The sequence below is a fragment of the Chenopodium album genome, chromosome 8 (assembly GCF_948465745.1).
Source record: "Chenopodium album chromosome 8, dcCheAlbu1.1, whole genome shotgun sequence".
NCBI classification, from domain to species: domain Eukaryota; kingdom Viridiplantae; phylum Streptophyta; class Magnoliopsida; order Caryophyllales; family Amaranthaceae; genus Chenopodium; species Chenopodium album.
The window spans coordinates 40,779,668-40,851,756 of record NC_137841.1 but is presented as its reverse complement, the minus strand read 5'-3'; the positions used below and the strand labels follow the sequence as shown (position 1 = coordinate 40,851,756).

Below are 72,089 nucleotides of genomic sequence, written 5' to 3'. Positions count from 1 at the left end.
TTATCTATAAATAGCCTCATAAAACCTCCGTTTTCAATCATCAACGCTAGTAATCAATTCTCATCAATTCTCAATTCACTCTCTCACCAACTCTCATCAAGAATCTTTTGATTACTCCCTCTCTCTTTTCTAAACTAGCTTTTCTCATACATAATACCGCATTCACAAGATCTAGACACACCTAGCCAAGTTCGAAGTTGCCTTTGCCCTAGACTTGAAAGGATTTAATTTCTGAGGGTTTGGTCACAAATCTCTATTTCAATTATTTAATTTGATTGTTTGATTATTATTTTCCTTGAAGTTACTAACGTAAGTATTTTGTTATTAGAAAGAGGTACGAGGCATCCAAGTAAGTGCTTTAATTGTTTGCATTGTTATTATGATATAGAAATCATGTCTAGGGTGTTTTGATCTTCCTAGTATCATGTTTAGGGTAACAACTAAAATTTCTAATATCAAATATGCTTATTATGATTCTTGAGATGCTTCCTATTCTCTTCCTAATATTCATGTTAGTATCATGTTAGGGTTAAAGCTTTGATTTTTATTGCTTAGTGACATGCTAGGGTTTGTTATTAATCTTGTTAATATCATGCCTAGGATCTTGCTATTATTATGCTTTAATATGATTATGATCATCATTATTATTATTTTTATTTGTTATGATGATGATTATGTTGCTTGATATTTATTGTTATTTTTTGATCACACCTTTTATACATGTTTAAAGGGAATTTGTACATGTAATCACGCTTAATAAGATAATTAATAATCTTGTTTAGGGTTAATTTGATTATAATTCAAGTGAGCGCCAATAATAGTTTTATTTGTGTATTAATATTCAACAAACATAGATTAAACAGGTTTAGGGTAAACTTATTGATTGTATGTTAGTCAGAAAGCGCACATGAATACGAGAAGAATAAAGTAGAGGCCTAATATTAGGGCAAGTTCAATCTCTTTTAGGTTGGATTTGTACCTTCATCCCCGAACTACCAGTCATGGTTGCAGACCTATTGGAGTTGATGATCTCCTGGATCGTTAAGGGGTGTAACCTTCACCTTGTGAACGTTTTACAAGTTCCTAAACTTGTTGGTGACTCATTTGCTCTAGCTTCCTTCCCTTTGGACGCTACCGTACTTAAGTGTATGATCATAGTGGGGTTCAAGTTTGGGGTAATGCTTGAAATAATCCCCACAGTTTTTGGCGACTCCACTGGGGAGGATTTCTATTTTAATTCCTAAAATTTATTTTGGCAATTATTTAGAATGAGTGGATGAGACTCGAAAAGTTCTAAGTATTTCATGTGCGTAATTTTGATTAACATTATTGTCATATGCATAAAAAGATCTCATTGGAAAGACCATCCGTAATGAGTTAAAAAACATTGGATTTTTACACGTAGGAAATTTGAGGAATATCTTTCACAACTAGGATCGAAATAATGCTGCGCGAAACTGGAAAATTTTATCGAGCACAGAAAGCTGCTGAGGCATGTAGGAACTGGCGTCCAGAAAACAGAGTCTTGAGCCGAGGATTTGACTATTGCGGCGACGGCCTCTGTTCGTTGGCGCCAAGTTCTTCTAATACCAAGCCAGAAATATGCGTTCTAATTTTAACCAGTTTTAGCACTGTTTGCTCAATTCTACTTTCTGATTGAGTCTTTCTCACTTATCTAGAAACCCATATGTGTTCTACATATGGACATAACCCTCTAGGAATTCATGCTCCATCTACCTGATTGAACGCTCTGTGCAACAAAGGGTACATCCGAGAATGTTGAATTCACCAAACCGTGGAAGCGAGTTTTTTTAACTCGCGGTGTGCCATCCACTTGCGCCTACCCTTCAAAAGGTAAGGTTTCTGCGCGGTGCATCCGGACAATTACCATGGACCCTCTTTGACTAACCCATATCCCAAACTTTAGAGAACTAGAGCCATAGTTAGGTTGCAAACTCATTGCATCATATTGTGCCTACTCGACTAATTGTGCATTATTTGTTGTGCATACTTTATATGTTTTTCCTAACCATTTGTTTGACTTGTGTTTAAGACAAAAATAAACTGATTAATGACTAAAATGACTTTGCCTAATTAATTAATTAATTAATTTGAGTAATTAAAGTCTAATAATTTAATCGCAATTGACTTAGTACGACTTTAAGCATGTTCCGTAGAGTTAAAATACTAAAAGTAGTCCCAGATCAATGCTCCAGCAATGGCGCCACGATTTAGGATGCAGCGCCACACTGTATTGTGCAACGCCTGGCGACAGCTCTGTCGTCTGACGCTGCACTGCAAAGTGCAGCGACAGTCCTGTTGCTTTGGCGACAGTTTGGTATTTTGCTCGAGTCATCACTATGAGTCTAATTAAATAGTTTGCTAATCAATTCGATTATTTTGTTAATAACAATACCTTTGTCAAGTCCTTTGTTGAGTCTAGACATTAAGTCCCATAGTCTTACACAAGAGTCAAAGCATGTCACTTGCACTCACAATATAAAGCACACACTAATATATATGTACACTTTGATCATGTCTAAAAGAGTCTTGTATGCGAGTGTTTTCCGTCATTTTTTTGGGGGGGGGGGATAAGTCGGATATTAATCCTCCAATTAAACCACTTGTTTGAACCCTTATGCTTGATTCCAAAAAATATACACCCTATTTTTGCTTTTTTTTTTCTTTATAAAACCGTAAAGTCAAAGTCAATTTGAATCAAGTCATTAAAATGAATGGTTTAATTTACAGCGCGTGGTCAAGAAAGGAAGGACGTTTGATCAAAGGAAACCTTTTCATTTAAGTACAACTTTTTGACAAACTAATCGCTCAAAAAAGGAAATCTAAGAAGATAATGACAACTCAGGAAGAAGTCAATGAACTTAGGAATCAATTGACTGACATAACTGAAGTGTTGAAGGCTTTAACCCTCCAAATTAATGACCCTGTGAAGGAACAACAAATGGACCTCATGCAAGAAAGCTTGAGCAAGCTATCTAGTGACTATAAGTCTCAGGGCATTAGTTCACAAGGGGTCTTGGTGGACAAGGAGCTTCTTCCGTAGAAGTTCAACGCCAACGACATCCCAAAATTCAAGGCAACTGACAACCCTATTTTCATTTAATAGATTTTGAAACAATAATGAGTATTAAGGGCATTGATAAAAAAGTATTTCCTTATTTATTTTCCTTATCTCTTGAAACCGTTTGCCAACAATGGTTCTTCTCTCTTGACAAAGAGAAAACCTCTACTTGGGAATCAATAGTAAACGCTTTCATTGATAGGTATAAGTGAAATATTCAAGTTGAAACTGATTATAGGGAACTTGAAATACTTAAACAGAAAGAGAATGAAGGTTTCACTTCTTTCTTCAATAAATGGAGAGAAATTTCTGCTAGGATGATTGAAGTACCAAGCAAAAAAGAATCTATGAGGTTGTTCATCAAGAATCTTCAAGAAAATTACTCCAAGCATCTGAAATATCAGAACAATCTACACACCTTTAAGGCCGTCTATGACATTAGAATTAACATTGAAGACGACCTTGCTAAGCTAAAAGCTGCTAATAATAACTCCAACAGTGGCTGGAAAGGCAAGAAGAATGACAATCCTTCTTCTTCCAAAACCACCCACTCAAATAATGTTAGCACCTTTAATTTGAGTGAAGTCCTTGCTATGAATAACTAAGGATAAAAGAAATCATTTAGGAGGAACTTTGCTCCTATTGGTATGAGTTATGACACCGCATTTGATCGGTTGAATGCAAAATGTCTTATAACTCCTATTGGACCATTTAGGGACCCACCGGTTGAAAAGAGGACAGCTAATTAGAACCCCAATGCACATTGTAAATATCACCAAGGTAGGCGCCATCTCACTGAAAATAGTTTGAAGCTTAAGGAAGATATCCAAGATTTAATTGATAACAACAAACTACCATTGCCCCCTCCCAGTAAGAAGCCAAGCATCGACAATGCACCTCTCTCCCATGCCTTGGCCATCTCTGATGACGAAAACGATGTTGATCCCTTATCCCTCATCAAACCTATTGAGGAAATTCATGCTATCAAAGAAGAGGAGGAGATCTTTTTCGATGCCATGGATGACTTTCCAGAACCAGCAAGCAAGGAAGATGTGCAAATGCTTATATGGTCCATGTGGGAGGGAATAGACTTACTACATGAGGCTCTTGAATTTGCAAAGAAACAAGGGGTGGAACTTAAGAAAAAGTACGATAAAATTCCTCCCACAAAGAAGAAAGCATTCCCTCTACAAGTAATTGAAGACCCAAGAAGAGTAATAAACTCTATACTCTAATTGGGACTACTTATGCTAAAATGCTCAAAATGCTCTCCGAGAATGGTAAGGTCAAACCTCTTGAACCGAGACCATTTGAATCTCTAAGAAGGTCAGACATGTTCTACTATCAATACCATCAATCAGGGGGACATACAATTGAAAACTGTTTTATATTTAAAGATTTAATTCATAAAATGATTGATGATAAGAAGCTAGTTCAAATCCCACAAGAAGAAGACATAAGCATCAATGGGGTTTAGGATAGCGATGAAGAATAATTCTACCTAAAAGACATGGAAAAACCTCCCCTTTCAGTGTCATATTAAGTAGGTGATTTTTGGGATGAAGAAGACTCACCTATAGATGTCCTCACAAGATCCGAGAGAACGTAACCTCCCGTCTCTACACAACCTATGCAAACTGTGCATCAAGTTCCCATACGTATCATAGAAGACAATGACATTATCAAGCAATTCAAAAAGACCAAGGTAAAGATGAATGTATGGAAGCTCCTAGTTACGTCTCGAGAACATAGGTTGGCAGTAATGAATGCCTTGGATAAGATAGGGATAGATTCCGACACCACTCCTGAGGGGTTGGCTAACTTCTTTACGAGTGATCTCCCTAGTCCTATCAACTTGATCACCTTTCCTGACTAAGGTTTACCTCCAGAAGGTGACAAGCATTACATAGCATTAAACCTCACAGTAGTCTGCAAGAGAATGAACGTCCCAATGACTTTTGTAGACAATGGATCAGCAATTAATGTCTGTCCCCTCAGAACTGCGAGAATGTTAGGCATAAGGGATGAAGACTTAACCCCGTCAACACAAGGAATAAGAGCTTATGACAATACTCGTCGCCAAGCTCTTGGCAAGATTACTATGAATGTAACGGCGGGAGCAATAGAACATGCTACTACCTTCCAAGTGGTAGGTATTAAAGCTTCATTAAACTTGTTGTTGGGACGCCCTTGGCTTCATGACCTCAAGGTCGTCCCTTCATCTCTTCACCAATGGGTAAAAGCCATAGTTGGAGGAATCCCTATCACAATTGATGCTTCACCCATGAAGATTAAAGCTGTGGAAAATCCGATCATCAATGTGGAACACGGTGAAGATCATGAAGACTTGTGGGGCTTTAATGAAGAGGTCTCCTTAATCGAGGAAAATGAAAAGACCCCTCTCTGTCACAACCCCCACTCCAATATGACAGTAAACGCTATTCTTAAGAGACAAGGGCACTTTCATGGAATGACTCTAGGAAAGAAAAAAGGAGATAGCAAAATAGCTGGAATTACCTGGCCTCCCTAAGTTAGATACTTTCGGACTTGGTTTCGAACTGACTTGGGAAGATCTTAAGCGAGCCCAGGAAAGGTCTGAGGCGCATAGGAACGCTCGCATCCAAAAGAAAGAAATCCCAATGGATCAATATCCTCTTACACTCAATGGACAGTTCGTAAGAGAAGGAGAAGACTATATGTGCTATGAATTTCTCGAACCTTTTGTTGTAAATGGCATAAGGCAACCGGGATTTGAAATCTTCTTGGATTGCCACTTTCTAGATGAGATCCCAAATCCTATTCACAAGGATAAAACACCTCCATGCTTTGACTTTATTGTCATGGGATTATTATTTTAGCGAGAAAAAGATGAGCCAAAATACATAGAGGATAACTCCTCGCTCATCCAAACGGTCCTACAAAGTGAGAACTTTGACCCTTCAAAGCTCATCACTTCAGTAGAAGGATTAGCACAAGGGTGGCGCAAGACAGTCAAGGTGACTACTCCAAGTGGAAGAAAAATCTCTATAACAATAGGGCAAGGACCAATGTTTGAAGAGTTGTTTGAGTCATTGTCACAGTCAGAGTCCTCTCATGTAGATTCATCCAAATCTTTAGTCGTAGCACCCCCTCCTTCTTCTATTTCTACTCCTAGGATACTTAGTAATCAAGTCCCTGAGGACATTTCCCTTTTTGATGTAATGAATTCAGAATTTAATAATATGTCTTCTTCTGCTTACTCCTCGAGTTTTTCATCAACCCAAGATGAGGAGCATTTCTTAACTAACAATGAAAATGACAAAGAAATTATTAAAGCAATGGAAACACTTGAAAAGAAAACACCGATAATTGAGGAAACTGAGACGGTTGATATCTCAAATGATTCAACCATTAAAAGAGAAGTTAAAATCGGATTAACACTTAATGAACAAGAAAGATCCGGTTTAATTAATCTACTTAATGAATTTATCGATGTATTTGCTTAGTCTTTTGAAGATATTCCAGGTATTAATAGAGAAATAGCTTAACATAGTATACCACTAATTCTAGGAATGAAACCTGTAAAACAAAAGTTGCGTTGAATGAAACCCGACGTAGCTCTTAAAATAAAAGAAGAAGTTCAAAAACAAATAACTGCAGGTTTTATCAGGGTATCCAAGTACCCCGAATGTGTAGCCAACATGGTCCCAGTTCCAAAGAAAGATGGAAGGGTCAGAATGTGTGTCAACTATCGAGACTTAAATAAGGTAAGTCCAAAGGACGACTTCCCTTTACCACACATCGATATTGTGGTAGATAATACAACAAATCATGCACTTCTCTCGTTTATGGATGGATACGCGGGATACAATCAAATTATCATGGCAGAAGAAGACATGGAGAAAACAACATTCATAACATCATGGAGTACTTACTGTTACACGGTAATGTCATTCGGGTTGAAAAATGCGGTTGCTACGAGCAGCGACTGCCTTACTCCATGACATGATGCACAAGGAAGTGTAGGTATATGTGGACGACATGATTGTGAAGTCAAAAGATCGCCCAGGACATCAAGTAGCCTTTAGAAAATTCTTCGAAAGGCTAAGAAAACTCGAGGTTGAATCCATCCAAGTGTGCTTTTGGAGTCCCCTCAGGAAAACTCTTGGGATATGTCATAAGCTCTAGAGGAATAGAAATAGACCCAACCAAGATCAAGGCAATCATGTCAATGCCACCGCCCAAAACCGAGAAACAAATTCGAGGATTTATTGGCCGGTTGCAAAAAATAAGTAGGTTCATATCAAAATTAACAACGATATGTGAACCAATATTCAAGAAACTCAAAAAGAATGTACCAGTAATATGGGATGATGAGTGTCAAAAAGCCTTTGAAAAAGATCAAAGCCTATCTCGCTAATCCTCCCGTATTAGCACCTGCACTTCCAAGGATACCTCTTAGGTTGTACTTAACAGTCACCAAAGAGACAATGGGAGCCATGCTTGCACAAGAAGTAGAAGGTAAGGAAAAGGAAATCTACAATCTAAGAAAAAAGATGCTCGAGTACAAAGTACGCTACACACTGCTTGAGAAATTGTGCCTTGCATTGGTGTGGGCCACAACTAAGCTAAGACATTACATGCTCGTGCATACAGTCTTTGTAGTTTCCATAATGGATCCACTTAAGTATCTATTCGAGAAGTCTACACTCAATGGGCGCATATCAAGATGGATAGTCAACTTAGCCCAGTTCGACGTGAGATTCATGCCTCAAAAGGCTATCAAAGGATCTGTGGTCTCGTATTTCCTAGCAGATTTCCAATAGAAGATTTAACGCCAATACACGACAAAGAATTTCCAGATGAAGACTTGATGGTCACAGAAGATGATACTTGGACTTTATACTTTGATGAAGCCTCAAACAAAAAGGGATGTGGCGTTGGAGTATTATTAGTATCACCTAAAGAAGAGCACGTTCCAATCTCCATAAAGCTAGAATTCGACGTTACCAACAACGCTGCTGAATACGAAGCATGCGTGGTAGGCCTTGAAACAATTTTGGCATTGGGAGTAAAGAAATTACAAATATTCGGAGACTCTTCATTGATCATCAACCAGATTTCTAAAATATGGAAAGTAACGAGCGAAAGTCTAGCCCCTTACCAAACTTATCTGGAAACTCTCACCAATCAATTAGAAAAGGTGGAATACACTTATCTACCTGTAGGGAATATTTCAAACATTACCCCAAACTTGAACCCCACTGTGATCATACACTAAAGTACGGTGGTGTCGAAAGGGAAAGAAGATAAAGCAAAAGAGTCGCCAACAAGTTTTTGGAACTTGTAAACCGTTCACGAGGTGAAGGTTACACCCCTTAAAGATCCAGGAGATTGTCAACTCCAATAGGTCTGGAACCATGACTGGTAGTTTGGGGATGAAGGTACAAATCCAATCTAAAAGAGAAAGAACATGACCTAATGATAAACCTCTACTTTATTTTGATCGTATTCATGTGCGCTTTCTGACTAACATGCAATCATTAGGTTTAACCCTAAACCTGTTTATCTATGCTGGTTGAATTTAATGCACAAATAAATCTATTATTGGCGATCACTTGAATTATAATCATATTAACCCTAAACAAGATTATTAATTATCTTATTAAGCGTGATTACAAGTACAAATTCCCTTTAAACATGCATAAAAGGTGTGATGAAGCAATAACAATAAATATAAATATCAAGCAACATAATTATCATCAATCATAATATTTATAATCAAAATCATAATCATTAATCATGTTAAAGCATAATAATAGTAAGATCCTAGGCATGATACTAAAAAGATTAATAACAAACCCTAGCATGTCACTAAACATCAAAGATCAAATATATAGCCCTAACATGAATATTAGGAAAGAGAATAGGAAGCATCATAGAAATCATAATTGATTTAAGAAACTTTTTCTTTACCCTAGGCATGATACTATGAAGCATTCTTTTAATCATACTTGATATTAGAAATTACCCTAAACATGATACTAGGAATCAAAATAATAACCTAAACATGATTTCAATATCAAAATATCAATTAAACAATTAAAGTACTTACTTGGTTGCCTCGTATCTCTTTCTAATAATAAAATACACGCGTTAGTAACTTCAAGGAAAATAAAATCAAAACAATTAAATTAAATAATTGAAAGAGAGATTTGGGACCAAACCCTCAGAAATTAAAACCTTTCACGTCTAGGGCGAAGGCAACTTCGAACTTAGCTAGGTGTGTCTAGTGCTAATGTATGAGGAATTGTGTTTGTAAAAGGGCTAGTTTAGAAAGAGGGAGAGAGAATCAAGAAATTCTTGATGAGAGTTGGTGAAAGAGAGAATTAGAGAATTGATTGAAATTGTGATTGAAACCAGAGGTTTTAGGAGGCTATTTAGAGAGAAAATCAGCCGGATATGATAAAAAAACGAATCAGAGTTTTAAAAAAAATAAAACACGATCGCAGCGACAAACACGCACGTGGCGCCAAAGGCTGGAGTCTAGCGCCAGACGCTGAATCTGTCGTCAGACGCTGGAAAACAATTTTTACGGATTTTGTTTTTATCATATCATTTGATCAAGAAGACCAAATAAGTCATATAATATGTCGTTGGAAAGCTCTTGAAGTGTACTTTTCATCCCAGTTAGAATAAGATTAAAATATTTTGTAGATAAATAGATATGGCTGAAATAGAAGAAGGGTGTCAGTTTTGGATAGAGTTTCATATCTTTTTCGTTATAACTCGGATTTAATATTATAATATATAATTGGAAAGATAATTTCAAGATCTATCAAACCATCTAAGATTTTGATAAAGATTATGAGTTACGAAAAAAAAATCTTAATATGTTCCACTTCGTACAAAACAAGGATTCTAAAAATGAGTAGTTTTATTCAATCTCAAACTCTTTGAAACATAATTAGCAATCCTAACTCCATCAGGATTTAAAAGAACCTTCAAGAGTATTCTAGAAGACTATAATCAATCCTAATAGCTTTAGGAATAATAATTAATAATAGGCCCTCCTCTAGATCATTGGGCCGCATATAAAAACCAAATCCGGCCAAGTTTAGTATTTTGGCCATAACTTCCTTATTATTCATCGGAATTGGGCTTATAATATATCGTTGGAAAGGTCTTTTTAAGCCCTATCCAACTAAACTATTATTGGACCCTTATCATGAACCAAACTAAACTCGAATACATGTTTTCCATAAATAAGGTAAGAAAAAAAATATTTTCAAAAACAAAAAGAAGAGATATTTTAATAAAACCATCCTTATCACTAGGCTTTTCACACTTTCGCTTTGTTCAATAATCAAATGACAGGAAAGGTATTTATCACTGGGTTTGGTTTTGGGGAGACACATTTGGGTGTCTACACTACCTAGAGTGGAAAATCAATTTGCTGATGCTTTAGCAAGACTAGCCTCAATGGTTAGGATTCCTACGGAAATCGAGAAAATGCCTCTAACTACAGAGAAAAGGCACAATCCGGATTATATTCAAGCCATATAAGATGATGATGTAATCCAAGACGAAGAAGAAGAACCGTGGTATACAGATATACTTAATTACGTCACCAAAGGAGAATACCCTCCTCATGGTGATAAAAGAGCAAAACGAGCATTAAGACTCTTGGCTTCCCAGTACGTACTCATAGACAACGAGTTACATAAAAGGGTACCTAAGGGGCAAGCTCTCTTATGTGTAGGAAAAAAGGATGCCTAGAGAGCTATGAGGATAGTCCATAAAGGCATCTGTGGAACCCATGTTAATGGTAAAATGCTAGTCCAAAAGATAATGCGAGAATGGTACTATTGGACTACCATGAATAAGGATTGTCATCAATATATGAAAATATGCCCTAAATGCCAAATTTACGCCAATTTTCAACATGTTTCTCCATCTCTACTTTACACCTATACTTCATCATGGCCATTCTCTACATGGGGAATTGATATCATTGGTAAAATTACCCCTACTGGGACAGGAGGTCACGAATACATCCTGGTAGCAATTAACTATTTCACAAAGTGGGTTGAAGCACAATCATATGCAAAACATGTAGCACCCTTTATCGAAGGGAACATTATTTGTCGATACGGAGTCCCACATGAGATGATAAGTGACAATGGAACTCACTTTCAAGCTGAATGTGAAGAATTGTTACAAAAATATTGCATTCAACACCATCACTCTGCCCCCTATAGACCTCAAGAAAATGGAGCAGTTGAGGTAGCTAATAAAATTTAAAGACTATTATCGAGAAAATGACAAAAAATTACAAGGATTAGCCTGACAAACTCCATTTTGCACTTTGGGGTTATCGCACGTCAATTCGCACATCAACAGGAAATACGTCATTCTCCCTAGTTTATGGAATGGATGTCGTACAACCTGTAGAGCTAGTGATACCATCTCTACGCATTGCAATAGAAAGTAAACTCAATGAAGTCAAATGGACTAGAGCAAGGTATGAAGAGGTAATTCTACTTGATGAAAAGCGACTAGAAGCTCTACATCATACACAATGCTATCAAACTCGTATGGCTAGACATTTTAATAAGAAGGTCAAGACAAGAAACATCAAAGTAGGAGACTAGGTGTTAAAAGCATTAAGGAAAAATGTTTTGGATCCAAGAGGTAAATTTAGGCCTGGTTGGGTCCTTATATTGTCAAAACAATCCTATCAGGAGGTGCAGTAAAACTAACTAACATGGATGGCAATGAGTTCTCAAACATGACAAATCTTGACAAATTTAGGATACTCAAGAGAGTTATATTTGGCCTGATTTCTTAGGAAAGGATACGTAGGCAACCCTTTACGGGTGCAGCCACTTTAATTTTCGCAAACCTCGCATCCCAGAAATAAAAAGAAATTTGACAGAAATTCAAAAAAATAGTAGCGTCGCAGAGAAAAGTCTATCGCCGGCCGACAAACTGCAGCGCAAGGCGACAACACCTGTCGCCGGACGCTAGACAAAAACGACCGACGATAGCCGCAAAACGGCGGCGCCGCTTTTCTGGGAGTACCTGGGAAAATTTCGGTGTTTTTCGGAAAATTTTCGACTTCCGTACTCGAAAAAATTTCTGGAAAATAAAATTTTCTATTTTCATTACTTTAATAAATTAAATTTAAAGAATTTGATTTAATTTAAAGGCTGAAATACCATTAATAAAATAAAATAAAAATTACATTATTGATGGAATTTGAATAAAAGCTTAATAAAACAAATTAACTTTAAATTTAAAACTAAGTCTAATAAATTGGAAGTTAATCCATGCTTAAAACTTTCTTCTCTTTCTTAGCTCTTTTCCAATTTTTATCTGAGTCCTCTTCATCGTCCATGACTTTAGCTAGTAGGCATCCTTTAGAGGACCTACATTCAATTTTAGAGTAAATGGTTTCTCCCCTAGCTAGGAATCCATGTTTCTTTTCAACCCAAACCTTCTTCTCTGAAGTGTCAGCTTTTCTTTTCCCTTTATATTTTGTAGAGTATTTCTTTTTAGGCATCATAGGTGTTTTGAACTTAATCTATTCACCCAAGCGTTCCTTAACAGGAATCACCTTGTCACCCAGACGATTCTTTGTATTGGATTTACTCTTATTTTTTCTTCATGTCCTTTGAAGATTTCTTGAGAAGCCACCTCTTTACATCATTGGGCAGGGAAGGAGGAACCTTTTGGGTAATCACTTCCCATAAAGGTTTAGCGCTCCAATATGCATCAAATTTCTCTACTTCTTGTGAAACAGGGAATTCATAGGGACGATGAATATCCCTAGAAGGAATTGTTTGAAGTAGACCGTACTGTCTTTCTACCCTGCAGGGATAATAAAAAGTCATCTTGGTTAAGCTTGGAAGACGACAGAAAGGTTGCTTGTTGACACCAACCATCTTCTCTATTCTCCACCAAGGGATGACCCACTTGATAGCAAAGTTGCAAGAGGCAAAGACTTTATTCCATTCATGACGCCCCATCTTAGAGAAGCGTTTCTTTTGCCTCACAAAGCAATTTGGAGTATATTTTTCAACATTGTCAGGAGGACTAATTAATTCTAGTCTCTCCATTAGCCTTATCTGCAAAAAATTCAATTCAAATAAATTAATACTACTATACAAAAATATGTTTTTGATTTCTGTAATAAAAAATATTATTTTTCTACCTGTAATAAAATTGGAGAGCCCCGAAAAGGTGCTTTTGGATTTCTCTTCAATTAATCAAGACTAAGCATAGTCTCTCCAAGAATTAACGACATTGGATTTCTTCCAGATTCAATTTGCTCCAAAATAGTTAATATGATTGCTTGACCCTCATTAGTTTTACCACTAGTGAGAAGATATTGGTTAAGCATGTAAAAGAGAAAAGCCCTTCTTCTATAAACATTAAAAGACTCAGAATAGGGTCTATCAAAGTAATGGCGTGCAAATTCTTTTAAATTAAATACACTATCATCTATAATATTTGTTAGATCTTTGTCTCTTAAATTAAAGAAGCGCTCAAAATCTTTATAATAATATATTTTTTTATTCTAGAGATTACCGCAAGATCTAATGAAGGGAAGCCAAAGATGGCACAAAATTCTTCCGGTAAAGGGCTAATTTCATCACACCCTAGTCTAAAATAATGAGTATTTGTGTCCCAATATTCTAAGGCAGTATGAATGAAATCTATATCAAGATCTACCTCCTTAACACAATAAATACCTCCCATGTGAAAAAAGTCAAGTTCTTTTCTCTCTTTAGCAGTTAAAGACCGACACCATTCACGAGTGAAATTGGTAAAACTCTTAGTAACTAAAGACATGATTATTTGTTAAGAAGCTAAGACTATGATTAATCTGCTAGAATTATGAAGAAATTCGGCAGATTAGGGGGATATTTATGCACAAAATCGATGCAGTTTTACTCCGGAAAGGATTTGGAGTCAACGCACTTCAGGCGACAGCAGCAACTCCTGGCGACAGCAGCGACGCCTGGCGCTAGCGCAAAACGCGTGGCGACACGTGGCGCTGCAATGTTTTATCAATGAGCTATTCAAATCGCGTTTTTCTGGCTATGATTCGAATTCGTACAATGACTTTACAATTTTATCCCTTTCTACAAATACCCTTACATATTAATTTCATTTATTTTCCTTCAATTTTTCTTTTTCAGATTTATTCAGACTTAATTTAATTTTAGGTTTGCTGTAAATCCAATTTTATTTTTCATTTTTTCTTTTTTGGGGAGAAAGTAGGATACCCTCCATTAATAATAAAAATGATGGAATTTTTTGCGCAAAATTAATTTTATCACAATTTTTTACATGCACAAACATGCACATAAAAATGAAAAATAAATTCAAAAATAAAAACCGCCATAATAGATAATAATATGTGTATACAAATATGTCTAATAAATGAGTCAATCAGGCAAAGTCCTATACAAGTCAAAATAAATAAACAACAGGTACAACTACGGCGGTGGAGGACGCAGATGATGAGGGATGTTCATCATATCAAAAAACTGCGTAGAAGGAGGAGTATGCTCCCCACCAGCTCCAGCTCCAGCTACAGTCTCTCCAAGAGGAGGAAAACTCAGCTTAGGACCCGTCCACCCAACGTCACCCTTATGACCCGACATAGGCTGAGGCTATGGAGGCTGCTGCGATGACGAGCCAATTTCGTGCATCCCACCACCTCACGAAGCCAAAGTTGCCCCTCCATGGCCTACCAGCCCAGCCTGTGCACCCTTAGATGAAGAGCCCGAGTCCTCCACCGCCTTGGTCCGGGCAGCGTCAGATCGACCACCCCGACTGCCAGAACTAGTGCGGCGACGCCTCGAGCTAGACCTCACCGGCTCTCTCCGGACCTCAAGTATCGTCCGGGTACGAGAAGGAATAGGTTGTCCCTGCAAGAAGAAACCAAGTCAGAAGTAATCAAAATAGAAACATAACAATGCAGAAATAAGGGGAAAAAGCTACCTCCTGGACAACGTCGTCGCGATGATAGGTAGCCACGTTCCTCATCCGAACCAGCTGGCTCCGGAAGGCGTCTATGCACCTCGCCATCGCCGTAACCACCTCGTGCGAGAACTGTCAAAGAAAATAAAATCAGTAACAATACAAGAAAAAAATGAACAAATAGCAAGTAAATAAACTCACCTGAGTTTGGTGGCGAGGAATGGATCGCTCCACAAAGCACTGATCCTCGGGAGCTGGAGGAATCATCTCCTCGATAAGCCCGTATGTCCCCTGGTAGTGGATGGACATACGAGGGGGCACAAACTCAATAGGCCTAGCTTGACAAAATGCAAACCAAAGTGAGTAAAATATCACGTGGGGGCTTTTTAGCAAAAGGTAAAAGATAAAAATCATACCGCCGCCTCCATAGAAAGAACAGGGGCCGAAGCTAGCAATGGCAGCAACTCCTCCTCGTAGCACCGCCCTGGGATAGTGTGAGATCAACAAGGGGTACCAGCAGGCGACCTCTCGGACATGCTGAGCAGCCTCACGTCTTTGAACATTTGACGTGGCAGAGAAGTAGGGACGACAAAAATATCCGAGGAGTGATGAATAGAAACTTTCTCTCCTAGGTACGCCACCGCCCCATATGTCCCTCAGAAGTAGCGACGCTCAGCAATGTACAACGCGGCTAGCCCACGGACTACCAAACCACCCCATGGTCTGTATAGCACCTTAGGCTCCTGCAAAGAATGCCTATTAGATAAAGATCTACTAAAAGCAATACAAAGATGTTAACTATGCAAAAATCATACCAAGAGGATCTGCTCTCAAACATGGGCAGTAGTCACCCGGATGTAGCGGCCTCCCCAGCAGGCGCCAACAGGAAACTCGCGTGGAGACGGTCTCGCCGGCGCGAGTGAAGGAAAGTACTCGTAGAACCAAATCTACAAAAGACAAAAGACATCAGCAAATACTAACAAAAGCTTAGAGCTAACTTTATAGGAGATAAAGTATACCTCTACGACTCTCTAGAAGCCGGACAGAGCGATGTCTCTCGTGTAGGACCGATGTCGACATGAGTCTCGCAAGGCACGAAGAAAGTCGGCATAGGCTAAGCTGGACCATTTATAAGTCCCGATCAGGTGAAGATCGCGGACAGCAGGAAGGTAGTAAAGCAACGCTCTACTACCCTTGTCAGGGGAAAACGTCCCTGACAGCAAGATAAGCGCAAAGATGTGTTGCTCTCGGGTGGTCGCATCATCCTCGAAAGCTGCCGCAAAAGTAGACCGGCGAATGCACTTGGTGCTAAACTGTGATGACTCCACCTTAGCACGGGCCCGAATAGCAATCGTGACCCAGTAGCTCATCAACCTCAGGAGACTAGACGCTGATGTTGTTGTCGAACGGCAGCGCAGTAGAACTGAACTCAAGTCCCGAGATGAGACTGAAGTCGGCTGGCCTGGGGTGACCATCATCTCATCCTAAGGAAAGTGAAAAGTGTTGGTAGTGTCCCAGAAGATCTCCACCAGAGCACGAACCACGCGGTGACCTCCGTCAAAAGAGCTCATGGTCTGCTTGGCCTCAAACAGGGCAGTTAGCCCACAAGACTCCCAGAGAAGTCTCAACTCCCCATCAACGCTGAAGAACGTCTTGTATACCTTGCCCAGGGTGTCGTTGCCGGAGCCGTGGCAACGCGTCCTACCAGCGGTGATCCCACGACACACCCTCTTAGAAATATGGTGGCCGGGGGCAAAGTACAAAGTCCGCTCATCCCACTCGGGGAGGGGACCAAGAGAGGTGGACGGGTCGGCGTCCTCCTCAACGGGCTCATGCTCCTGTTGCGTGTCTCGGGACCATGAACTCGAACCTCGATGTCTAGCCATGATACATTGTTCAAAATTGACATAAATTAAGGTTCTATAGCATCTAAGGTTCGCCTAGCCGCATGATACTATGTTTGCAAAAATAGAGTACATAATACTAAAATAGAGCACGATTTCAATTCGAGCATATACGACATTTTTCAAGCATCCAAACAATTTCTTGCAATACTATGATAATTATTGTGATAAATTGGACAATAATTGCTAGCAAAAACATCAAGAACAAGCCACATTGTTTTCCCAACCTCAAGAGGTCCAACAATGGTGAATTGTTCGTTTCTTCACCAAATTGAGTCAAACAAGACTCAAAATACTCCCAAGGCAATATACAAACATAATCAAGCAATTTCATGGCATAAAATTAAACAAACAAAGCGAATTAAGAAAAAGAAGTTTCGAATTTTTCAAAAATTTGCGAACAAAAACGCACAAATTTAGCAAAAATCGAGATGAGTTTGAAGAAAACTTACATCGATTGGGAATCAAGATGAATAAAGCTTTGATTTTCAACAAGTTTGAGAAAATTTGGTTGAGAAACGAGCAAGTTAGAGCAATCGAATTCCGCGATGATTTTCGAAGAAAGAAGAGCAGCAGCGGTGAAATGAAGAAGAAAAGGGAATTTATACGGAATCCCGAGTTTTGGCGCCAAACGACAGCTCTGTTGCCAGGAGACAGAGTGCAGCGTCTGGCGACAGAGCAAAATCGTGGCGCCAACGACGTTTCAGCGGCGACACAGCTCTAAGCCTCTCAGAACGGTTATTTTAACCTCGTACAACAATTTTTGGGTTCCTTGGTACGCCAGTTAGCCCCTATAAGCAATTTGACATTATTTGTTAATCGGCTCGGTTACAATCACATTAAGTGATCGACTTGATGAATGATCGTCTCACTTAGCTTAAAGCAACTAAACATTGGCTCACTACAAAAGCACCGATATAATGGTAAAGGCACCGACATAATGGTTCACAACACAAAGGCACCGACATTCTGGTTCACAATTCAGAAGCACTGACATACTGGTTCAAAGGCAGCAAAAGTGTTGACGCACTGGCATAGCAAAATCAAAGGATCGACAGGCATTAGTCTTCGGTGATACTCTTCTGAGTATTGTCGCAACAAATGAAGATAGTTTTAGGCGAAGCAATCTTCGATCGTGTTCTCTGGCTTGCGGAAGATGGTCACAAAGTGCAAGAAGGTCGTTTTAGGCGAAGCACTCTTCGATGGGGTTCTCTAGCTTATAGAATTCTATAACGACGAAATTAGAAGAAGTTACAGGCGTAGCAGTACTCAAGCGGTATTTTCTAGCTCGCAGAAGATCGTCAAAACAAACAGCAGGATGACGTTCCCTAGCTTGTGGAAGGTTGTCATAACATCAGCAATACAACAACAAATCGGTTACCTTCAGAGACGTGTGCTCGACGGTGCAAGATATGCGTTTCTTAACTCTCTTATCTGTTTAACTAACGCTAGTTTTGCAGGTATCGGTGTTAGTAGAATGATTTAGGATCGCAGAACGTTCTGAATCATTCTCCATTCTTATCGCTACTTTGACTTTTGTTTTTGAAACTCGCGTTTCTCCAAACTCAGTCAAACTAGGGGCTTCTATAGACACCCATTTGTGTCTCCCCAAAACAAAACCCTGTGATGAGTACCTTTCATGTCAAATCATAATCGAATGAAGTGAAAGTGTGGAAAGTCTAGTGTTGCGGTTAGTTTTATTTCTTTCTCTCTGTTTTTGGAAAACTATTTTTGAGAAAACAGAAAATCCAGTTTGGTTTGGTCCATGGCAAGGGTCCAATAATGGTGTAGTTGGGTTGGGTTCGAAAGGAGCTTTCCAACGATATATTATAAGCCCAATTCCGATGAATAATGAGGAAGTTATGACCAAATTACTAAACTGGGTCCGGTTTAATCATTTTATGCGGCCCAATGATCTATAGGAGGGCCTATTATGATTTATCATTCCTAAAGCAATTAGGATTGGTTATAGTCTTCTAGAATCTTCTTGAAGTTTCTTTTGAATCCTAATTTAATTAGCATTGATAAATTGAGTTTAGGTGACTTTTAAGAGTTTTAATCAGAATAAATGAAGTGTTTTTAAGGAAAATACAATTTTGCCCTCTCGTACGCTTAAATTTTATCAAAATAAGAAAACGCGTGGAAAATTATTTCTAGCGCCATACGACAGCTCTGTCGCCTGGCGACAGACGCGTGTTTGGTGCTGCAGTCGTATTTTATTCTTTTCGAAACTCTGATTCGTTTTTTTTATATCCGGCTGATTTTCTCTATAAATAGCCTCCTAAAACCTCCATTTTCAATCATCAACTCTAGTCATCAATTCTCATAAATTTTCAATTCACGCTCTCACCAACTCTCATCAAGAATCTCTTGATTACTCTCTCTCTCTTTCCTAAACTAGCTTTTCTCATACACAATACCGCATTCACAACATCTAGACACACCAAGTCAAGTTCGAAGTTGCCTTCGCCCTAGACGTGAAAGGTTTTAATTTTTGAGGGTTTGGTCACAAATCTCTATTTCAATTATTTAATTTAATTGTTTGATCATTATTTTCCTTGAAGTTACTAACGTAAGTATTTTGTTATTAGAAAGAGGTATGAGGCATCCAATTAAGTGCTTTAATTGTTATTATGATATAGAAATCATGTCTAGGGTGTTTTGATCTTCCTAGTATCATGTTTAGGGTAACAACTAAAATTTCTAATATCAAATATGCTTATTATGATTCCTGCGATGCTTCCTATTCTCTTCCTAATAGTCATTTTAGTATCATGTTAGGGTTAAAGCTTTGATTTTTATTGCTTAGTGACATGCTAGGTTTTGTTATTAATCTTGTTAGTATCATGCCTAGGATCTTGCTATTATTATGCTTTAATATGATTATAATCATTATTATTATTATTTTTAGTTTTTTATGATGATGATTATGTTGCGATTATGTTGCTTGATATTTATTGTTATTGCTTAATCACACTTTTTATGCATGTTTAAAGGAATTTCTACTTGTAATCACGCTTAATAAGATAATTAATAATCTTGTTTAGGGTTAATTTGATTATAATTCAAGTGATCGCCAATAATAGTTTTATTTGTGCATTAATATTCAACCAACATAGATTAAACAGGTTTAGGGTAAACCTATTGATTGTATGTTAGTCAGAAATCACACATGAATACGAGAAGAATAAATTAGAGGCCTATTATTAGGGCATGTTCAATCTCTTTTAGGTTGGATTTGTACCTTCATCCCCGAACTACCAATCATGGTTCCAGATCTATTGGAGTTGACGATCTCCTGGATCGTTAAGGGGTGTAACCTTCACCTTGTGAACGGTTTACAAGTTCCTAAAACTTGTTGGCAACTCCTTTGCTCTGGCTTCCTTCCCTTTGGACGCCACCGTACTTAAGTGTATGATCACAGTGGGGTTCAAGTTTGGGGTAATGCTTAAAATATTCCCCACAGTCATCGAACCCCAAGAATTTAGCCTGTTCTAAAGCTCTTGTGACGGGTAAACGTAAGGGAAAATATGTTGATGATGAGTCTGAAGAGCACGATGATGAGATTAATGAATCTTAACATTCGAGCAATGAGGGTGGTTCAAATTCAAGTTCCGGACTGATGAAGCTGATGATAAAGGAATATATGAAGAGAAAGAGTAAGAAGAGAAAAGGGAAGTCGGTGCACGAAGTTTTGAATAAGAAGGTACACATGTTTAGAGTGCTATGTTTGGTTGTTATTTGGCTTTGAAAGTAGTATCCACCCTTATGAATATGGTATTTATGTAAGGTAAAAGTATTGAGTGTGGGAAACATTTGTTTTGATCTGCAGGGATTTGAATCAGAAGGACATAGAGTTATGGCTGATGGTGTAGTCCTATGGACACATTATGAGAAAATTGGGAAGGTATATATATGATTTGGTTTTGGTGAAAGGAGTGATTGTCTTTTTTTTTTTTGCAAAATGGTAATGTGTAATGGTTTGACTTAGTCTGTGTTTGCAGCAACCCAATGTTGTTTGTCGAGTGGAGAAGTTCTATGATGTTGTGAAATGATTTGATGATACAAGGCAGGAGTTGGTTAAAAGTATGGGATTTGGGGGCTTGCTGCATTTGGATATGAAGGTTATCCCGAGATAATTTTGTTATTGGCTGATGAGCAGAGTGTTTGCTGATGGTACAATATTGTTTGGGGATGGATCCATTCTTCCTTTGGGGCCAAACCAAGTTAGGTCTGTCCTTGGTATTCCAATGGGGAATAACGAGGTTCCTTTAGTTCTCGGGGATTCCAAAAAGGATACCCAGAAGATAGTGCGGGTGTTTCAACAATATGGTGTTGGGTTGAAGGGAGAGACTGTTTCTCTTAATCTTGCAGCTGCAACACTATGTCCTCAACTAGAAGATGGTTGTATTGTGAAGTTAGAGTCAGAACTGGATAAGGAGGATTTTATGACCACATTCTTAATTGTTGCTCTTGGGATGGTAGTGTGCACCACAACAAACAATTCTAATTTGGCTGCATCCTTGGTGCCAGCATTGGCAGTGGCTTGTGAAGCTGGAGAGTACGATTGGTGCAAGTTCACCATTGAATGGGTTCGTGACTCTGCTAATAGAATACAGAGAAAGTTTCAAAAGGATGGATTTCATTGTGGTTGTGGTGGCAGTATTGTCTTTCTTTTGGTATTGTTTTTCTTTTGGTATTGTTATTAAATATTTGGACTATTTTTTGAGAAATAGTTGGATATTGATTTCATTAATCTTTGGCTAATGAATTTAGTGGTATATGGCAGATTTTTTTATTTGGATCACCTCCATCGTGTGCCAACCCGATGGGGTATATACCCAAGGGTGATGGTGTGTGATACAGAACATGTGATCACCTCCATCGTGTGCCAACCTGATAGAGTTTGGGCAGTTGCCGGCGAGTTAGAAAAATATTTGAATTATATAAAGTTGGTTGGTTTATGGATCTAATATTGGTGCGTGTAACAGGTGCTTAAAATTTCATACGGGGAGGACCATCCTCTAGTGCCAAGAGATGGTGATATTGAGCTAATGGAAAGGAAGTCGGTGGAAAGTAAAAGTTTACATGATTCAGCAGTTCATACCATGGCAGATCAGGTAACTAGTTCACATAATATGGCTTAATGTTTCATAATGAGATTATGACCATAATGTGGGGTTTAAAATTTGTGTAGGTCCTTGCTTTGTAAACTCCTAGGCTTGTTAGTCTAGTTGAGGGGATAATTGGGTCTGCTTTAGGCAGTGGTTCGAAGGCTGGTCAGAACAACAAGAATGGTGAAGATATGCACACCCTTAGCACAGGTAAAGGAAGCCAGCCCCGGCAAAGTGGTAGAATTAACAAGGGTTTAAAGAGCAAATTTCCAATGGAGAAGTGCCAAACTGAAGCAAAAGACTCTTCGTTTGGCAGTTATTCGAGCAATGGAGAACCAATTAGCGTGCTGACGTGGGAAACAGCTTATGATAAGCGTTTGGAGATGTATGTTAAGGGGTGGAAGGATTTGAAGGATGACAACCAGTGAGTTAAAATGTGTATTGTGTGAAGAGTTATTACTATGTTAGTTATTTGTTCTAAAAAAGGTTATAATTGTGGTGTTGTTTGACAGGGAAGGATCTTCGATTATTGAATGTGATAGAATGAATGCCACATAGAGGGACTGTTATGGTGTGGTCGGACCTAGAGCCCGTGTTGGGCATCAATATGTGCGGATGGCATCGGTTATGTACACAAAGTACTGGGAGGAAATGGAGTTTCAAAAACGGAGGAAAAGGATTTTTATTGATCCCTCTTATGCAGTAAGTGTTGTATGATTTATGAGTTGTATTTGTGAATCTTGTGATGAGTAAAGTGTACGTCGTGAATGATTTATGTCTGATTTAAGTGTTTTTCTGTAGATGTGATGACTGATTTTGGTTAATGGTTGATTTTTTTTTTTTTTTTTTTGTAGATGATGATTAAGGAAAAGGAGAGGGATTATGAGAACCTTGCAAGGAAGTAGTGCAAGTTGTTGTTATCGGTTCCAAATGTTAAAATTCAACTTGTAGGCAATTGTTCTCTAATTATCTCTTAGAGAATTCTGTATTTGTATTTTATGATATAGTGTAATGTATTTGAAATGATGGTACATGTTTTCTTCCCTATGCTTGATGGGTGTGCTGAAAAGTCAGATGAACACTGGTGGTGCCTATGCGTTGATCTAGTGAAGAGGCAGCTGTGGATGATTGATTCTTTGTATTCAAAAGACCCATATGATCAGCATGCGGAGCTTGTTACAGAAACGGTTAGTAAAAAAGGGTGTTTTACTCTTTACAGGTTTTAGTTGTTTATTTGCTTAGCTTGGTTGTTACATAATGGCATATAGGTAAAGGGAGTCGATGTTGTATTTCAATTAAAGGATCTGCTGTGGGAGGCGGGTAGTGTTCATCAATGGAGTAGGAATGTGGTACCCATGGTGAAGCAAACATATACGTAAGCACTTTGCCTGTTGATGCTATTGTTGAAGCAAATAAAAATGTATTACACTTGAATATGTTCCCACTAAGCATTCCATTTTTTTCCTTTAGTTTTTCCTGTGGGGTGCTCATGCTTGGTTGCATTAAATATTGTGCACGAAGTTCATTTGAAAGCAGTTACCCTATGGTAAGTAAGTTTCATGCTTTTGTTATTGGTGCTTTGGTTTGGTAAATTTTATTGGTTGATTGTTTGCTTTGCTAAAATTTTGTTTGTTAAATTTTTATAGAATATTTCATGAGAATATTTCATGCAGGAGAAGAACTTGTGGAAGAGGTTGTTTTTGGAAGACGCGAACAATTCCTTCAACGAACTCAGAGGACAGTTTGATGGCATCTTGGCCACGGAACGAGTGAGGTTGAAAAGAACAATAGGAACTTCTCAGAAAACTTTTTAGAGTAGTGTAGTGCAGGTGTAACCAGTTTTTCTGAATATTTGGTTGTCAGTTTTTGGTAAACCTTTCTTGCAGCATTAGGTGGGTGATTTGAGGACAGTTTGTTTACAAAATATGTTATGGTGGTGAATGTTGATTTTATGACTAACAAAACTAAGGAATTTCTAAGTTAAGATTTGTTATGCTGATTATAGGACCAACAATTACCAAATAGCAAATTGAGTGAATTACTATAGCAAATAGCAAAATTAAATAGCAGAAAATTGAATGAATACTACTACATTAGTAAAACACATTGATTACTACATATTACTGAAAAACTACTACATTACTAAAACACATTGACTACTACATATTACTATATGTTAATCACTAAAGAACTACAACGCAGCCTTAGGTGAGAAAAAAAAATCTACTACCCCCAGACAACTAAATAGCCATGCCGTTAAATAGTCAAGAAGGAAACGACCATAGATAACGATCAACAAAACTCGAAACTCGACTCTGATGTCCACCCATACCCCTTGGAGGAGTCGATTTTCGTGTTTGTCTCATACAAATGAAGTGTCTGTTGTACGCGTTTTGACATACTGAGGTGGGTAGTCATCGTAGGTGAAGGGTTCGGCAGTAACAAGAGACAAGATAGCAGTCTAATCATCCATTTTTAGCCAACATTTTGCGTCGAAAAGAGAAGCGGTGATCGATGTTGGTAGTAAGAGCCTTGATTGGATCCTCTTGTGTGAATTGAAGCCATTCACATGTGACTTTGATTCATTTTTCAGTAGGTGTAGTGAACCTCTTACCAACAAGGATAACGCCCCACTCATTCCCCTTCCCAATTTGCTCGTCTACATCTAACAACCAATCCTCAAGATATTGAAAAAACTCAAAGAAACGCTTGAGGTAGGTGTGGTAACCTGGATAGGCATAATACTCAGTTAGATATCTCCTTAATGTCCTCAAGTTGAAACAAATGGCTATTTTTGCTACATCGACCAAGTACCACATGAAACAAAAAGCCTCCTTCCGAAAGTAACGTGCCCTACCAACCTTGTACAAAGTCAAGAAAGGATAGTCTTGGTGGAAATCAATCCCTTTGATCGGTTCTTCTATGCCACTCCTTGCAATCGTGGCTAGTTGATGACATAACATCATACGCTGGCTGTGCTTAGGCATGCACAAATCCCTAATGATAGCCTTTGGATCGTGTTCCCCGACTTTATTAATCTTTGAAACTCTTCGTAATAGCTTCGTACGTTTTTTTCAGCACGAGAATTAGCTGCAAAAACACATGTTGTTAGTGTCTAACTAGTACTACAGCTTTGTTTCATTCACAACAATGACTGTACAACAGACATGTATATTAATACCACTGAACTGATATACTAGTAGTACTACATATGACAATAAGGCCGATTAGAATAAAAAACGTAAGCACTGAAAGTATGTAATAGAAGGAAAATAGTTGAAGCATTACCTTTGTTCCCCATAGGGAAGTAGAAGTTCTTTTAACAGTACATGTTCTTTAAACAATTTGGTCTTTTGGTTTGATATTAAGGAAATTGTATTCGTGGTTATTCAATATATAGAATACATAAATGGTTTTCATCTGAGTACATCCAACTACCTTTCTGAAACATTTACTAGGATTTTTTATTGTTGCATTGAGCCCAACGTGATGGGACTTGTGTTCAATTACGTAATTTATTTCTATAGCATAACTTGTCACTGTTACAGCTGTACTATCAAATTACCAAATCTTACAAATCCATCTAAAATTAGAGCTGGTTCATATACGTATAATTACAAAGTAACACCCCTGGCACACTAAGTGACATAAATGGCACCATTATTCAAATCAGTTGTACACTAAGTCATATAAATGGCATCATTATGTAATTCTATAATACACAAAGTAACATAAATATAACCATTATGCCACTCAATCGTAGACAAAGTAACATAAATGGCATCACTATGCTAGGTACCACTAAGCAAATCAATGGTACACTAAATTTTATAATTGTACTTTTACGAAACTCAATGGTACACTTATTAAGAATAGAGTTGTACCACAATGCATCTCAATGGGATATGGAATAACATAAATGGTACTACTTATGCAAATCAAAGATACACTTCGTAACCTAAATCGTACCACTAAGCAACCTTAATCGTACCAATATGCAACTAATGGTATAATAAGTAGACCTGCTGTCGTTGTTTAGCATGCCAAACCTCCGTTTGTGATGCGGAAACTGCATCGCCGCCCTTGTATGGCGGTGTATGTGCTTTTAAACAACAGCCATTCTCGGTACCAACACTAGGGGTGAGCAAAACTTCCGGGTACCCAAAATTGGAACCGGAATCGGTTAGGAACCGGCGGGTTCGGAGCCTGAATTGGACCCGGTGGTTCCCGGTTATAACCAAATCCAATTCCAATCCTCAACTTTTTGGAACCGGAACCGCGACCGGTTAGGTACCCGGTTACCTAACATATGCTAAACTAAATAAATTTTAAATAATTAAAATATGTTGAATGTATCTAATTTGTAAATTAAAAAAGTATTATTAATGCCTAACATAAATACAAATAGCTTAATGCACAAATAAATATAAGTATTAAACGCTAAAAATGAACCTAACTAAAATAAGAAATAAAACTTGTATTATATTTTAATAATTACATGCATAAGTGGGTAACCGGAACCGAAACCGGTACCCGGTGGTTCAAATACCAATTCCTAAATTTTAGGACCCGGTTGAACCAATTCCAATTCCAGATTCGAATTTTAGGACCCAGTTCCAACCAATTCCAAGTCCGGGTCCTAAATTTTTTACTGGGTGCCCGGTTTTCTCACCCCTAACCAACAGTCTGTATTGATGTTGTATTGGTTCGAAATGAACATCTTATTCTGGACTTCCCTTTCCCATTTATCGCCTAATGATGTCTTGACTTCCCGGCCGGATGTGAATGTCTTAAACATTGAGTTATTGTTTTCGAATACATTGGTTACCTCATTAACTACAATGAATGCAATGTTGTACATGCTTGCTATGTGTTTCATTTTTCTTGCAACCAACGATAATACTTGACTCATCTCCATAAAACCTTTTGAAGTGTTGTCATGTGCATGCCTGAACAAGTATGCAATAGAATCAAATACAACAACCCTCGTGTGTTGGCAGTCTTCATGAGAGGTTAACACAAGTTGTTCGACTTGGTTCAACACAAAAAAGATTTGATCAGGGTTGTGAATTTTTTTAACAAGCACCGAGGACAACACATTTTCGCCAGATAACGATCCACAAATACTGTTGCTCAGTGCATTTAATCTTTTTGAAGGAAACACCGGGCATGCTTGTATGTAAATTGATAACCCATACAAACCATCTGGAGGCATGAGCATGCAACTGAGAAGGAGTTGCAAACATATTTTTGTTTTGCCAATTCCACTTTCACCATATATTCCAGTTAATTCACCCGTTTGTATGCCACCATCTAAAATGAAATCTATTATTTCGCACTTTGTTCTCACTTTTGGTTTCATATTGAAAGGTTTAGATCATTTAGAAAATTTTTAACCCGTAAATTGAAAAGAGTAATGTATATATAATACTGTTCAAATAAATTATGGTAGGTTGAAAACAACATGTAGTAGATTTTTTGGATTACATTATCATCTAGTACTCCACACCATGTGAAGATTTACCCACATGTGAAGATTTACTCAAACCACCACATCCCCAACATTACTCTTTCAAATCTCCCATATTAAAGTTTGTAGTACTTCTCTTTTCCTTATCTACAAAAATAAAAGCTTAAATCAGTCAGTCTTACTATCGCCTAGAGCCAAGTGCACAGCAAAGCGATGTTAGAGATACCTGTTTCATTTTCAGTGGGACAAGACTAGAACACATAATTTGGATTTTTTTTTATTGTAATACAATTTTTTAGTACAATCTCCAAGCTACGTACAACTATTTTTATGTTGACTCCATACCAATGACTTAACTGTACACTTTACTCAAACAAGGATAAAAAATAAAAATAAGAAATAAATATTAAATGCAAGTCTGTTGGGTTATAGAATTGTCTTTTTAAGAACTACTTTTGTTATAAGGTTGGACAGTTTGGATGTTCAGTGAAGCAAAGTGGGTAGCCTGAGGTAGAGTGCTAGAATTATTATATTTAGTACTAATGTGTCATTTTCTTGTATTCAACCCACCTCCTTCAATACTCCTTCTAAACACTACCACACCATAACAAACCCCATTGAACTCCGGTTTAGCCATGTCCACTCGACTCAGTAGTATGCGTAACGTCTGGGGTCGGCTAATGAAACCACACCCATCTCGACCCCTTATGTATTTCAGCCCTTTCTTAACCAGTTTTGAGCCAGAGCTCAAATTTAATAACATAATTTATTATGCTGGAGAAGATTACTTTCTTAACATGGATCCAATACCAGTGAGCGACCATGGTTCCCATAACACTTTTTAAGCTCACTAGTATTGGATCCATGTTAAGAAAGTAATCTTAACATATTGGAATACCAGTGAGATAAAATCACGTGAATAGCAGCTATTGTCATGACCGACCACCTTCCAATATACACCATTCCTCTCACTGAAAAGCACATCTTTATTGGGTCTAAAATAGCTGCTATTCATGTATTGGAAGTGAACATGAACATTAAACTAGTAACTTTAAATGTTTACACTTGTAAAATATCACTAAGGGGGTTCGGTACCACAGTATCTCTGTTTGTGGCTCCACCGAGGACATTTTGGGTGCTCCCAATTTTCCTAAAGGAGCTACGTTTATTGTGTGGAATGCAAAGAACGTGAACCGTACATCATTCAAGGAAACGTTTAACAAACTTTACAATGCTTTCTCCTCGGAAGTGTTACTGGTGACTGAGGCAAGAGCTGACGCTGCTTTGCTTGGTTATGTGAAAGAAGTCCTTCAGGGGGTGTACTGGGTAGATGGCTTTGGGATGGTGAATGGTATCTACGGTATGTAGCTTATTTGGCAGAAGGCCGATGTTTACCCTTAGGTGTCTTACAAGGGTCACCATGCCTATGGTCATCAAATGGGGGTCGATGTTACGATAGTGTAATTTTGTTATTAATTTAATTATTATGTTTTTTATTATTTTAAATTGTTGGGTTGAATAGAATTGCTAAATTGAATTGTTTAGTGTTAAATTATTGTTCATTTATTCATACTTATGCAACTATTTATACCATAACACTTGTTGATTTTATATCACTGTCCAAGCCAGGAGCTAAATTCCAATTAAGTCCCAGTCGACTCCATCCAGCTTCAACTTGGTTCGAAGACAGGAGGGAAATGAAGATGGAGCTACCAATTCAGACAACGACCACTTGTCCATGTAGTAGGATGAATTGTCAAACCATAGTCAAGTGTTATGCTTTTGAAGTCCCCTATGCTAATCAGTCATTGTTATGTTTTAGATCTCCTACGTTATTATTAATGTAAGACTATTTTATGAAATTTCTAGTTGCTATGTTATGCGTCGGATGCGGCGTCGGATATGTAAATTTTGATTTTGATGGCTATATATTTTGTGTTTATAAGATAATTAAACAGAGAAACAAGTATCATAATGTCATTAAAGAGAGTACTCATCATTAAAATAAAAAGAGACCCGTTATTTAATTAATTAAACACATTTACTTGTGGCCATAACATAACATTCAACTTAAACATTAACATAACATTCATCTTAAACATTACTTGTCAACTAAATTCATCTCAACCAAAAAAAGGCACTAAAAGACCCACCACAAAGGCCGTTACTGCAAATTTGATTGTTTTCTCAATTTTTTTTCAAGGACATCAACCCTCTGCCAAAGCTCCATAATGCTATTGTTGGTGGTGCTTCAAATTATATCTTCCTCCCTTGCCCATTTCCGAAAACAACAAGAACTACACTTGTAGTAGGGTCACCTAGGATTAGCCTCGGAAAGTGAAATACGAAATTCGGATATTGATTGCCCCCCACAGTTGCACCGCTTAGCTGCCACCCAAACGATGTCGCCGGAACCAGTCATGAAATTGCTTCCATGGGCAATGGAAGAGTTGGAATTAAAGGACATTTTGTTTTTATTTGTTTGGAAACACTTTATTAGATAAGTGCATTGGGTGTAGCCTTCAATTTATAAGCAGCGTTCAAAGCTACTGATTCAATATTGGCGGTCAAACTTCAATTTTTTAGCGCTTCATAAATCCATAGCAAAATTCACAAAAGCGGCAACACTAAAATTTCGTATGGGCCTTGGGTTTTATGGGCTTGAGATCTAAAAAAACTGATCCAGTTTCACAACAACAAACTGTAAAGATACTATAGACAGAGATAAAGGAATATGTACATCCTCTGTGGTACTAAACCTACTCTGAGTAGGTAAAATATATTATTTATTTTTGTAGATGAATTTCAATGGTACATAACACATAGAGAGTGGTACAATATCTAATATCATTTAGTGGAAATCTCATTTGCATTTGACTGCAACTTAAACGATTGCAAATAAACAAGGTAATAAATTTTTCATCATAATTAATGACTTACAAATTGTGAATTAATCATATTGTTCTAATATGGTCACAATAGAGATCCCCAACAAGGAATTAGTGAAAAAGGTGAAAATCGAGACATCTAAGTGTACAACACCATACAAAGAAGATTTCATAATATATCTACAGTAATAATTGCAATTATGATTTACATCAATGTAGTTGTGTGGTGACAAGTACTTGGTAACAAGATCGTGCAACCATCTTTCCATTCACGTCCAACATACCGTGGATGCATAAACCCTTGTAATAGTGTGGCATACCTATCATTAGCTCAACATGACACCATTACTTAACACTTGTTATGTTGCAATAAACACCAAATGAATCTAATGGTACCCTAGCTTATATAAGTGGTACCCTAAGCCATATTAAAGGCACAAATGTTTCACTTAAAAGTAACCTTTCCGCAACGATAAGTGACGATAGATGACCATATATTGTGGCCAGATAAACCTGTAGGGAATATTTCAAGCATTACCCCAAACTTGAACCCCACTGTGATCATACACTTAAGCATGGTGGCGTCCAAAGGGAAAGAAGCTAGAGTAAAAGAGTCGCAAACAAGTTTCAGGAACTTGTAAACCGTTTACAGGGTGAAGGTTACACCCCTTAACGATCCAAGCGATCGTTAACTCCAATAGGTCTGATCTGGAACCATGACTGGAAGTTTGGGAATGAAGATACAAATTCAATCTAAAAGAGAAAGAACCTGCCCTAATCATAGGCCTCTACTTTATTCTTCTCGTATTCATGTGTGCTTTCTGATTAACATGTAATCGATAGGTTTAACCCTAAACCTGTTTAATCTATGTTGGTTGAATATTAATGCATAAACAAATCTATTATTGGCGATCACTTGAATTATAATCATATTAACCCTAAACAAAATAATTTATTATCTTATTAAGCGTGATTACAAGTACCGATTCCCTTTAAACATGCATAAAAGGCGTGGTCAAGCAATAACAATAAACATCAAGCAACATGACCATAATAATCATCATAACAATAATTATAACAATAACAACCTAAACATGATTTCTATATCACGATAACAATAAAACAATTAAGGTACTTACTTGGATGCCTCGTATATCATTCTAATAACAAAATACACACGTTAGTAACTTCAAGGAAAATATAAAGTCAACAATTTAATTAAATAATTGAAAAAAAGATTTAGAAAGTTTGTACTAGATTTTGGACCAAACCCTCATAAATTAAACCTTTCACGTCTAGGGCGAAGGCAAATTTGAATTATCCTAGGTGTATTGGGAATGCGAAATTTTGTATTTGAGAAAAGATTAGTTTAGAAAAGAGAGAGAGAAAGTATATCAAGAGATTCTTAATGAGAGTTGGTGATTTGAAAAAGGGGAGATATAACCTCTATTTATAGAGAAAAAAGAGGGTCGAAGAATAAGAAAAGAATCTGAATTCGAATATAAATAAAACTCGATGGACATCAGTTTTTGCATATTGTGTTTTTATCATATCTTTTGATCCAGAAGTTCGAATAAGGCATATAATATGTCTTTGGAAAGCTCTTGAAGTCTACTTTCCAACTCAATTAGAATCAGATTAAAATCTTTTGTAGATTAAAATATACGGCCGAAATAGTAGGACAGTGTCAGTTTTGGATAGAGTTTTGTATTTCTTTGATATCTTTTTCGTTATAGCTCGGAATTAATATTATAATATATCATTGGAAAGATAATTTCAAGATATATCCAACCATATAAAATTTGGATATATATTATGAGGTACGAAAATAATATCTGACTATCTTTGAATATCTTTAAATTCGAATTGAAATAGGATTAAAAAAAAAGTTTTTATAAAAGATAGGTTTTTATTTAACTCAAATTCTTTGATTTTATCTTTTCAAAAAGGATAGTTAAGATCTTTTAGAAAATTATAGAATCTTCTAATTAATCCTAATTAGTTTAGGAATATGATTAGACCTTTGGACCCTCCACATGATAATTGGGTCGTAGGTAAAAACCGGTTTGGGCCCAGTTTAATATTTTGGCCATAACGTCCTCATTATTCATCGGAATTGGACTTATAATATATCGTTGGAAAGGTCTTTTCAAATACCATCCAACTACACCATTATTGGACCCATATCATGGACCAAATTAAACTGGAATGCACATTTTTCAATAATAGGGTAAAAAAAGAAATATTTTCAAAAACAGAAAGAAGAGATATTTTAATAAAAACATCCTCATCACTAGACTTTTCACACTTTCACCTCGTTCGATTATGATTTGACGCGAAAGGTATTCGTCACTGGGTTTGGTTTTGGGGAGACACATTTGGGTGTCTACAAAACTGTTACCTAAGTCAGTGATAATCAATATAAAGTGGTACCCTAATAAGTTACACTGGTACCCTAGGAAGTTTTAAAAAGCTACCTACTTAATTTAGGGGTAACCCTGTCAAACAACCTGTTCTAAAAGGAACTTTAAATTATTTGAAAGGTACTCTAACTTGTATAAAAGGTATTATAGGTTATCTCAAAGGTACACTACTTGATTAAGGTTAAACCCAAACCTGTTGCAAAGGAGCTCTAACTTTTTTGAAAGGTACTCTAACTTATTTCAAAGGTACTATAATTTATCTCAAAGGTGAATAAAATTCCTTGTACATTTCTTTGATTGTGTTAAACTGTCATTTGTATTTTATTTGACTCACAAACGCTTTGTTTGAAAAGCTATGTTTAATCGTTTTTTGAATAAAATAAAATTAAAACACATTTACAAAGATAATAACATCAAGCACTCATGTAATCATGATTAAAGCAACATAGTTGTATAGACAACTGTGTTGTGTTAACAAAAAAGGGTTATGCGAATAGAGTTCATGTACATGCATATATGGTAAAGTAAAAGTTCATGTAACACGCATAACTAAACAACAAACTTTCACCATTGTAAAGGTTACAAAAAATCAATAGACATTAATTAGGTTACAAATATTGCATGTTTCTTATGTTAATGCATGATTCTTATGTTTGATGTTTGTTAACCTAATTACTGTCTCTACTGATGGTACCCTAACTTGTCTCAAAGGTAAAATAGTTTGATTTAGAGGTAACCCTTTCCTCACCAATGACAAACATCCAGTACACCATATGCAATAGTTAGTGGTACCCTATTGTGTAACAATGGTACCCTATTTTAGTGCAGTATCTTCTATACATTACTGTCTACGAATGGTACCCTAACTTGTCTCAAAGGTACACTAGTCTCATTTATAGGTAACCCTTTCAATCATCAGTAAACCATGTCACATGGGTTATAATAGTAAGTGGTATACTACTTTTTAACAGTGGTACCCTGTAACTATTTTAGTGGTACCCTATTTTAGTACACTATCTTCTACACTCCATGTTTCTTATGTTTGATGGTACCCTAACTTGTCTCAAAGGTAATCCTTTCCTCGCCAATGACAAACATTAGTACACCATGTCACATGGGTTATAGTAGTAATTGGTACCCTACTGTTTACCAGTGGTACCCTATTTCTATTTTAGTGGTACCCTATTTTAATACAGTATCTTCTCTACCTCTTGATTCCTAATTATCAAGAGGGCACTACCCTAGTTTACTACATGTCTATACCAGAGGAACCCACTGAAATATTTTAGTTACACTAGTCGCACATGTTACCTAGACTTCAACACATGTTACTAAGACTTCAACCCAAGGGTGTGTTTGGTTCATTTGACATTTATAAGTTCATTTGAACATAGGATTGAAATGTAATATTTGTCAACCATGATTTACAAAATGAAGTTCAACCCAAAAGAGTTGTCAACCAACATATACCAGCCATCAAAGTATTTAAGTTCAAATTTCTTTACAAAAAATTACCACCATGTGGTTTCCATATATCGACCATCATATACCCACCATCAACATTACAAGTTCCCAAAAGAGTAAGGTAAAAACTCCTTAACAAAAAAAATGGCCTGAAGACCCACTTCTTTAAAGGCACATTAAAATAAAGGCCTCACCACTTCTTTAAAGGCCCATTTAAATAAAAGCCTCTTCACTTCTTCTTCAGGTGGCTGTAAACGGCAAACTATCATAACCCATTTCCCAGAAAAAATACACAAAAGGGGGTGGGCATTGCTAAGCTAATGAGTTATGTTGATAGACTGAGCACGGTTGGAAGTGGGAGTCTGAGTCATACATCCCGGCGATGAAGGATGCCTCACCAAGAACGGGGCATGAGAAACAACCATATTAGGAAACATGTATCCACCTATTTGTATCACCATTCCTTGCATTTGACAATACTGCTGGTAAAGCACAAATTATGGGGGGTAAAAGGGCCTATGTGATGGAGAATTTGTCGCCCCACCAGAAGCAAGAGGACGCTGCATTCTAGACAAAGAGGTGAAATAGCCTAAAGAACCATCACCGTCAGTCATTTGTATGCCTCCTACACAATGGGGACTATAACCCATCATAGGAAATGGTAGATGTTGTTCCTAGGTGAAAAAATAAATATTAATCAAAAGACGTTCACATTTAAATAAAAAAAAATTTCACTTCAAATCACTAAACCCAAACTGCCTACCTGACTGTACATGTATTGTCGATTGTTTTTACATCCGCCACCACCTATGTCCATTTTCACACTCCTCTTACCCGGTTTGTTCGATTTTTCGACACATGACTTGTACCGCAAATCGATTGTACAATGCGGAGGTTTCTTTGGAATTTGAGGGTCCTTTATGGTAGCAAGTTATGCTGACAGGCCCTTCGCACAGCTCCCTTGCTTTTCAGTAATAGGTGGCGTAGCCTCCTTTTCCCAACAAACCGAGGAAGGTGTCCCATTACACCCCAATAGGTCAGATCTGTTTCGGGTCAGCATGGATAATTTCTCTTCTACTTGTATATCAAGCAACTGAAGACCATTCAAGACAACATCAGATACACTCTTGCAAATAGATGCCTTAGAAAAAATGGGAGAGAACTTCACCATCATTTTATCAAATCTACACACTGCCTCAGTCTTGATAGGATCATGGTACTTCACTTTCACTCTAGTGTGCTTCCTAATAACATATTTCCTCCAACGACGTAGGATGTACTTCTCAGGAATTTCTGTATAGTGGTTCATTTGATACACCATAATCATATGGCGACACATGATACCGTGGCAATGAAAGTACCTACATTCACATTCTGCTTCTTTGGTGTTGTAATTGTATGTAACCTTGTACACCCGTTTCCTCTGTGACGGTACTTCTTTCCTTGAATTCTTTGGTTTCCACCTAACAATATCCTCAAGTACATGTTCTACGACTGTATCAGATATCTGCCTCTTCTCCAGACCTATGACAACAACCCAAAATACGATAAATCAATCAATTGTGATGTACTAGCACTACTACAAAAAGCGTGTTTTCTGGACGCTTTTTAGGCCTTTTTTCGACGCTAAAAAGCGTCGAAAAATTATTTCTCGACGCTGCTAAAAAGCGTCGAAAATACGTGAGTCGAAAATTTTTAAGGACCCAAAAAAGCGTCGAGAATATCGACGCTTTTTTGTGTCCTAATTAATATACGAAGCGTCGAAAATTACGTATTTTGCGCATTATCCAAAATGTGTGTAGTTTTTTAGCGACGCTTTTACTTGTCCACATACTCAAATTTAGCGACGTTTTTTGTTGTCTTGCGTTTATTCGTGTCAACCTATGGTATGGCGGGAAACTATTTGAAATTTGAAAATGTGCAAATATGTAGACATTAAAAAGCGTCCAGAATTTTTTTAAGCTTTTTTTTTCCTTTTATTAAATTATTACCTACATACATTATAGTTATTTAAATTTATCATAAATTAAATTAAATTAATAACATTATAATAAAAATAAACAAATGTTCTATATAACTAGATTAAAAAAAAACAATAATTAATCAACAATAATAAGAGCACGTACTTTATTACCAAATTTATAAAAGAAAACATCAACACAATTATTTTTTATAAAAAAATAAAAAAAAAACGTCGCATATTATAGTAGCTTGTCCCTAAATAAATACATCATAAGACTAAAAACCAAAATAGATAGATGATGGCCTTATAGATGATATAGTCGCTTGTTGATGCTCAAGTGTCCCGACCTATTCTCTTGTTGCACTTACATTGCCTTTTCCAATCTTCAAAAAAAAAAAAAAACAAAAAAAAAACAAAGTATAAATTAGTACATTACACAATATAGGCTCAAGATTCAACATGTTGTATATTATTTAAACATAGAATTGTAAGTTAAATATAGAAATATAAATGAACATCTTTTAAGGTTACATTTACCCAAAAAGTGGGCTAGTATTAAGGTTACATTTACCAAAAAAGTGGGCAGAGTACTAATGCTCATATTCGGAGTTGTACTGGTATACTTGTATTTTCCCAAGGTTGGTATAAAATTTTACTCTCGGGGTGACACTTCTCCACCTCTTGCTCCTTCCTTAACCACACAACACCAGCAGTAGCCGCCGCCACCACCAACTACCTCTTCAATTTCATAGGCAACTCTTACAGAGTTACAAGACACATTTGCAACATAAAAGAATTCCTCATAATATCTGATATTTTTTTTCAATTTTCTGAACATGAACACTGCATCATTCTTGACTAAAATGTACTACAATTAACAGGTAAAGAGTAAAAAAACCTTAGTGAATTAATAAAAAATTTAAAGAAAATCTCGGGCATAATGGCAATCCAACAAGGTTCAAATCAAGTATATTCAAGATTACACGAGCAATCTTTAGTCTTTCTAAGTATCTTAGGCAAAGTCCATGGAGTGGAAACAACCAACCCAAGGTGTGCAATGAGAGCAACAATAGACCAATTTCAACAAAAAAAAAAACAAAAAAAAAAAAAAACAAACAAAGAAGAGACCAATTTAACAAAGGATACTCCTATCAGGTTTATATTGATAAAACCCGCTCACATAATTAAGCATGAGACTGCTATGGGGGGAACATCTTTTTTTTTTTTTTTTTTTTTTGACAGGAAGCAACTGATATTATAATTTAGGAAGCCTCCAAAGCAACAGCAACAAAAACCATGGGGGGGACCTCATCAGACCACACCCTCACATCCTCAAAGTCACTACTAGAGTTTGCAAGCAAATGTGCAACTCTATTACATGTTCTTCTCACAAACGAGAAGTCCAGGCTGGTAACAAGCAATAAAGAGAAAAAATGTCATTCAAGATAATTCCCAAAGGCGTTGCAAACACGAGTTCTGTTCTTCAGCTTCTGGGGAACATCTTTAAAAGATACGGAGTGCTGCATCAGTAATCTGATGTCTGAGGACATAATTTTCTATTAAGAACTATTTCCATTGTGAAAGTAAAGCGTATATAAATCACCTAAATCCAAGTTAATTTGACTTGCTTACTACTTTAACTACCAAATTCCTTTCACATGTAAGAAGCCAAAGTCCAAAATTGCCCTAGGACTAGGTCAGAAGGTCATATTGATACTATAATCGTTACTATAATACTCCATGCTCAGAAGGTCAGAAGTAATATTGATTAATATCCTACCTTCTTAAGAACTAAGAATGTGACTGAAAAGAGCTGCATTCAAGAAGTCACTAAATTTCTATGTCAACCTCTGATTATAATAATAGATTAAAGATTAACACTAACATTATGTTTATCATACCTACAACACCACCAGTATAAGAGCATGCACATCTAATCTAATAACAGATTAAAAGCTACAGACCATTAAAATAGGGCATTAAAAGTTTAAAAGATGTTGTGAAATAAAGATAAAAGACAAATCTTACTTTATCCTATTCTAATATACATAAAATCATGCACATCTAATCAACCATACACACAATCACACAATAACAAATAAGTAATAATTGTATTAGTAGTACTACTACTAGGATTATGATAACCAATATTGGAGCTTAAAGTTTCAAAATTCATAGCTGCCTGAATATTAGAAATTAATGAGCGATAGGCCAGGAATATATCAGGTGTAAGACAATAATCTACCTCGTAATCGTGGATTTTTTGCAGGCCGATTCTAGATAGATGGTCTATATATAGCTGCTCCTAATTCAATTGCTTCACCAATAGCTGGTGTCTAGCCTCAAATCTGGTCCAACAGAAGGGAATTTTAGATAAAGATCATACATAAACAAAGAAACCAGGTCATTAATATTGATAGCAAGGTACGTATATAAAAGCTAAGAATGAATAATTCATAATAAAATCAACAAGATATCATATCTCGCACCCCACCTAGTCACCTACTCCTTATCCTATCTACCATCACCACAAATAATTAAGAAGAACACCAATAAAATACAAGTACTTATCAAATAACGAGCATACATCATATGCTACACTAACAATACTTCCTCAACCAGTACACCAACACCAAATCTCAGACATCTATTTGCTTAGCAAATCTTAATCATCTATTGCTTGCTTGACAAGAGTGAAAAACTCAACATATTATACATTTAGGCCTGTTTATAGTTTCAACTTCCAAGCAATCACATTATTAATACAATTGGTCATAAAAATCATAGGTGTTTTCAACAGACAATTGCAAGAGCAGAAATATACAATCGCAGAGCATCTATTCACCATAAATACTGCTCTCTATGATACCAATATAGCAGATTTTGCACAAGATCAGATAAACTAAATAGAACAATAATTCATAAAATTTACAATAATTTGCAAATAGCTAAACCTAATAATATACAATAGATAAAAAAAAGGAAACGGAAAGTCAATTACCCATCTCTATAGTCCAACCTCTTAAACTGCAATGGAGGCTTAAAGCTGTGAAGAATATTTCTGACAAAGAAATTGGTTATACAAACCTTAGACTTTAAAATTGAATTCGAACAAATAACATGTATTATTTCTGGGCATTGTAAACTGATATAAAATTGATGAAACCTAGATAAACAGAAATTAGAGAAAACCTTTAAAATAGCAAAATCAAAACATGAAATTAAAGAATCTTACCAGAAAACAAATCAAAACGAGTGAAGCTAAGAGTAAAATACATAAATTAGAAGACAAACAAAAATGGATTGTCGATCGACTTCAACAATTATAATCGAAAATCGAGATGTGGAAAAAAAATTGCACTTGCTTGAAATTCCTTGAGAAGTACAAATCTTGTGAAGACAGAAAAAATCATTAATTTTTGTAAGTAGATCTTGAATTTTGAAGCAAAGAATGAGAAGAAGTTGAGTAGTGACTAGAGCGAGAGAGAGAATAGAAAATATTAGAGGGGCGGCAGTTGAAAATAGTAAGATTGAAAAGCGTAAGCTGCAACGTATAGGGCATGTGATTATGTTTCTCGACGCAGAAAATAGACGAGAAAGTCAAAGGACGGTTAAAAGCGTCGACAAAACACGGAAATCTTAATTTAACTGTGACGGTCTTCCATAGTGTCGAGAATACAAGCATTTTGTAATAGTGGAAATTGAATTTGTAATATATACGAATACCAATTACAATGATTCTATTAAAAAAGAAACCACACCTAAGACTTTAAGGAAATAACTAGAAACCACCCCCTTCTTTCAAATCTTCACCATTCATGAATCAACCCAAAAATACAAATATTATCGAAACAAAAGCAAAAACACAACCCAAAATTAATAAAAGTTCACAATAATAGGAACATAGGGAGCGGAAACAATGGACCAAGCAAGCACTATAAATTAAACAAGCAGCATATATAGTTAAAACAAAAGCAATATTTGAACAAAATTAATGCAAATCAATATCATAGTAATAGTGCCCATTGTAGATAACTCATAAGAACCTTTCTTGAGCTTATGATAAAAATTCAAACAATCCACCTCAAAAATCAGGTGTTGCAAAAATCACCAATAATAAATCAAATCAAAGGAAAAAAAAAATAGAAATAAAAAATTCATATTAATTTTATAAACTAAAAATCGCAAATCAAAAAGAATTGGAGTACAAAATCAATTGAAACAATAATAATGTAACACTTACCCAAAATCATAAACCTGGGTATACCTTAATCCCTTGATCCAAAAAAAAAAAAGGTATACCTTGATCCCTGCACCCTGCTCGAAAAACTAAAATGCAGATTGAGTAACTGTACAAAAAAAAAACATACAATTAATAAAGTAAAAAATACCTTAAAAAAAGTCTTGGATCTTTTGGGGAGTCTTAAAATCGCTATAACTCACAACAAAGATCAAATCATCAGACAAAAATGACGTCAACAATGAAGCTCCAATCACAGTAAAAATCCAATTATAAATAGTTATATAATTTTTTGTTAATTATTCCTCTGCAAAAAGTTGTAAATACTCATAAATTGAAATAAATCAAATTAAACGAGTACCGATTAAAATTATAAAAGAGCTAACTCATTACATATATAAGTATAAAACCTTATAATATTCTGTTTTATAGTTTGATATAAGTCAAATCAAAGAACAAATGCATACAAGGATATTTAGTTCTTAAGTACAATGCCATCGAATCTAGTATTAGTTTAGTATATCAACATGATTAGATAAGGTAACTACAAAACCCATGACTTGATATGCAAAAGGTTCATTGAGAATTCTTCCTAGAGATCAGATTGCTTGCATTTTAACTACTCTAACTCATTCATCAGAGGAACCTTAATAAGCCAAGGTAAATCAAACCCAACTTTTGCAGGTCAAATTCTTTTTCCACGAAACAGAGACAAATGATTTGTTGCCCACGTCTTTACTGAAATCTGCATCAAGATCATATGGCATTTAAAATCTTCCACTTAGTGAGTAAACAAGAGGTTGGTTCAGGATTAGGTATCTTATTTAACTTATACCAAAACCTCAACAACTAGCTTAAAAACTACTATTAATAATAATAATAATAATTAAAAAAAAAAAAAAAACTAGCTTAAAAACTATCTTCTACCTTCAAATAAATCTGTAGTTCAAAAGTATTAATTTTTACCATCCCCAATAGCTATAGTTGGCAATTTGTTTAACAAGAATACCACCCAAATTCTTGATGAATCTATCTCTGAATTTAGTTACGTTCTTGATCATCATATCATCCTTTGTCACTAGCAACAAACCTTTGCTCTATTAAAACATTAGAACCTTGTGCATCTAACAATGTCACCATTAACATTCAATCAGTACATCACCACAATAAACCCAGCAATCCAACCTCTCAAATATAATCAAATCCTTCAATTATTCAGTTCCTTTAATTATAATCAAATCTCCTAACAAAATTAAACTATAATAAATAATTAGAAGATGTTAAATCAATATTAATGACAAACAAAAATCCAAATAAGCTTACCTAGATTTGCATGCATCCTCGCCAAATATTTCTACTTTGACGGCATAATATATCCTCTTATTCAACCTACCACCAATATACAATGTCCAAAAAATAACTGAATAAGATCCAATTTTAATATAATTGGAATAAACAGAGTTAGAGGATGTGTAAGGCAATTAGGCAAGAGGACTTACGGCACATGTGGTGGTCTGCACCGATGTCGGTGCGAGTGTGGGTGGTGAGGGTGGCGATAGTGTGAAATATACAAATCTACACCAGCAACCCAAAATAATGAAGTATAAACAAACGAATATGTTATCAATTCCCCTGGCCTGCACCCAACACACCAATTGAATCAAACCCTTAATTTAATACTAATAATGACCGATTACTATACAATAACTAATAATTCAAGATAATTTCTGAACAATAAATCAATATAAATACCTAATTTGACTGATCAAACTACATAAATTATAAAAAAAATGGAAATTTATGAGAACATTACCAGGATTTGAAAAAAATAACAAGTAGATGAACAATTTTTCCACAGGTTTAAGCCAAAATCTCTGAATCACAAGTGGTTTTAGGAGATGAGATTGTATGGATTATGATAGAATGTCCGGAGTAATTAAGTTTTGGGAGAAATTGAGATAGAGATGGGTCTGTGGCGGCGAGTGCGAGCAAGCAGTTTTAATTTTTTATTGCGTTTTTTATTGCCCTGCTTTCTTTTGTTAGTCGTAATATGCTGATCTGAAATATAAGATTGAGGCACGTGCATGAGATTTTTTTCGACGCTTTTTAATGTCCATACAATATTATGACTCTGAAAAGCGTCGAGAAAAAACGGAACCTAAATTTTATGCTGACGACTTATATTCAGCGTCGAGGCAAAAGCGTCGAGAAACTAAGGGATTTGTAGTAGTGTAGCATACGACACAAAATTATTTTGTTAAGTAATAGCTGTAGAAGATTTATTTTGAAACTATGACATATAAAATCTCCTTAAATATTTAAGGAACAATGTTAGTTGTGCCTCTAACCTGTCATATATAACATCCTAGTGCACTCCCTTTGGACTTCTTTAAATTTGGCATCGGTATAGATTTTCCTAAACATAGCCTCAGCTAGAAAGGCTGTCATGGGTTGCCTAACATATCTGGAGTTGTTGTCATCAGCTCTCACTTCTAGAGCTTCACAATATCTCTCGACAAATTCACATAGAAATGTATGCCGGCTCAAATAACCATCGAAAAAACTATGTATACTCTCAACCCTCTAGGTTGTCTTCATGCCGGCCCAAAAAAGATGCTTGACAAACGTAGGTATCCACATATCACATTCAACATACAACCCTGTCAACAACCCGGAAATTTTAAGCCTCATAAATTATACACAAACTTATAATTATATGCACAAACATAAACAATTATAGAAATGTCATTTCCTGATTCCAATCATTTGCAAAACTATAATATCACAATTCCAATCGTTTGCAAAACCATAATTTCGAAATAAATACACAACCTTTTAAACATCAAAGAACTTCACACTTATGTATCACCATTTAATATCTGATTTTAAAGACACAAAAATACAATAAAAAACAAGTTAAAGCCACATCAATACAATACACAACAGGTTAACAAAACATAAAATTTATATTTTAAACCACATCACACCTTCCAGCCACTCGTCCGTTTCACACTTGTATTTCTTGATCACTTCTGGCCACCGTCTTTCAAACTCTTCATAGTCCAAACTATCATAAACAACACTCTCTAACTCTTTCTTCAACTGAGGATAATTTGGATGCTTTCCAAGCTTTGCAGAAATTTTTTGCAGAATATGCAAGATACACCACTTGTGTGTAGTCCCTTTCATTGTACTCTTCAGAGCTTTCCTCATACTAGTGTCCTGATCAGTAATTATTGCAGCCGGGCTTTTTTTATGCATATACCTCAACCAATTGCTATATACCCACTCAAAGGTTTCAGAAGTCTCTCTACTAACAAGCGTGCACCCAAATAGAATAGTTTGACCATGATGGCTGACTCCCACAAAGTTTCAAAATAGTAAATTGTATTCATTGGTCAAGTAGGTTGAGTCAAAACATAGTACATCTCCAAACTCCCCATACGCCATGCGACACCTTGCATCTACCCAGAGTACATCCTTCAACCTTCCATCCTCATCTACTCGATATGTGTAGAAATAATTTGAGTTATCTTCAACCATACTCTCAAAATAGGTAAACATTGCTTTAGCGTCACCTTCATCAAATATTTTTTTCTTCTGCCTAGCCACTTCTTCATGAAGATCTTGTTGGGCAAAAAGCATTTTCTCGACCCCATTACGCTCCCTCGCCATTTTGTTATAGATTTTCGACACAGGAACCCCACATCTCCATTCATTGAACAGCTGCCTCACAACATGTGGATTCTCCACCAGAAAATTATTCCTCAACCTACTGATATTCTTAGCCTTCCCCAGAGTGGGGGTGTGTCAACCATGCTTAAGATGTGCCCTCTGAATAACCCATTCCCCAAGTTCATTAACATTAGCATACACATTCACTGGACATTGAACTTTCTTACTCCTCTTCACACCTACAGCTACACTATCCTCTACAATCTGAGCATCAGTCACTAAACTTTCCTCAACCTTCTTCTGCTTCCTATCTGGCAACCCATAGCACTCACATGTCCACAAACAATTCCTTCTCAATTTTGCATTAGGCCCTTTACCTACTTTACAAGCACTGGTACTAACTACCCTAAACCCATTTTGCTTCCCTAATTCCCTAAAATACTCATCAATTTCCTGCCAAGACTGGAACACCATCCCAATTGCAGGAGGAGGAAGACTAACATTCACTTCTACATACTCTTCTATGTCAACTGATATTGCATCAGTACTAAAGCCTTTCTTTGGAGTCTTATAAGACTCTTCCCCAACCACAACCTTCATTTATACACAAATATTTGATATACATAAACATATGCCAGGAAAGTGTAACAAATGTTAAAGATAAACACACACCTAAGCTATACCAACTATAAAATTCAAATTTTTAACATTTAATTCATCACCACAACATAATAATTTCCAATTCCAATTTTCTATTTCAATCATCAATTCCATTAATTCCAAATTCAATTTCTAACTAAAACTAAACCCTATTTTCAATTTCAATTTCATTTCCTACTCCATTTATTGCCTAATAATTTCATTTACTACTCCAATTATTGCCTATTATAGAGATTAACACATTCTTACAAGAAATTCAAATAATTTAAATTTTCAAAAAGAAACCATAATTTATCTACAATTATTCTACTACTGTTCAAATTGAATGTTACATACTTACCCCTTTCAACAGCTCCTTTAAAGCAGCACCGTCATCCCCATCTTCGAATTCACCTCCTGCTTTGGGCCCACCGCCACCTCCATCCTTCACCATATCCAACACCAACAACTCATCATCGCCGGTGTTACTAACGACAGCTAAGTCGTCAGTAACACCTTCCATTGTTCGCCTATAATTTCACACAATTAACAACTACTTTTTCCCAGCTCTACCGATTTTTTCCAAACCTCTTTCATTCTCCCATGGTTTTGACTACTTTCGCCTTTGAACAAACTGAACAATGGAGAGGGCTGACTTTGTGGTTTTTCCAATATGTTTTTTTATCAGCTGTCGCTTTCGTTCTTTGGGACCACACCCTTATAACTTTTTACTATTCCGTTTTCTTTTCCCTCCAACATCCACCCCATTTTACTTTTTTTTTCAACATAATTGCGATTATGCCATTGTGAGACGTGATGAATCACATTTATATAGGATTTATAGGCACGTTTATGCTAAGTTTATAGGTGCTTTTTAGGTCTTTTAGTTGCTTTTTAGGTCGTAAATACATAATTTGTTTGTTTTGTACTCTATTGCGCTCCGTTTGTGTTTTTCTTAATGTTTCAGGTGATTTGATAGACATTTGGGCGCTTTCGTAGTGTTTGGAGTTGATTCGGATTATATTTGGATGGAAGCCGATGAATTGAGTTTATTAATTAGAGATACCATGTTTTTGGATGTTTATTTTTATTAATATGTGCATGAGACATGAATATAGAATTCACAAGGGTCGTTATGTACTTTACGGAAATGAATTTGAGTTAGAAACGAAGAAAAACGAAGGTTTGTAAAGTGGCAAAACAAACCTTTGATCACTCTTTTGATAATAGCTTGTGTTCTACAGATTTTATTGAAGCAATTCAAATTGCGTTGGAAACTAGACTTGAAGAGCTTTCCAATGATAGGTCACACTCCCCAAGAAGCTTTCTAGATCAAAAGTTATGTCCGTTTTAATCCGAGCTATGTAGCCCGCGACCATATCCTGCGGCCACCCGATGCTCGCTACTGCTACTGCCAGGGCGCAGCCACCACCTTGCGGCCGCCGGTTCTGCCGAGAAGCCAAGGCAGCCCACGAGGCTTCGTCGCTACACATCTTTACTCGTCCCTTGATTTATCGATCTTATTCGTGCCACGTCATATTTTATCATCCAATAGCATTGCAACTTTTGTAAATATTATTTTCTTATTTCTTTTCTTTATTAATTTTTAGATTAGATTTAGGAAGTTTATAAATATCTCAAGAGATATTATTTTTCCCCTATTCCTTTTTATGCTTTTTGTTATTTTACGTTCTTTTGAGTTTTCTCTTGAACCCTAGTTTCTCATGGCATTTCCATGGATTCTTCCATGGATGATTCTTGGGTTTATTATTTCAATTAATTGAGGTATTTTATTTATATCCCTTATTTTTAATTATGTTTTATTCCTTAGATCTAGTTTGAATCTTGATTGATGTTTTTAATATTTTGATTATTAATTTCTTTAATTGATAGCGTTTTATTGTTAATCTTGCAACCTGATCAATTGTTTGATTAATTTTTTTTAATAAGAGTTTGAATCGAAAGATCTTACTTTAATAGGCTTACCTACAATTAGCAATTCTGATTATGTTAGCGACCGAACTACATATGTTGAATTGAGAGCGTTAAGACCTGACCGTAGGCTTAGCAATTGCTCTAGATAATTGATTGATTGAATTGTTATTGATATTTGATAGATTTAGAACTATAAGCATGGTAAACCACAACCCTAGGTCTTTTTATCAATTGTTTTATTCCTATTTCAATTTAGACTACTTCCCTATCCCAATTTCGTGACATAGTTTAGTTTTTCCATTTCTTAGAAGTTAAATTGAATACCATCTCCCTGTGGATTCGACCCTACTTACCCTACTACATTGTTAGTTAATTTTGTTAGGAATTTATTTTTGACATGTGTACGACAACCTATCAAGACACTTCCCAAGTGTCTCACAACCCTCCAATATTACTTCCTCGTATTTTTGTATTTGTTAATCTGAAGAAAATGAAATGTGTAACAAGCAATAATAACCGGTTAAGAATCAAGTTGGGTCAGCCCAATATAATAATCAGTAGTAAGGTGTAAGGAAACAAGTTTTCCTTTTGGCCAAAATACACCAGCCTAAACCTCCTTTATAAATTAATCATCTCAGCTCAACTAGGTAGATTGGTAAACGACTAACCTTAGATTTATTAACGAGGATAATGACTAACCTTTTTGTTTAGCTATCTGTAGACACCTAAAAATGTCTCCCCAAAACCAAGCCCGATGATAAATAACCTTTCACCGCCACTGTTGGTCGGGTTTAGTATTTAATCCCGAGAGTGCTTAAAAAATCGTATTTTATTAAATTCATATTTTTGAAAGGTCCATGGATCAGTCTTGGTGTTTGGTAAAAGCATAGTTTTAATTTAAGCCCAAACCTTTTTATTTTATTATTATTTTTGGCCCAAATATTTTATTTTATTTATTTATTATTTTAGCCCAAATATTAAAAGTCAGAAAAAAAGCCCGTAATTATCAATCGGCACTCAAAAAGCCGAAAGAAATTAGGGTTAAAAAATGAATTTAGACGGAAAAGTGGACTGGAGTTGACCGTGTCACGGTCAGGCTTGACCGTGTCACGGGAACTCTTCTCGTCTGACGGTGGGACTTCCCGTGACACGGGAGGTCTGCCGTGACACGGGAAGCTCCGCGTCCTTCCCGCGCAAACCCTTAACGCGTTTTCCGTTCCGTTTTCTGAAAATTTCCCGCGACACTCCAAAGACTGACCGTGTCACGGGAACTTGTACCGTCTGACGGTACAGTTTAACCGTGTCACGGTACAGTCTGACCGTGTCACGGGATATTTTTTTAGGGTTTTTTATCATTTTAGGGTTCCGTGTGCTCCCTCGGCACATTTCCCTATAAATACCCCTTCATTTCTGATGAACGGGGCAACCGGAATTCTATTATTCTTATTTTTTCTCTCTTCTATGCTCTTAACCTAAACACTAGCCTACCCTTTTCACTTCAAAATTCCCTCTTCAAGCACTCAAAGGAGTCCATATTTCACTCGAGGTTCTGTCCTTAAACCAAGGCGTGAAAGGTAGAATCGTTTGAGGGTTTGGCCCCAAAATTAACCTTGTTTTTATTTAATTTAATTTAATTGTTGTTTCATTATTTCCTTGAAGTTACTAACTCGTTTTATTATTTTGTAGTTGCAAACAAACAGATTCAAAGTAAGGATCATGCTCTTTTTATTATTATCGTTTTTCTAATGATTTTTATGTTGTTGGAATTATGATTAAATTGGTTTTTATGTTGGTATTGATTCTATTATGTTTATTTTATTATATTTATGATCACAATATTGCATGTTTAAAGGGAATATGTAATTGAAAATCACGCCTAATAAGATAATTTGGACAACCGGTTTAGGTTCCTTTTAATCTTGTTGTTTAATCAAGTGATCACAAATATTTTAGAATTATATGTTGCATTAATATTCAACCAATTTAGCTTAATAATAGTCTGGAGCAAATTGAATATTTTGTTTGTATGCCTTTGAGATCGCAGGAATGCTTTTCATTATAAGAATCGAGTAGAGGCCAATACGGGCGAATGTGACTCCATGACTCACTTCGTACCATCATCCCCGATCCTCCTTTCGTGGTTCCGAACCATATGGAGTTAGTAATCTCATGGATTATGAATGGGGTGTAACCTTCACGGGTCAATCGTTGTTGCCTATCGTTGTCCCTTATCGTGGTTGCCTTTTTATGATCCGTGGACGGTTTACAAGTTCCTTAAAAAACTTGTTGGCGGCTCCCTACTTTATTTGTCCCTAATCGTTGTCCCTAATCGTAATGTCAATTCCCACTTCCTATGAGTGCCAAGCATATTCACAACATGCTTTTAACGTAGGCGCACTTCGAGCGACGCCTACAATTTGGCGACTCCACTGGGGAGGATTCTTAATTATTTATCGATTTGAGTGATCGGTATTTAATTAAGATGAGTGGATGAGACTTGAAAGATTCTTGAAAAAATATTCCTGTGATTAATTTGGTATTTTTTGCATCTGCATAGACGTTTTAACGTCACATTCAGGTCTGTCCCGTAGGAAAAATTGGATAACTCGGTTGCGCGCAAAAGCAAACAGGGCACCAGTCAGATTTTCTGACTGCCGTGTCACGGCAGAGTCTGCCGTGTCACGGTACAGTGTACCGTCTGACGGTAGACTGTACCGTGACACGGGAATTTCTGCCGTGTCACGGCAGTCCTAAAATCTGTCCGGTGACCTATTTTCTTTTTCCACAGTCGACTTCCTTCGATTTTTCTGAAAAAAACGTATGTGTTCTACATGCGTCTTAGCCCCGGGGAATTTAAGCTCTATCAACCCAAAAACGCTCATGGCAATAAGGGTTCATCCGAGTTATTAAATCCACCCAAACCATGGAGTCGAGTTCGATTTCATCACGAACTCGCGGAGCCGCCCGTTGGCATACACCCTCAAGGGAGGCTGCCTTGCTAACGCGTCCAAACTCTTAACCATGGTACCCTTTTGACACCCAAAGCTTGACCAATAGTTGAACATAGACCTTGACTTTAGGTTGCGAACTTTTTTTACATCATCGTGCCTACATGATATGTGTTTGTTCGGTGCTAACCCTAATGTGTTTGTTTTTTTGTTTGACCCATGACCGAGGGTTTTTTCTCACATAGTAATTAGTACGGACTTAAAATCGATTAAAGTCTAAAAAAAAATCACAAAACTGACCTGGAACTGCGCACCGTGTCACGGCATTTTCTGCCGTGTCACGGTGAACAGTGCCGTGACACGGTAAAGGCTACCGTCTGACGGTAAGCCTTAACCGTGTCACGCCAGTCTGTACCGTGACACGGTGCCCAGGAAAGTGTCCCGTCAGTCTTTTTTCTCGATTTTTGTGTCCAGTATTGAGTCGTGTCTAGTTATACGGTCAAAACACGTGTCTATAAACTCACCTAATCACTTACATGTTATGTCCACACACTTTTCTTTTTAGTCGTACATCACTTTGACCGTATTTTAAGGAAGTCTCGTTTTTTTTTTGTGTCGTTTTTTTTTTTTTTTTTTTTTTTCGGAGTAAGTCGGATGGTATCCTCCCATGTTGTTTTTTTTTTTTTAAAAAAAAAAAAAAAAATATAAGTAGAACTTCATTTTTTTTAATCCGGATGGGTTAAGGTTAAGTTTGGTCATTAAAGGTGTGTTTGTTTCGGTGTCACAGCACTTGGGCAAGAAGCAAGGGTAGATTGTTACGGTTCGAGTCCATACCTCAACAACCTCTTGTACCAAAGAGGCGTACAAGGAAACCACCTCAGTCATCTCCACAAGATCCGTCTCCAGTCTACTTTCAACCAATGGCCACTAAGGAAGACATCGAGAACCTCAACAGGACAATCGAAAGGTTGTCTGACATGATGCAGACACTCACTACTAGAGTCAACACTGTAGAGCAAGACAAGCAAAACAGTGTTACTGTTGCTGCGATGGACAAGATCAAGGAACAGATGAGTAAGATTTCAGAAGAGTTCACTTATGTGGAACAGCCTGTCACTTCCTCGTCCATAAGAGAGAAACTCCCTGAAAAATTTTCCACTGCTGATATTCCAAAGTTCAAGCCTACTGATAACCCGCTGTTCCATTTGAAGGCTTTTTCTGCAACTATGGCTCTTAAGGGAGTAGATGTGACACTCTTCCCTACGGTGTTTCCTCTTTCCTTAGAGCATGCCTGTCAACAGTGGTTTTATTCCCTAGAATCCAAGCATGTTGCAACCTGGGAAGATGTTGCTGAAAGCTTTATGAACCGATACAAGTGCAACATTCAGGCCAAGACTTCTGAACGTGAACTCTCCATTCTCAAACAGAAAGAGAATGAAGGCTTCACTACTTACCTAAGTAGGTGGAGAGAAACAGCTGCACTCCTGGTAGACCCTCCCAAGGAGAAGGAAATGGTGCGCTTGTTCATTTCCAATCTGACGCATAAATACAAGCAACACTTGAAGTTTCTGCCTTTAAGTACCTTTGAAGCTGTATACGATATTGGAATCAATATCGAAGATGAACTGATGAAGTCTGTTGGTAACAACAATAACAGCAGCACTTGGAAAAACAAGAAGAACGACACTCCTTCTTCTTCGTCTTCTAAGCCCAATAATGCTACCAACAACATCGACATTAGTGATGTGCTGGCCCTTAATGCTCCTCCTCAAAAATTCCAAAGGCAAAGGAGGATTTATACGCCTTTGGGAATGACTTATGATGCTGCTTATGACCGTCTTCATAGTAAGGGATTGATTATGCCAATTGGACCTTTCCCAGAACCTCGACCTGAGAATAGGACCGCTAATTATGACCCCAATGCTTATTGCAAGTATCATCAAGGCAAGGGTCATAATACTGAGAAGTGTTGGAGGCTAAAAGACGCAATCCAAGACCTAATAGATGCTAACCAACTTCCTGTCCCTCCGGGGGGCAAGAAGCCTAACATTCAAACAGGTCCTCTTTCTGATGCTCTGGCTATCATGGGAGATGAAGTTTCCTTTGATCCGTCGATACTCATTCGACCTGTGAATGAACCTCTGCCAGAAGTTGTATTTATCTCAAGCACTGAAGAAGTAAATGGGATTTGGGATAGCGATGATGAAGATATCTATCTCAAAGATATAGCCTGTTCGTCTCTCGGCACCAGTGAAGATGTTTGAGGGGACCTTGAGGTCAAGGTTCTCACTAGAAGTGGACGGTTGCAACAACCTAACCCACCTCCACCACCACCACAATCAAATCCGATAGTTGATTCCATCGACCCTGTGAATAGTGATGTGGTCAAACAGCTACAAAAGACCAAGGTGGAGATGAATGTATGGAAGCTTTTGGCCACTTCCCACGAGCATCGAAAGGCTGTAATGAATGCTCTGGTGAAAATAGGAGTCGATGACGACATGACTCCCCAAGGACTGCTCAACTTCCTCACTACTGAGCTGCCGAGTACCAGCAATCTGATTTCCTTTTCTGATAAGGATCTACCCCCGGAAGGGGATCAACATAATAAGGCCTTACACCTCACTGTGGTGTGTAGGCAGATGAATGTTCCTATGAGCCTGGTTGATAATGGCTCTGCAATCAATGTGTGCCCACTCCGTACTGCAAAGAAGTTGGGTATAAAGAATGAAGAGTTGACTCCTTCCACTCAGGGGATTCGCGCTTACGATAATACTCGCCGTCAAGCCGTGGGTACTATCATACTGAATATAACCACTGGGACCGTTGAGCATCGCACCAAGTTTCAGGTGGTGGATATCAAGGCCTCTTTTAATCTGCTGTTAGGACGCCCTTGGCTTCATGAGCTAAAGGCGATTTCGTCGTCGCTCCACCAGAAAGTGAAAGCCATAGTGGGAGGGATTCCGATTACTATCGATGCTTCTCCTATGCGCATTCAAGTCATTGATACCCCTATCGTCCATGTTGAACACGACGAGGAAGATGAAGACCTGTGGGGTTTTTCTTTAGATGATGTTCTTGCGATCGAAGAAGAGGAAAAGTGTCATCTCGACTTCGATCCTTATTCAAACACTAGTATCAACGCCATTCTGAAGAAGCAAGGTCACTTTCCTGGAATGACCCTTGGGCTCAAGAAGAAAATGGCTAAATCTTGGGGCCATCCTGGTGCAATCAAGAAAGACACTTTCGGCTTAGGATTCGAACCAACAAAGGAAGACTTGAAACGGGCCGCCTTGAAATTGAAGGCTCGCAACAATGCTCGAATCACGAAGACAGAAATGGCCATGGATCCATATCCGTTCACTCTCAACGGCCAGTACATCAAAGAAGGGGAAGACTTCCCATGCTATGAATTCCCCGAGCCTTTTGTCCATGATGGGATCCGTGAACCAGGATTCGAAGTATTCCTCGATTGTGACTACCTCGATGAAGAACTCTCCACAGTCGAGAAGTCAGCCAACCTGAACTCTGGTGATCTGGGAATTAATCTTCTTTTTGGAATGGAGAGAAATGAATCCAAGCCGGTCTGCAATGATAGCTCTGAGCTTGTTCAAGCGGTCATAGCAAACAAGGAGTTTGATCCCTCCGAGTTAATCGTCCAAGCTGACAACATTTCAAGGGGATGGCGCAAGACATTGAGGATCACTACGCCAAGTGGAGAGAAGTTGGAAATAACCGCTGGCGAGGGTCCTATGTTTGATGAGTCTGAATCATCTGGGTCTGAGTCCGAGTCTGAGTCTAAGTCTGTAGATGAGTCTTTAGAGTTTGAGGCCGACCCTCTTTCTGCTACAGAGTTCAGCCCTGAGTCTCTTGTTGAGCCTTATCTTTCTAGTCCTAATAATTCTGGTGAGGTCGCAGCTGACCTTGCCTCTCTTGATGTTTTAGCCAGTGAATTCAATAAAATGAATACCTTTGCTTACGATGTGTGCCATTTCCCTAGCCCTGATCAATATTGCTTTGCTAATGATAAAAATGACAAAGAAATAATAAAAGCAATGGAAGAACACGAAAATAAAACAGCAGTTATTGAAGATACATTTCCAATGATACGATTGTTAAAGAAGTAAAAATTGGATTAACGCTAAGTCAAGATGAACGCAAAGAGTTAATTAACTTGCTTAGTGAATTTGTTGATGTATTTGCTTGGTCATACCAAGATATGCCAGGAATTGACAGGGATATAGCTCAGCATACGATACCACTCATTCCAGGTATGAAGCCTGTCAAACAAAAGCTGCGCCGAATGAAACCAGATGTGGCTCTCAAAATCAAAGAAGAAATCAGGAAACAATTGGCCGCAGGTTTCATCAGAGTATCCAAGTATCCGGAATGGATAGCAAATGTGGTCCCAGTTCCAAAGAAGGATGGAAGGGTCAGAATGTGTGTTGATTACAGGGATCTCAATAAAGCAAGCCCAAAAGATGGGTTCCCTCTACCTCACATTGACATTCTGGTCGATAATACAGCAAACCATGCACTCCTGTCATTCATGGATGGTTACGCCGGATATAATCAAGTATTGATGGCCGAAGAAGACATGGAGAAAACCACATTCATCACACAGTGGGGTACATATTGCTATACGGTAATGCCATTCGGGTTGAAAAACGCGGGTGCCACCTACCAAAGAGCAGCTACAGCACTCTTACATGACATGATGCACAAAGAGGTGGAGGTCTATGTTGATGACATGATTGTCAAGTCTAAAGATCGCCCAGGCCATATTGTCGCACTTCGCAAATTTTTTGCAAGACTCCGTAAGTATAACATGAGATTAAATCCAGCAAAATGTGCATTCGGAGTCACGTCAGGCAAATTACTTGGATATGTGATCAGTTCTCGAGGGATTGAAATAGATCCTTCAAAAGTAAAAGCGATCATGGCCATGCCACCACCCAAAAATGAGAAGGAGATTCGAGGCTTCATTGGAAGGTTGCAGTACATAAGTAGGTTCATATCAAAGCTCACAGCGATATGCGAACCTATATTCAAGAAGCTTAAGAAGAATGTCCCAGTCACATGGGATAATGACTGCCAAAAGGCTTTCGACAAAATCAAAGAGTATTTGGCAAACCCACCCGTGCTAGCGCCGGCAATACCCGACTTTCCTCTTCGACTCTACCTTACGGTCACAAGAGAAACGATGGGGGCAATGCTAGCACAAGAGATCGAAAACAAGGAGAATGCAATCTATTACCTAAGCAAGAAACTCCAAGGATATGAGACGCGGTACACGCCACTCGAGAAATTGTGTCTCGCACTTGTATGGGCCGCACAAAAACTGAGACATTACATGCTCACTCATACAGTGCATGTCGTATCTAAGATGGATCCTCTCAAATATCTGTTCGAGAAAGCAACACTCAACGGCAGATTATCAAGGTGGATAGTCAATCTAGCTCAATTTGACTTGAGATTCGTACCACAAAAGGCCATCAAAGGTTCTGCAGTTTCTGACTTCTTAGCAGACTTTCCGCTAGAAGAAGCTGAAAAAGAAGAAGATGAGTACGATTTCCCTGACGAAGATTTACTCATGACCGAAGACGATAGTTGGACACTCTATTTCGATGGAGCCTCAAATCAAAAGGGATGTGGTGTGGGAGTCTTGCTTGTATCACCCAATGAAGAACACATCCCAATTTCTATGAAGCTCGACTTTGATGTCACCAATAATGCCGCAGAATATGAAGCATGCATTTTGGGATTAGAAACAGCTGTCGCCTTGGGTATCAAGAAACTCAGAATCTATGGTGACTCCTCACTAATCATACACAAATCTCTAAGAGATGGAAAGTGAGGAGTGAAAGTCTCGCTACGTATCAAGCTCATCTGGAAAATCTCACGGAGCAACTAGATGAAGTGGAATATACGTATTTGCCAAGAGAAGAAAACCAGTTCGCCGACGCACTAGCTAAGTTAGCATCAATGGTGCGAATTCCAGCTGACACGATCAGAATGCCACTTACCATAGAGAGAAGATATGAACCAGCTTATGTTCATGCACTTGATGATGAACAAGATGAAGAACCATGGTATATAGACATCCTCAATTATGTGACAAGAGCAGAGTATCCTCCTAATACTGATAAAAGGGCACGCCGTGCTTTGAGGCTCCTGGCCTCACAGTATGTGCTCATCAGGGGAGAACTCCATAAGAGAACCGCAACAGGAAGGAATCTCTTATGTGTAACTAAAAAAGAAGCACATAAAACCATGGAAAACCTTCATGCTGGTATATGTGGAACTCACATGAATGCAAAGATGTTAGTCCAAAAGATTCAACGACAAGGTTACTATTGGACTACTATGGAGCGAGATTGTCACGAGTACGTCAAGAAATGTATGAAGTGCCAAATCTATGCAAACTTACAGCATGTTCCACCTTCACTTCTCTACACGTATACTTCTCCATGGCCTTTCTCCACTTGGGGCATCGACATCATTGGAAAAATCACACCACCAGGACAAGGGGGGCATGAATTCATTCTCGTAGCAATCGATTACTTCACCAAATGGGTTGAGGCAGCCTCATATGCCAAGCTGACGGCAAAACATGTAGCTCAATTCATTGAGAAAAATATTATATGCCGCTATGGAGTACCACATGAGATGATCAGTGACAATGGAACACATTTCCAAGCCGAATGCGCGGAATTGTTGCAGAAATATCACATCAAACATCATCGATCATCACCTTACAGACCACAAACAAACGGAGCAGTTGAATCGGCCAACAAAAACGTGAAAACCATCATCGGAAGGATGACGGAAAATTATAAAGATTGGCCAAGTAAGCTACATTTCGCCCTTTGGGGTTATCGAACCTCCGTCCGTACATCAACAGGGGCTACCCCTTTTTCCTTGGTCTATGGCGTCGAAGCGGTACAACCAATCGAGCTCGAGATACCTTCTCTCCGAATTGCATTGGAAAGCCAACTAGATGAAGTCGACTGGATTAGAGCAAGATACGACGAACTGGTCTTGCTTGATGAAAAACGCTTGGCAGCTTTGCATCATGTCCAAACCTACCAACAGCGTATGGCACGACATTTTAATAAAAAAGTCAAGACCAGGAACATCAAGGAGGGTGACCTAGTGCTTAAGGCCCTCCGCAAAAATGTGTTAGATCCAAGAGGAAAATTCAGACCAAACTGGTCAGGACCGTACATTGTTAAAGCCATTTTGTCCGGCGGAGCGGCACAATTGGTAGACATGGACGGTAACGGCTTCCATAATTTAACCAACTTGGATCAACTCAAAAAGTTCTACGCCTAGTCGCATGGGTTCATGACCCAATAGAGCTACGTCTGGCCTGATTCCTTTTTAGGATACGTAGGCAGCCCCTCAAGGGGGCCCGGCCACACTAAAATAAAAAAAATACTCCCTCCATTGATTTAATATGTGCCCGGTTCAACATCGTGTCACGGCAAAATCTGAAAAAAAAAAAAAAAAAAAAAAAAAGGGGTACATATGCCGCGACACGGGAAGAATTCCCGTCTGACGGGAAAAAATCCCGTGTCACGGCAAAATCTGAAAAAAAAAAAAAAAAAAAAAAAAAAGGGTTTTGCCGTGACGCGGGAACTTCAACCGTGTCACGGGACTTTTTGACCGTGACACGACAGTTTTTTAGTTTCCCGTTGGCGCATTCGTTGCGAATTTCCGGTACTAGCTTTGTTCTTCCATTGCGTCCGACTCCTTGACTCGGATAATATATAAAAGTCATTGTAATTTTTCTTTAAGAAATAAATGCGCTATTATTAAAATAAATGCGACTACAATATTGGCATCATACGCCTTATTAAATAATAAAATGCAAAGCACTATTGATCTAATCTCTCTTCTCTTTAGGAACATCCTTCTCTTGCTCAATTAGGTCGGCCCTCACCATTAATATGTCTTTTGTAGCCCGAACCGTCACACCCCTAGTCGAGCTTTCGCCCCTTTCACCTTTCTTGAACTTTTTTGGTTGTTTTTCCCTATACACCATCTTTTCTTTACCCTTTCCTTTCACATAGGTCTTCTTCCTTGGCATCTTAGGAGTCTTAAACTCAATTCCTTGTGTTCTCGGACCTAGGCGATCTTTAAGAGGAGCTTTCTTATCTCCAAGACGACTCTTCACATCAGACTTACGTAATCCGAATCGTTCCCTCTTGCTTCTAGGGTTCAACCATGCCTTGTATGCACTAGATAAGGGAGGAGGAGCTTGGTCACTTGCAGAAACGGTCCACAAAGGTCTTCCAATCCAATAAGTCTCGTACTTGTGAACGTTACTTTCATGCAACGATACTTCACGAGGACTATCGTTATAGCGTGGAATTACTTGTTCAAGCCCATACTGCCGCATCAGTCGAGAGGGACAGTAAAAGGTCAATTTGGAGATACTAGGAACACGGCAATATGGTGTTTCATTCGTGCCAACCATTCTAGTAAGCCTCCACCAAGGCACCACCCAACGAATGGAAAATTCTCTCTTTGCAAAGAAATTTTTCCAATCTTCATACGACATGTTCGCAGAATAATTCTTCTTCCTACGGACTAAGTCGTTAGGGCCATATTTTTCAATGTCATCGGGGGCTTCAAATAATTCCAAACGCTCCATCAACCAAATCTGCAAAACAAGAAAACAAAAAAGACCATTAATCGCAAAAAAAAAAAAAAAAAAAAAAAAAAAAAAAACAGATTCCCGTGACACGGCAGTTTTGACCGTGTCACGGCAGAACCTGACCGTGACACGGTGACTGTTTTGTGTCACGGGGGCTATTCAGAGCGTATTCTTACCTGTAATAGTACCAGAGAGCCCTTCCTGATGGCTTTTCCGATCAGATTTTGCCTCGTCTAAACCACGAAATGTTTCTCCAAGGCACGTCGGCATAGGAGATCTTCCGGATTCTACATGCTCAAGCACAGACGCTAGACAAGCATGTCCTACCCTACCGTTTGCAAAAAGTAGCTTGCTAAACATGCAAAAAATATATGCCCTTCTACGATACACATGATAAGACTCAGAGACAGGGCGATTAAAATATAAGTTCGCAAGTTTTTCTATGTCTACTTCATTACCACAAACAATTCTATTTAAATCTGGATCTGTTAGATTCAGATGGCGTTCAAAGTCTTGGTAATAGTATTCACGTAAGGTAGGCATGGCTATAAGATTCCTAGCAGGAAATCCAAAAATTGCGCCAAATTCCTCCGGCAGAGGACAGATCTCATCATAATCAAATTTGAAACAGTGCGTTTCTGGACTCCAATAATCTAATGCTGCCCTAAGAAAATCATGTTCAATAGCTACATGTCGCAGGGCTAGCAAACCCCTGACATGAAATAATTCTAACTCTCTTTTTTCGGCATTGGTCAAAGAATAAGACCAGTCGCGCAATGTATTATCAAAATTCTGAGACATGATTATTGAAATATGAAATTCTAAATTATTTTGTGTTTCGTAATTATGCATATCATGAATAACCTGGTCTTATTTTATAGCAAAAGCGCTCGAAACTGCCCAGAATTTATCTTTACGCACGCGTGAAACAATCTGCTGACTAATAAGCTTCCCGTGACACGGAAAATTCCACCGTGTCACGGGAACCTTTGCCGTGACACGGCAGGTTTTGCCGTGACACGGTAAACAGTGCCGTGTCACGGCACCTTACGCGCCTGCTTTTGTTTCATCTTTCCCGTATCTATCCGGATTTTTTGTATTTTCTTATCTTTAACGTTTGTTTTTTTCAGTCTTTTCTGAGAGTTCTATTCCTAATAAAATTCTCACCTTTTTTTTTTTTTTATTTTTTTTTATTTTTTTTATCTTTATCTTTATTTTACGATGGCTTTTATTTTTTATTTTTCTTTTTGGGGAAGTTTTTTTTTTTTTTTTTTTTTTTTTTTTTTTTTTTTTTTTTAGTCATTTATTCATCATTTTATCTTTATTTCTTTTCTTTTCTTTTCTTTTGGGGAAGTAATTTTATTTCTTTTCTTTTGGGGAAGGTCGGTACCCTCCTTTACTCCACTTATATCCTTCGTCGTGTCATCACTAAGTACACAATCACACACAAAGAGTCTCAAACACACACTAACACACACAATAGTAGATATATAAACTGTAAATAATGTACAAAGAGTCGTAATACATAAATGTATCAAGTGTCATCACAGTATGCACATAAACCCTCGGTCAAAAATCTCTAGAATCAGAATCAGTCTCATCTTGTCCCTGTGCATGTGGACCTCCCTGTGTGTATGGAAACGGCGAACCAAAGAGTCCCTCGACCATCCGAGTACGGGGAGTAGCGTCCCTACTAGTCCCCGCAGGCCCAGTAGTAGTCAAGCTCAAAGCAGGACCCGTCCAGCCGGAAAGCGGAGTAGACTGGCCCAAAGATACTGGAATCGTCGGCGAAGGCATCGTCCCATATAGCGGAACTGAGAATAGGCCCGACAGTGGTGGAGGAACCCCGGATAATGGGGCCGAGAATGAACCAGGATCCAAAGGAGACCCAAACTCAGGAACTGGAGGCTGTGAAAATGACGGACGCTGAGAAGACTGCCCCTGCTGAGCCTCCTGGAACGACTGAGTAGTCCGCGGCTCTCGTTGAGAACGTCGGTGAGCCTCAGGAGATCGTCTACTACGACCAAGCTCCTCCTCGTCCGAGCCTCTGAGCCTCGAGCGCGAGCGGGACCTCTGTCGCTCCTAAAAAAAAACACAAAATCAAAAGGTGTCAATGATGCAAAACAAAACAAATGGTGGAAATGAAAAAGTAATAAGTGATACCTCAAGGACGTCGCTAGAGCTCCGACAACTCGCACCACGCCGAAGCTTGATGATGCAATACTTCAGCGCGTCCACCAGCTTCATAATTCCCATCACCTCCGGGCGGTTAGGCTGAGGACAAAACAAAGAAAAATCAGTAATAAGCAGCATTAAAAGAGTGGATAATACGTCGAAGAAAACTCACCGGCTCAAAAGCCTCAGGCACTGACTCCTGCGCCTGTCTATAACCCTCCGGCGCGTCAGCAATATGGTCCTCCGTGATACCGATCGGCCCAGGGTAGCGGACAGACTGAGGAGGAATCGGAATCCTCCCCACAGGATGAATGGTCGTCTGAAAATATGATCGAATAATCAAGTTATTCGACTATTTAAAACAGAGACTAGTAAAAAAGATTCTCGAAATCATACCTCGGGAAGACGGGGTGGAGGAGCCAGAGAGGGAAGCAAATCCCGCGCGTAGTCACTCTCCATGTGAACAAGCTCCTGCCACGGAAAAGTGTAGCGCTCTCCCCTGTTGATCAACCCTCTGATCAAGCGGGAGTCCAGCATCGACTCTGGCGGGGAAGAAGGCACCACAAAGCGATCGCCGCTATGCTGACGGACGACTCGCTCCCCCAAATACCAGACGAAGCGCCCAGTACCAACCAAAATGGTACGGTACACTGAAAGACGTAGGGCCTCGGGCAGATCAATCATCCCGGCCCAAGGACGATACTGAACATCAATGGGAACCTGAAAACCATAAAATGTTAGGCGTGAAACGACAGAAACAACATCAGAAGGAAAAAAACGCAACAAAGCTAATCCTTACGCCAACGGAAGAGGTGCCTCGGCGTAGTACCCCACGAAGCGCCGGAACAGACTCCACCCGTGACTCTCCTCGGTCACGCTAGCTGGCCCCGACGGGGAAGTCATGGACCACTCCCCGACGCCGGCGAGGAGCCAAGCCTGGGAAGTACTCATAGAACCATAACTGCAACAAAAATAACATTCAGCATACGAATTGAAAAGACGAAATGGAACAAGAAAGGGAAAAGATCATCACCTCTACGACTCTCCACAGCCCGTAAACAGTGACAGGGGACTCGTCATTCAGCTGACGGCAGCCATGACGTAGAGATAGAAGAAGATCCGCGTATCCAAGACTGGCCCAGCTGTAGGATCCTATCTCGGGAATCCTGGCCAAAGAAGGGAGGTAACAGAGGAGCACGCGTGAACTCCTGTCAGGAGAGAGGGTCATAGAGATCAGGATCAAGATGAAGATCCGCACCCGCTGCTCGGCTGTCGTGTCCTCCATATCGAAGCCTCGAGCAAGAACTGAAGCCGACTCCGATCGTCCACTCCTAGGACCACCTCGTGACACCGGACGAGTCCTGATGTGCTGAACGATCGGACCTAACAAATCAGCTACCTCAGCCGATGTCCAGGATAGATCAGACATCTGGCCTACTGCCCGGTCGGTAAAGCGCAGCCCGCTGATCATGCTGAAGTCTAAAGGGGTCACCGTCATCTCCCCCCAGGCGAAGTGAAACGTGTTGGTAGTATCCCAAAAATACTCCAACAACGCACGAACAACCGTCGCGCCGCAACCCCGGGGGCTGCGAAACCCTACAATCGCCGCATAGAAATCGACCAAGCCAGACGACTCCCATAGGGCGCTCGTAGCAGGATCCTCCGTAATGACCTGGTGAAGTCGAGGGATCAAATCACCGGCCCCGGAACCATGTTGGCGAAGTGTGCCATCGACTATGCCGGAGAGTGCACGATGAGAAACGTGGTTTTCACGGCAGAAAACCAACTGGTCTGGAGTCCAGGGAGGTGGAACCCACCTACCCCTACTCGTAGAAGTCCGAGGCTCGGACTCCAAGACGTCGTCGTCCACGCCCTCAGGGACAGTGGGAGTGTCCTCCCGAAAAGCCCGACGCCGACCGCGGGTAGAAATGTCGCAATCTCGTCGTCTAGGCATGCTATTGTCAAAATCTAAATGTTTAGCATCATTTCCTAAACATTTTAAATTGAAAAATAATAATCTAAATACTCGGCATCATTTCCTGAGTTATTTAATTGTTTATTGAATTATACGCTAAATTTTTACCTCAAGGCTAAAAATTGGCAAAAATTATAGTATTTAGTTTCTCCATGACAAACTAATACTACAGTGCTCCTAGCCGCATGATACTATGTTCTCCATGACAATATAGTACATATACATCAACACATCATTTCGCAAGATTCATCACTATTTTTTCACCATTTCAAAGCATGAACATTATCTCACAAAGTAGCACCCAAAAATGGGTGATTTGCTCAATTCTCCATCTAATCATGCAATTTTTATCTCGAATTTCTCACAAACACATATGTACACATATACAAATAAAATCATGGCAAGAATTTCAACATAAAGCTTCAAAATCAAAAACCCCCAAATTGATTTTTTTTAGGGTTTGTCATGAAATTGTTAATGTGAAGCAAATTCAAAGCAAAAATCAAAGGGAACTTATATGGATGTGTGTAAAAAGTCGAAAATAAGAAGAAGATCGAGGAATTACAGCAAATTGGTGAGATCGAACTCCAAAATTCAAGAACAAATTTCCGGCCACCAGCACGACTGCCGCGACACGGTCAACAACAACCGTGACACGGCGAAGCAGTCCCGTGTCACGGCGAGCTTCAAAGCCGACGGAGCTCCGATGATTTAGGCGGCAGTTTCGGCGGACACAGCAACAACAGCAGCAAACAACAGCAGCAGCAAAACGCGACAAAAGAAAATAAAAAAAAAAATAAAACAAAAATCAGAACAACCGTGTCACGGTTGCCATTTACCGTGTCACGGCGATCTTTGACCGGCCGGCGGTTAACCTCAGACGTGGCGCGGCAGTTTTTAGTAAGAAAGGAGCAAAAATGGTGAAGTGTGAAAACAAGTATGAAGAAGAAATGTGAAATGTGAAATGTGAAATGGTGAAAGCAAGCATGCGGATTTAAAGGCAGAAAAGGACAAAAAGGAGCAAAAGTAACCGTTGCTGACTGATTCAAACAGCAAAAAAGTAAAAAAAAAAAAAGAACGTGTCCCGTGACACGGGATACTAGTCCCGTCAGACGGGAATCCCTGACCGTGTCACGGGAACCTTCTGACGTGGCGCGGCAAATCTGAGCCTGGTCAAGGAATATTCTTAGCTTTTTGACCAGTTTGGTTCACTTTCCGAGTTTATTGGGCGATGATTTTTCGCTACGGTTACGCAGAAAATCCCAACTGATATTTTATCTCTGGCAAGCGCCAAAGCCTATTTTTCGGCATTCTAAACATTTAATATGGTCGGATAATTGGCTTAAAATTGTGAATCATCTGCGACCCACGTTCGGGAATAATCGAACCACCATATACTTATCAATTTTTTTTTTTTTTCGTCGGCTTTCCTCAGGCTTGGAAAGCGTTATCGGTGGATTTTTCTTCAAGTATAGAAAACCGCCAAGTCGGCTTTCCTCAGGCATGGAAAGCATCATCCGTGGATTTTTCTTCAAGTATAGAAAACCACAAAATTCCTTCAGTCGGCTTTCCTCAAGTATGGAAGGCATTATCGGTGGAATTCTTAAAGCATAGAATGACACCAAATTCGTTTGTCGACTTTCCTCAGGCATGGAAAGTATTATCCGGTAGCTTTCTTCAGGCTTAGAAAGGTACCAAACTCTTCAGTCGGCTTTCCTCAAGCATGGAAAGCGTTTCAACCAATGTCACTCGGTAGATTCCTTCAAGCATAGGAAAATACCAAACTCGTTTGTCACCGACACACTGGTGCCAGATATGTATTCTATCCCTTTACTCTTTTATCTGTAGAACTAACATTTTTCTGCAGGTATCGGCGTATACAGATTGATTTAGGATCGCAGAACGTCTTAAATCATTCTCCGTCCCTATCGACTACTTTGACTATCGTTTTCGAAACTGACGTTTCTACAAACTCAGTCAAAGTGGGGGCTTCTGTAGACACCTAAAAATGTCTCCCCAAAACCAAGCCCGATGATAAATAACCTTTCACCGCCACTGTTGGTCGGGTTTAGTATTTAATCCCGAGAGTGCTTAAAAAATCGTATTTTATTAAATTCATATTTTTGAAAGGTCCATGGATCAGTCTTGGTGTTTGGTAAAAGCATAGTTTTAATTTAAGCCCAAACCTTTTTATTTTATTATTATTTTTGGCCCAAATATTTTATTTTATTTATTTATTATTTTAGCCCGAATATTAAAAGTCAGAAAAAAAGCCCGTAATTATCAATCGGCACTCAAAAAGCCGAAAGAAATTAGGGTTAAAAAATGAATTTAGACAGAAAAGTGGACTGGAGTTGACCGTGTCACGGTCAGGCTTGACCGTGTCACGGGAACTCTTCCCGTCTGACGGTGGGACTTCCCGTGACACGGGAGGTCTGCCGTGACACGGGAAGCTCCGCGTCCTTCCCGCGCAAACCCTTAACGCGTTTTCCGTTCCGTTTTCTGAAAATTTCCCGCGACACTCCAAAGACTGACCGTGTCACGGGAACTTGTACCGTCTGACGGTACAGTTTAACCGTGTCACGGTACAGTCTGACCGTGTCACGGGATTTTTTTTAGGGTTTTTTATCATTTTAGGGTTCCGTGTGCTCCCTCGGCACATTTCCCTATAAATACCCCTTCATTTCTGATGAACGGGGCAACCGGAATTCTATTATTCTTATTTTTTCTCTCTTCTATGCTCTTAACCTAAACACTAGCCTACCCTTTTCACTTCAAAATTCCCTCTTCAAGCACTCAAAGGAGTCCATATTTCACTCGAGGTTCTGTCCTTAAACCAAGGCGTGAAAGGTAGAATCGTTTGAGGGTTTGGCCCCAAAATTAACCTTGTTTTTATTTAATTTAATTTAATTGTTGTTTCATTATTTCCTTGAAGTTACTAACTCGTTTTATTATTTTGTAGTTGCAAACAAACAGATTCAAAGTAAGGATCATGCTCTTTTTATTATTATCGTTTTTCTAATGATTTTTATGTTGTTGGAATTATGATTAAATTGGTTTTTATGTTGGTATTGATTCTATTATGTTTATTTTATTATATTTATGATCACAATATTGCATGTTTAAAGGGAATATGTAATTGAAAATCACGCCTAATAAGATAATTTGGACAACCGGTTTAGGTTCCTTTTAATCTTGTTGTTTAATCAAGTGATCACAAATATTTTAGAATTATATGTTGCATTAATATTCAACCAATTTAGCTTAATAATAGTCTGGAGCAAATTGAATATTTTGTTTGTATGCCTTTGAGATCGCAGGAATGCTTTTCATTATAAGAATCGAGTAGAGGCCAATACGGGCGAATGTGACTCCATGACTCACTTCGTACCATCATCCCCGATCCTCCTTTCGTGGTTCCGAACCATATGGAGTTAGTAATCTCATGGATTATGAATGGGGTGTAACCTTCACGGGTCAATCGTTGTTGCCTATCGTTGTCCCTTATCGTGGTTGCCTTTTTATGATCCGTGGACGGTTTACAAGTTCCTTAAAAAACTTGTTGGCGGCTCCCTACTTTATTTGTCCCTAATCGTTGTCCCTAATCGTAATGTCAATTCCCACTTCCTATGAGTGTCAAGCATATTCACAACATGCTTTTAACGTAGGCGCACTTCGAGCGACGCCTACACTATCCCTTCTCTGTTAGTTTATTCTATGGCTACAATTTAGGGCCTCTTCCAATTTTACTAATAACAAGTAAATTGAATTGAACTGATTGGGGTTGAACTGAACTAAATAGTGCTGAAATAAATTGTTTATAAGAGAAGAAAATGGAAACTGAATTGAACTGAACTGATTGGAGCTGAATTGAACTGAACTGATAGTGGTTGAACTGAATTGAATAGAGTTGAAATGAATTGTTTATAAAAGTAATTAGGAATCGAATTGAATTGATTAAAACTGAATTGATTGGAATTGAGCTGAACTAAACTGAAATTAAGCTAAACAAAACAGGCTAGACCTTGTATTTTCTTTAAAAGTCATCATTGATTCTCTTCGTCACCTTCATCCAGTGTAGATATGAAATTTTTTAAGCGGGGATGGAGAGACCAATGCCTACACAACCGAAAGGGAAAGTTCAAGATACAATCAATAAAGGAAGAAGGGAAATGGGGGGAGGCATGTAAGCCTTGTAAGGGTACTATATATAGAGCATATTGCTAATGGCACTTAAGCAACAAAGCTTGCTGATCCAAGCGAGTTATATGATACTTTTGTTAGCTCAGCAGTAGTTAGAAACTAGCTCTTGATAAATGAAAGCAAAACAGATCTTGATAAAATGAAAGCAAAACAGATCTTGATAAAATGACATCACGACTAATATACATGCAGATAAGAGTGATCTTTACTACCATAACACAATAGTTATGTCTATTATTACAACTTTCTATACAATTTCTTATAATAATGATTACCAAAATGTTGTCTTAGACTTGATCATCTATCAATTATTCAAACAAAGGATGCACCCACCCGTAAAATGTCCTCTGTTTTGCTGATGGAGCAAAAGAGCTCTTTAGCACCAACTACATACCAGAAATTAACCTCTAAGGAAAAAAAAAAAAAAAAAAAAAACATTACTCGTCCATTGTTTTTTTTATTATTTATTTACATCACTTTCCTTTTATGGGTTTTTTTTTTAAAATGCATCACTTCTATATTTGGTAATTTTATATTATATATTATCATTTTTCATTCTTACTTTAAACTCTACTCAAATTATTTTATCATTTCTATCTCTTCTAAGGTCCCCACTTAAATAATAAAATTATATATTTTCTCTCACATACCTTCTCTTTCATGGTTACCATCTTACTTTTACTATAATAATTTATTCACCCACTCACAATATCCTAAAGAAATCTGCTCTGCTCTGCTCTACTTAATTTTCAAATAATAATTTATAATAACAACAATAATAATTAATATTCAAAAATAATAATTAATATTGTATTGATGATAATAATTAATTATTTTGAATAATAATAATAATAATAATAATAATGATGATGATGATAATAATAACAATAATAATAACAATAACAATAACAATAACAATAACAATAATAACAATAACAATAACAATAACAATAACAATAACAATAACAATAATAGTAGTAGTAGCAATAAGAGTAGTAAATAATAGTAGTAGTAGTAGTAGTAGTAGTAGTAACAACAACAACAACAACATTAATATATAATAATAACATTAATAATAGTATTAATAATAATGTTGAAATCTGCTCTGCTCGGCTCGGCTCTGCTGAAATTTAATCTGCTCTACTCTGCTGACCCTTGCTTTTTTCTGCCCAGAAGCTCAAAAGAACAGGGCCTGTATTACTCCTTGAATGACTGCTTTAAAAAAATACCTATTACAGTGTTTTTTTTTTGGATGTAATAGTTAACATTTTTGTGTGTACTTAATACAAACTTATGAAAAATTAACCCTTAATTTACATCAAACGAAAAACGGTAACCTAATGAAAGGATTATTTTTTTTAAATAAAAAATTATTTAACACGTGTCACATGTTAATTTTTGCAAAATATCTATCTATAATATATACTAAAACAATCGTTGGAGGGGACACTTGACATGATTTTGTTAAAAAATTTCCCTCCAAAATGCTCTATTTTTTTAAAAAAAATGTTATACATAACCCTTAGGGCTATATATAAGCATTAAATTTACACTTGAAAATCATAAAAAGTTAAGAAATCATCAAAATATAAACACTAACAACACTGATTTACGCGTGTTTTTGTCATGAATTTTTAATTCTATACAATTTCTAAGAGTATATTTAAATCTTATATATAGCCCTTAGGGCTACATATAACATTACCCTATTTTTTTAATTTTATTAAAAAAAATTTAATGACAGACATTAATAAATTCAAATTTTTTTTTTTTAATAAAAGTGTTACTCAAGTCGGTTACTTTCAATTGACTATTATTATATCATTATTTATGAATCCGTGCATTGCACGGGGCCAAAACTATTTAAAATAAATAAATTAAAACAAAAAAAAATAGAGAAAGAAAAAAAAAATTAAAACCCCAAGCCAACAACCACTACCACTACGGCCACCCCTCCCCATCCCTAGCTTGAATCAACCCCCTTACTCCAGCCCCCACCACCAATTTGCGTCCACCTTTCCCTTCCCCCCAATCCCGGAATACCTTCTGCCACCACCGATTTTCCATTACCCTTCACACACTTACGTTTCTATCGGTGAAATCGTTGATGTAGTGCATGGAAGGGAGGGGTGACTGATTGAGGGGAGCCGATTTTTACGGTAGGGTAAAAAGGGGCGATCTGTTTGGGGAGTGTGGGAAGGAAGGGGTTCGATTTGGGGATTGGTATGCGAAGGGGAATGGTTGCGATGGTGCTGCTGTGAAGGTTGGTGGCGGTTTCTGGGTTGGGGGCCGATAGATTTTCGGCTTGAGAGTACGGGAAGGGGGTCGAAATTAGAGGAGGGCTGGGGAGGGGGTGGTTTGGTGTGGGCTGGGGAGGAGGGTGGCCACCGTTGGTGGTGGCTTTGTTTTGTTTTCTTTTTCTATTAATTCATTTTTCTTTTCTTTTCTTAATTTTGGACTAATCACAACCTGATACGTGTCAGGTAACCTGGAATATCAGGCCATTGATTTTTGTTTACTGGTTTGGAATTGAAGATAGAAAACGCTGGTGAAAGTTGGGATTATTACTGAATAATCAAAAGTTGAGATTATTTATAGTAAATTGAGCAAAGTTGGAATTATTAAAGTGTATTTTTCCAAATTATGTGAGATTTTGGCAGCAAATATTTGTATTTCGTACTAGAAGATGGTAAGTAGCAAAAAAGATAGGTCTCTACCTAAGTATTTAAATTCTATTCTCTTCACTTTAAACCGTTAATGAACTAGAAATATTTTTTTCAAATTATTTGTACTTTTATAAATTGATATTAATTTTACTGATTAAAAATTATATTTGTTAATTATGTATTATATTTGTTTGTTTACAGTTGCTGATTTTTACTCCCTCAATTTTATTTTATTTTATTTTTTTTTAATTTTTTATTTTCATAAGTTTGAATGGTACATTTGTCGAGATGCAACTATGACCATTAATATCTTTAAATGTTAGTTTGTAAAAATTATAACAAAATTATATTATGAAACTAGACATTATGAGGAATTTAATGATATATTATATAATAATAGTAATGTATTTTATAAAGGTGAAAAAATTAAGTCTACCATGGTATGTGAATAGTGCAAAAATCAAAGTGATGCAATTTAAAAAAAAAAAAGAGGGTGTACTTGATTAAAATGTTATTTATTTATTTCTTAATAATTGTCAAATAATGTTACTTTAAGGTGAGCAAATTAGGTCTTACAATTGAATTTATACATTAACAAGCTTGATAAAAAGGGTGACAACTAGTTCAAAAGGGAGGAAACAGTTTTGAAACTCGTGTGACACACAAATTTAACTTTTTAAATATTTACTAAATACATAATTATTAGATAGCCTAAGAGCATCCACGATGGTTGCATGGAAGGACCTGCTTGCAATTTCTAAATAATGTAGAGCTACCTGCTAGCCATTGTGGAGCTACATAGGTGGTAGCTATCCCAAACTACATAGCTCTATATTGATTTCACTCCACCCAATACACATATATTGAGCTATGTAGTTTCACTCCACCCAATACACATATATTGAGCTATGTAGTTTCACTCCACCCAATACACATATATTGATTTGTTAATATTTTTTATGCATTTGTTTGTTTTTTATGTTATTTTTTATGGTTTAATTATTATAAAAGGATGTGGCTCTCCATTGTAATGATTGTAGCTTAAATCATGTAGTTTGGGGTTTAATGATCTAATAACCCAAAACTATATGTACATGTAGCTAGTTAATGTGGATGCTGTAATACAACTTGAAAATATGATGTCTGTCTTTTACTAGTGGTATAACGAATGAAGTAGAGACAAGGGAGAGAAATCCAAGCCACTAACAATAAAACTCAAAGAGAGACTCCATTTTAATACAAATTTGCCGTAGGAGTAAGGAGACACTCACAGATGGGCCTTATCGATGTAAGCTCTAACACATAAGACATCTATAATCTATTAAATGGTGCAAACCACCCAACCAAATCTACCTTGGATACCAAGTTGTTAGAACGTTGAAAGATAAGGGAGTTAACACTACTAATTAACCTATCTCAAAATGAGGTCACTTTGATTATAAAGTGAAAGCTCTTTACTTTATGTATATATTTTCGTCTTGAATTTTAGTTGGTTGCATACGATGTGCTACTTGCTTTACCCTTTTATTTTACCACTACCAAGAAAAGAAAAGAAAAGAAAAGAATTATTCACCATTGTAATATGCTGGAATCATTCCAATGTCCATATATTCCTGTATCTATGCATATGACTTTTTTTTTATGATGCATGATATAAGTCGTTTCATTTCTCATCACAGGATAAGCTGCTTTTGACTTCCTAAACTATGTGACAAGAAAATGTTGTTGGATAAAAAGGTGGTGTTCATCAATAGTGGGTATAATCATCTTATAATTTGAACTTAGTGGCAAGAAAATATTACTTTTTATATTTTGAAAAAAGGTTGGATCAAGTTACGTATCTGGATTAGATTGGTCATGAACTCATAAAATCGAATAACAATTTTGCAACCATCCAAAATTTTTGTTAAAAATACTACTTCGGTATCCGCGTGATGTTCAGATTATTGATAAAGATAGACATATGATATCACATTAGTTGTAATTGTATAGTTTGTAGTTTGGTTTAAAATACTACCTCCGTTACAGGTTATGTGCAACGATCAGACATTTTTCCTCTCTACTTTATATCAAATCGTTGAACATAACCTGTAATGGAGGTGGTAGATATCTATGTTATTATTGACTTGAAATTATTTATGTTGAACTTAAATTATTATACTAAATTGATTTTTTTTTTAATAAATAAAATATACTTTATTTTAAATGGGGCTTATTCTAGAAAAAAAATTTAAAACAAATTTTATGATGTAATTAGAATTGAGTTATAGGATATGTTTATTAAAAGTTATGATTAATTTTATATATCTGAAATATTAGAAGTATACTTTTTTTTTTTTTGACAACATATTAGAAGTATATTGATAATTAAACTTTATATACCATTTTTATCTTATGAAATCTATCTAAAATTCGCCTACTTAGGATCATATGTATCATAACAATACTTATTTGCTGTTGTAGCGCAAATTTGACAAAAGAAAAACTGAAATACTAAGTGTCGTTGTCTCATGGTCTGAGTGCGAAATATGACTTTACTAGATGAAGCGTGTACGATACACGATTTCTTTTTATTTGTTTAAAATAAATTTTATGCGTTGTACGTAATATTGTATTCAATATTTTTATTTTAAAATGAATTGTAAATTTCCTTTCGTTCGTTATATATTTAGAGAAAAATCCTAATTTCA

The 72,089-nt window shown here is 37.5% G+C and overlaps 2 protein-coding genes and 1 long non-coding RNA gene across 11 annotated transcripts; all 3 read right to left on the bottom strand.

Annotated features, from left to right (window-relative positions):
• Positions 1 to 35,249: 35,249 nt before the first annotated feature.
• On the bottom strand, positions 35,250 to 36,102 carry LOC145642954 (protein FAR1-RELATED SEQUENCE 1-like). The gene is made up of 2 exons (XM_081694112.1): positions 36,090 to 36,102; positions 35,250 to 35,842 (listed from the first exon to the last, which is right to left on the bottom strand). Exons 1-2 carry the CDS (start codon positions 36,100 to 36,102, stop codon positions 35,250 to 35,252), a joined length of 606 nt encoding a protein of 201 aa, XP_081550238.1.
• A 321-nt stretch (positions 36,103 to 36,423) lies between these two features.
• LOC145641832 (uncharacterized) lies at positions 36,424 to 42,539 on the bottom strand. 9 transcript variants are annotated; one of them, XR_014115551.1, is made up of 9 exons: positions 42,335 to 42,539; positions 42,021 to 42,158; positions 41,845 to 41,910; positions 40,673 to 40,713; positions 40,525 to 40,610; positions 39,283 to 39,342; positions 38,527 to 38,629; positions 36,853 to 37,019; positions 36,424 to 36,664 (listed from the first exon to the last, which is right to left on the bottom strand). It is a non-coding gene; the product is annotated as an uncharacterized LOC145641832 (long non-coding RNA). The 9 variants fall into 9 exon arrangements; XR_014115556.1 differs by lacking the exon at positions 36,853 to 37,019 and having other exon boundaries at positions 40,673 to 41,266; XR_014115557.1 differs by lacking the exon at positions 36,853 to 37,019 and having other exon boundaries at positions 40,525 to 40,598; positions 40,673 to 41,266.
• A 1,354-nt stretch (positions 42,540 to 43,893) lies between these two features.
• On the bottom strand, positions 43,894 to 44,196 carry LOC145642953 (protein FAR1-RELATED SEQUENCE 5-like). Its single transcript, XM_081694111.1, has one exon. The coding sequence runs from the start codon at positions 44,194 to 44,196 to the stop codon at positions 43,894 to 43,896; it is 303 nt and encodes a 100-aa protein (XP_081550237.1).
• Between the last annotated feature and the right edge of the window lie 27,893 nt (positions 44,197 to 72,089).

Excerpts from the sequence above, each read along its gene's own strand:
- LOC145642953 (XM_081694111.1), bottom strand. The coding sequence starts at position 44,196 with ATGGCGAGGGAGCGTAATGGGGTCGAGAAAATGCTTTTTGCCCAACAA.